The sequence below is a fragment of the Limanda limanda genome, chromosome 9 (genome assembly GCF_963576545.1).
Source record: "Limanda limanda chromosome 9, fLimLim1.1, whole genome shotgun sequence".
NCBI classification, from domain to species: Eukaryota; Metazoa; Chordata; class Actinopteri; order Pleuronectiformes; family Pleuronectidae; genus Limanda; species Limanda limanda.
The window spans coordinates 4,528,852-4,600,940 of NC_083644.1; the positions used below are offsets into that span (position 1 = coordinate 4,528,852).

A 72,089-nucleotide genomic window follows, 5' to 3' on the forward strand; every position below is an offset into this window, starting at 1 on the left:
TTGGAAGATGAATGTGATCGTCTGGTTTTCAGCCTGCGTCTCTTCCGGGAGGAACAGATGTTTCCTGGTTTCTCAGGTGTGTCAGGAGAGGGAGGAGCTTGAGATGCTGGATGACAAAAAAACCTGTAAAACCTGAAACAAATGTACAAGCAGCTTTGCTGCCAGTAAAAACTATGCACCCCCCCTTTTGGACTGCACTCTCACACTTTAACTCTTAACTGTGCCAGATTAATCTGCTTGTGCAATATCAACGGTTCATGTGCAATACATTCACTATACACATTCATACACTGCACATGTCTTTACTGTCTTTACACTGTAAACATTAGTTAAATAACATTCATATATTTCTATATTTTTTAATTCCTCAAACTTAAGTATTACATGTTTCCTGCTGAAGTATTTTTTGCTCTTGCTGCTGTAATACTACAAATGTCCCATTGTGGGACTAATAAAGGATCATCTTATCTTATCTTATCTTAAATCCACGACTTTCCAGATCATTTAAAATCAAAACGATGCAACTTCATTGAGTTTGACTTGGAATGGGGAGAATGTTTCCTCTTCCATTCCCACACTCTGTTCTTGCTTAGAGTAACATTAATACCACTAAGGCGTTTTCCAAACTTAAACACTCTCTGTGCTCACAGGTGTTTTGTCTCTGCATCAGTTTTAATCTCCGTCCAACACGCCTGCAGAGATCATACTCACGGTCAGTGTGTGGAGCGTCGGCAGGTTGTAGCTTCACTCTTCTCTCCTGTAGCTGGACTCACTCAGGACGTTTGGTCCAGTTTGGTTTAGTTTGGTTTGGAAGGTGAATGTGATCGTCTGGTTTCAGCCTGCGTCTCTTCAGGGAGGAACAGATGCTTCCTGGTTTCTCTGGTGTTTTCAGGCAGGATTGTAAAAAGTAATTCAAGCCTTGGATTAGATAACTGGTCAAAAGTCATTTGGCTGCAACAAGCTCACACCGACAAGAGACCTGATTGTAAAATAGCTGCTTGAATATGATGGTTATCTGCTGAGTGTTCAAAGTTCAGAAGAAGTTCTGCAAAAGTTGAATATTAACAGGAAGTGCAGGGGAGGGAGTCTCTGACCGAGAAAATGAAAAGAGGGTTTTATAAATTCAAATCAGCTCAAGATTGCTCGTTAATTTGTGTGTGAGTGCAGTAAAAAGTATGACATCGTCAAATGATTCTACATTTTGTTGTGATTGTTATACCTTACGTGTGACACCATTGTATGGTGTGACTTTGGGCATTCAATAATTGTGTCTATCAGAAACATATTTAATATTAATATTAAATAATAACTTTAGTTTACATTCAAGCTACCTCAGGGCACAAGCCTTCAAAGTTAGGAAAAGAGACAAATTATGGATTTAGTGTCATGAAAATATTAACTACAAATTTTGAACTTTGATGAAAAATTTAATTGTTAACTTTAACCAAAATTACCACGTCAGTAGTTAGCAAAGATAAAGGATATGGAGTTCAGAGGTTGGAAAACTTCACAATTATGCAACATTTATGAAGATAATATTTGTGTTTAAGAAAAACATTTATTATGAAAATAATAACAGTATAAACACACAAACTAACTAAGTGAACTTTGACTGCTGTATATTAATTCAATAATATCAGTTACCATCAATGTCAGGGTCAAATTGTTCATATTTCTCATTAAACTCAGGCATTTAAGCCACAAATCCAATTTCTTAAAATAATTTTAATACAATCACTGTAGAAGCAATTTATTTTATGATTCAGTGATGTTACTGTTCTCACTGCAATCAGTTTAGTATTAGATTGATTTAAAAATGATCACGACCGAACATCATCTGAAGTTTTGTGGAATGAAACTATTTTAATTGTTCTGGTGGTTGGAAAGAACTTAAAGATTTTCATTTGGGATTAATAAAGTCAATCTTATCTTTTCTTAACTTATGTTGTCTTATCGTAATTTGTCTTTAAAACATCTTTATAAAGAGGTTTTGTGGGGTTATAACAACGTGACAGAACTTCAGATTTTATTGCTCAGAGAACAGAGTCAGTATTTGTAAAATTGCCCAAATTTGCATATAGGAACATATAACAATGTCAATAAACAACTAAATTAAAAAAGGAATAAAGTTTGAATGCAGTGACCTCTCCACAGAGAGAGATTTTTTGGTTCATATTGGAACACATCAAAGTCAAAAGTCTGTTAGTTGTGTGTTTCATGGTTGCCCTTTCAAGACAAATACTTACAGCACATTTTATACACACAAAAAGAGAAAGCATCCACACACACTAAGATTTAAAAGCCAGTGTAGTTGCATTTGTGTCCCCATTGCAAGTGTCAGATACCTCTGATAATGTGAGGGCTGGCTGTTCTGCTGATGGATCAAATGGTGATGTTGAAACTGAGTCAGTGACAGAAAGTGCTGATGGTGTTGTTGAAAACGTGCCGAACTAATTGAGTGGAAAATAGCCGTAAAATTATTAAAATTGGAAAATATATTTCCTATTCCAGCAAAAGGCGTAGATGAGTTATTGGAAGAGTTGCATTTTTTTGTTGTTAAGTTCAGCTAGTGTGCCTGTAACAAAGCATACAGTTACAGAAATGTTCCAAAGCCATAACCTCCATATTGGTCAGGCTGTTATTGATGAAATTGCCAAAACTGTGTGTGTTTCTAACCCTGTGGCTAAACTTTTGGGAAAGTTTGTCCCTCTTGCCTCTTCTTATAAAAGAAAGCAACAAGCTAAATGTTAGGGTTGTAGAGCCTATTGAATATTTATTTGTAGAACAAAAGAGGTCATTTCATTACATCCCTTTATTACAGTCAGTGCAGGAAATACTTAGTCACAATAAATGACTGGATAGTGCAGTTCTAGTGGAACTCTTTTGAGCCCCTCACCGAAACTGAAATCCCACATTCGAGAAGGACTGAGAGAGCACATATTTACTGGCTTGATGTGTTAAATTCACAGCAGAAATTAAGAGTGATGAATATGATAAACAAAAACATAAAATCCTGCAAAACTGAAATGCATTTTGCTTTGTCCTTTTTCTTTCCAGGGGCACGTTCACAGCGAGGTGTGAAGTTGAAGCACCCTGGGACACTGAGTTCTGGAAGCTCATCTTTGTCTCCAGAACAAAGAAGACATTTGGTTTCAGGCTCTGTCTTCACATGTAGGCCCAACTATTGTTCACATCTATTAGGTCCCAGCATTTAAAAAAGTAATAATCATGAATAAACATGTATATATATCTCAATTTAAAAACCTGAAACTATCTGAGTGTTAAATCCTACTTAATGACAGATAATGTTATATTTAAATTACATCTTAAAAAAGGTCAAGACTCTGTTTCTATTACATGGTTTTTATCACAGTATTAAATCACATCATTAGGCTGCTGTTAAATAAATACTTTTACAAACAGAATCATTTTGGCTTCTTCACATCAAACAGACAAATGTTCATATATGTTGGATTATTTCACATGTGAACAGACTTTATGTGATTAAACATGAATCATGTCTCATGTGTTATTTTTTAATAAAGTTTGTTGAATGTGAACAATGATCAGCTGTTATTCATAAATGTGTTTTTATGTGGATCTTCATCAGTTAGCTCGACTTCATGGATCCACACAAAATCTAAATGATAGAAAACATGTTCCATGGTTATAAAATACAAACCAAATATAAAGATCAGAAAATAATCAAATATTTTTACACACGTGGAAAAGTTGACAGTAGAAATAAAAATGAGTGAGAAGTAAAAGGAGAAATAAACAAAGCTTTAGAATAATGAGTTTAATTTTTAAATTCAGCAGATTTCTCTTGAAGAAATAAACGATGAATAAAACATTTATCTCTAACTGCTCTGATCCAGCGTCACAGAGACATTCACAGCTAACAGCTTCAAGTGACTTGCAGTGTTAAAGATTGGAAACATCTTCTGAGTGAAAGTGTGTTTGAAGGTGTGAATGTGTTTGTTAGAATCAAGATCAGAGAATAACAGTTCTCCTCTGTTCAAGTCCAGTTTCACTCTGACCCTCTGGATCTTCTCTACAGAGAAATAAGTTGATACCGATGGTGACTGTGCTAAGTATTTACCTTCATAGAACCTTATTCCCCATAATCCAGACACCTTGTTTCCCTTCCTTTGGACAGACTCTGCTGACACTCCCAGGAACCAGTTTGTACTGTCTACAACCAGGACGTCCCAGCTGTGAGTCCCTGAGTTAAAACCCTCAGATCCCAGGACTGACATGTAATGATCAAACCTCTCTGGATTGTCAGGAAGCTTCTGGCTCGCTCCTTCTCTCAAACTGGTCAGATCTTCAGACAGGACGAGGTCTGGATGAGCAGAGTTTGGGTCCAGAACCACAGGACTGTAGGAGACCACGTCCTTCATCTTGTTCCAGATGTTGAAGCTCAGGTTGCCCAGATGTTTGGCCTTGTCTATCAGAGCTCTTGAGGTCAGCTGTGGATCATCCACCAGGGGGCGCTGCTGGACTCGTTCCACTGCAGCCTTGTAGTTGAGCAGGAACGAGACGTCTTCAGCTCTCAGCTCGTCCTCTGTGGTTCTGATTGTGTCTGAAAGAGTTGTTATGTCTCTGCTCAGGGACTCAATCTTTTCCTTCATCATCCGACTCTTCTGCTCCTCTTCCTCCCTCAGTGCAGCCATCCTAGCCTCCTCTTCCTCCTCCAGAAACTGATGAAGCTTTTTAATCTGATCCTTGATCTGCGTCTCTGTGAGTCCGGCCTGGACCTTAATGTGTTTTGCTGTTTGTTCAAACTCTACTTTAACACGTTCAAAACACTGTAACTTCTTCTTCAAGGGCTCCAGAGTTTCCTGAAGCTGCTTCTTGTGTTGTTGTGCAGCTTCATCGATGGGTCTGAATCTGTGGTCAGGGTGTTTTTCTGAATCTCTGCAGATGAGACACACTGGCTGCTGATGGTCCAGACAGAAGAGTCTGAGTTTCTTTGAGTGCAGACTGCAGAGAGCAGGTGAAGAGCTCTGATCTCTCTCCTGTAAGAAGGTCTCACACAGGTTCTTCAACACCAGGCTAACAGGTGGTTCAATCATTGAATGTCTTCTCTTACAAAGTGGACACTCTCTTATTTCTTTGTCTTTCCAGCAGCTCTTCACACAGTCTTTACAGAAGCTGTGGCTACATGACAGAACAACAGGATCTGTGAAGACATCTTGGCAGACGGCACAGCAGAGATCCTCTTCTAATCTGGAAGCCATTGAGTCTCCAGGTGAAGCTGAAAACAGACAGTCAGTCAGTCACAGCTCCACGAACTTCACTGAGGTTTACTTCCTGCCTGAGTCGAGGTGTTTGTTGAGTCTGTGACGTGCTGAAGTCTTTTTAAAGAAACAGAAGCAAAGTGCAAACAAATGGACACATTGTCAGAAAATTAAAAGATGGTTTCATAAATTCAAATCAGCTCAAGTTTGCTCATTAATTTGTGTGTGAGTGCAGTAAAAAGTATGACATCATCAAATGATTGTACATTTTGTCGTGATTATTATAACTTACGTGTGACCCTTAATACAGTGTGACTTTGGGAATTCAGTAATTGTGGCTGTCAGAAACATATTTAATACAAGACATATAGATTCCTTTGATCTATGAACACTGTCACTGCAGGAGTGGAGTTGTTGTCTACGGTTCAGCATCAAAGGATGCATGGTCCGTGTATGTCCGCGATACAGAACCTTGTGCTTTAATGGCGTGTAATCAAACTTTGATGCCACGCCACGGTCACACCGTGTGACGAAAAATCGATCTTTGAATAACTTTGTATCCCCATCTTCATCTTGTTGTGATGACACTTATCTCAATTTGAAGTTGATCTGACATAAGCCCTGATACAAGTACCTCAAAGTAAAAATGTGGAACATGGCCAAAATGGAGAGAGATGTTTTTGTTCATATTGGAACACATCTTCAAAGTCAAGAGTCTCTTAGTTGTGTGTTTCTTGGGTGCCCTTTCATGACAAATACTTACAGCACATTTTATACACACAAAAAGAGAAAGCATCCACACACACTAAGATTTAAAAGCCAGTGTAGTTGCATTTGCGTCCCCATTGCAAGTGTCAGATACCTCTGATAATGTGAGGGCTGGCTGTTCTGCTGATGGATCATATGGAGATGATGAAACTGAGTCAGTGACAGAAAGTGATGATGGTGTTGTTGAAAAACGTGCCCGAACTAATTGAGCGAAAAATAGCCGTAATATTATTAAAATTGGAAAATATATTTCCTATTCCAGCAAAAGTCGTAGATGAGTTATTGGAATAGTTGCATTTTGTTTTTAAGTTCAGCTAGTGTGCCTGTCACAAAGCATACAGTTACAGAAATGTTCCAAAGCCATAACCTCCACATTGGTCAGGCTGTTATTGAAGAACTTGCCAAAACTGTGTGTGTTTCTAACCCTGTGGCTAAACTTTTAGGAAAGTTTGGCCTTCTTGCCTCTTCTTATAAAAGAAAGCAACAAGCTAAATGTTAGGGTTGTAGAGCCTATTGAATATTTATTTGTAGACCAAAAGAGGCCATTTCATTACATCCCTTTATTACAGTGAGTGCAGGAAATACTTAGTCACAATAAATGACTGGATAGTGCAGTTCTAGTGGAACTCTTTTGAGCCCCTCACCGAAATTGAAATCCCACATTCGAGAAGGACTGAGAGAGCACATATTTACTTGCTGTGTTAGATTCACAGCAAAAATTATGGTTGATAAATATAATAAACAAAAACATAAAATCCTGCACAACTGAAATGCATTTTGCTTTGTCCTTTTTCTTTCCACGGGCAGGTTCACACCGAGGGAGACTGAGCTCCGGAAGCTCATCTTTGTCTCCAGAACAAAGAAGACATGTGGTCTCAGGATTTGTCTTCACATGTAGGCACAACTATTACTACACAAACTATTTTTCTGACATGCTCGTTACGCCTCAAAGTGCCTCGGCTAGGCAGATATAGAAAATGCTGCGCTGGACGATAAAAAGCAATCTGGGGACGGGTGCTTTAAAAGCCGAGTGTTTTTTGGTGACTGTGGCAGAGATTTATGAGGCAAATTCAGATGGAACCATTTTCTCATTAGAGAGGAGAATATTGAACCGACCTCCTCTCTTACACCTTGGTGAACTTAATGCCCAATGATTGATGCTAATGCTGATGTGCTCACTGCACATTCAGACTTCCAATCTAAATTGCAGATGCTGTCGGGCGTGCGGCGGCCGTTGCTACATTCAAACAACACGCTCGAAGAATGAGTCACTTTTCGGGGGGGGATCAATATTTCCATATCACTTATATTGTTGATTTATTTGCTGTTTAATAGCGACACACATACAGGGTGAATGCACTGAAAAGCGGAGGAGCCCTGTGGCTTCTCATTTCCCTGCTGTTGTCTTTGATTCTGTGCTCCACCATCCTTCTCCTGTCGTCCCTCATGCCATCACTTTCTCTCTCGTTCTTATCCTGGTGTCTGCAGCACAAGGGGGGGGGGGGGGGGACCAAAGAAACGCAGTTAACACCATTAAGTATGGTCATCGTTTATGCGGTAAATCAGATTTTGCATGCGTCCTCGACTGAGTGGATTTTTGTTTTCATCCTCTGATCTCTTCCAGGCAAGCGGTGGAGTGGACAGTAATGTGATTACACACACCCAGAGCATCTTTTAATTGAAAGATAAAAGCATGTACTCATTTACTCTATTAAATTATTTTATACCACTGATTAATTCACATTTGCAAACGCAAAGCCGGTGATTTCCTCGCACACGAGCGACCACAGCTCTGTTAATGTGAAGGTAAATGTTAATGAATGCAGGAGATCAGAGGTAACGCCGGTTGGATTTAAAGAACTCCGAGCTGCACTTCAACTTCCAGACCCCGAGGATCTGTTTGGCTGCTTAAAGGGGAGACGGGTTTTTCACATTTGCTCATTGGCACGAGGTAGAGAGTCATCAAATATGGCTGGAATCTGAATCTGAATCTGAATCTGAATCTGAATCAGAATCAGAATCAGAATCAGAAAGGATTTATTGCCAAGTAGGTTTACACCTACCTGGATTTTTCTTTGGTAAATAGGTGCATACATTTAACATAAAGCATAAAAACTAAGTACTTCACATTACAAAGAAATAACTGTATATAAAACAAAACAAAAATATATACAAAATATAAAAAGTTTAATAAAGAGTAAAATGCAAAACAGATATATACAAGATATAAAAAGTAAAATAAAAAGTAAAATGCAAAACAGGAGAGAAATGTGGAATATGCATTATACAATATACTGTTATGTGTGTTAATGAAACACAGAATTGAGGCGTGGGGGCGGGATAAGAGTCCAAGTCAGGTGGGGGTCCCGGCCTTGTTGATATGGCCAACTGCAGCCGGGAAGAAGCTGGTCTTGTGGCGAATTCGTAGGGATACTTGTTTGGAAAGAACAGGTTGTTTGGTTTATCAACAGAAAACACAGCTTATTTCCTAAAGGTTGGTTATGTACATACTGTTTGGTTTCTATTTTGAAAACCTTAAGTTTCAGCTGTGGCTCTTTTACTCTGCGTAATCCTGGGCTATCCGAGTCGTAGATCTCAATGGAAGAAGATGAGGAGCTCTGAAGGAAGTTGAGTTTACTACTTACATTTGATGATTTGATTTATTTAGATATGCTATCAAGCAATAGCTCCGTTCAGGGTGAAAACGATATTAATGTACTATCGTAAAAAAGCCAAATCATTCATCTGAGCTAACACGATCCCAACTACACGATCCAACTACAGATATCAAAAGAAACGAGTCTCTCTCTTGTCCACTCACCCTGATCCAGGTCCGCTGCTCGTTCCTGTCCATCACAGACGTGTTCAACAAGTGAACAGGACAACCTGACATGGAAGAATGATTTAAACCCTGGAGAGAAGCTCGTGGTGAGGAGCGCTCACCCTGCAGCTCAGGAACAAAGGCTTCACAGAAATGTAGCTGTCAGTGCATCTCTGATGGAGAGAGAAATGCTCCATTTGAAGTATCTTTGTCTCGAGGTGATCAATTGAGTTTTTGACAGTCTGGGAGGGAAACTCTGATAAACCGATCCCAAAGTGAAACACTTGAATCTGCATTTATTTGGTCTGAAGATTAAACTGTTATGCTTAAAGCTCGAGGCTGCAAACGCTGGATGGAGACAAACTTTTCTCATTCGACATCATCAGTTTGGATAATTGTGACCTTGAAACTCTAAAGGTTAACGGGAAGATCCGAGAACCTTATTGGTTGGTTTCTGAAAGTCTTATTGGTTCGAGGGCATCGACGAGCAAGCTGCTTGCTTATCTATATTTTCCACGTCTAGAACTTTTTTCTAATATCTGATTTGTTTGCTCAAAGCGTTTTTTCCTCTAGATCTTTACTGTGATACAATTCAAACACTCCACTCAACTGTTCAGGGAGGTGCATCTCACTGCAGTGGAAAATGTTCTGACTCATATTTTATTTTATTTTATTGTCTCCTCCTTCCTCTCTCTAATGCTGCTTCCAGTAAGCCTGGCTGTGTGTGTGTGTGTGTGTGTGTGTGTGTGTGTGTGTGTGTGTCTGTCTGTGTGTGTGTGTGTGTGTGTGTGTGTGTGTGTGTGTGTGTGTGTGTGTGTGTGTGTGTGTGTGTGTGTGTGTGTTGGACAGGTCAGATCTATTGATCATTAGTGGCGCTGTTGCCAGATGTAAGATAATTATCATATTTGTATAATCAGTTGTAATCTGGACAGTAAAATACGGATCACTTCTGTGTTTACGCATCTTTTTCTCACGTAACATTTTTCAGCCAATCATGCTTTTGATGATGAACGTCTCGCCAGCTTAAAACAAGTCCTTCCTGTCTCGTGTTTCAAAATAAAAGCCTTGCCCCTTAAATCCCTTCGGTACCTGGACACAGCTTCTCTGGTGGCGTACGATGCTTTTCCTCAGAATACGATAATTTCAAGCTTCTGGGACGACACCTCATTTCCCACCTGGCGACGCTGATTAGTGTTTGGGAAAAAGGCAACACTTGGGAAAGAGCCTCGGCGAAGCTCTATTTATATCCGAACCTGGTCCGCAGGCGTGAAGCCCCCGGGGAGACAGAACCAAGTCATAGATCAGCCCGAGGGGAAGTAATTAGGACACGTATTTAAACAGAATAATGCAGGCGCGCTGAAATATTGAAACCACCTAAAGTTTATTAATTAAACGCTAATCTGGTGAATGGGCTTGTTTCACGTCTCCCTCACTCGGCGGCGGCGGCTGAATTATTCAGAGTCACAATGGCGTGCGGGACAGATAACACTCGGCTGTACACGCCATCAGTGCTCTCGTTTAGAGATGATTAAAGGCGCGCTCCGCCTCCGCGCTGGTGCGTCAGCCGGCCGGTTATTACAGTCGCTACGGTTCCTCAACACCCGGCGCAGTGAGTCAGTCACACTACAGTCGTGGAAGAAGAAGGTCACTTTGAAGCCGCAGCAGCGCACAGTCAGTGAAGATTAGTTGCGAGAGAGGAGAGGAAAAACGGTGGATTCAATTACATACAAACGGCCGCTCGGTCGTGTGCACTTGAGCATACAAAGAGACTCGGAGACACGTGGTCACACATAACTCAGTGACAGCACCGTGCTGGATCCTCAGGGGTCAAATAAACAGTTTCCACTCCAACAGCACTTGGTAAACAAATCACATTTCTTAATTTACTGTCCGGCTGCCGAACACAGTGGAGTCCAAGGTTACAGCTGGAGCTCGAATCCCCTTTCTCTATTTTTCTATTTTCTATTTTTCATTTCTCTTATCTATCTCCTCTCTCTCTCTCTCTCTCTCTCTCTCTCTCTCTCTCTCTTTGTCTGCCTCCCACTTTCTCATTTCGATCTCTCCCTCTCTCCCTCGCCCATCTATCTTTTCTTCTTTTGTTCATGCTCTCTGAGTTTCACAGATGGAGTGACTAGAGGCGATGACGGTTTATGCAAAACACAGTTGGAATGAATGCGGCGCTCCCGCAGTGGATGTGGCATGAAGAGGGGTGCACACAAAAAAAAACACATTTAGCTCCTCTGCAGCATGAGAATCTCGTGGCGGAGGCAGCGGAGTTAGACGCAGGATTTCGTTTTTCATTATTAAAGCAGCAAGATAATTTTTCTGTGCACGGCGAGAAAGATCGCATTGTTTGACAAAACAGAATAGAAGTGTGAACACACAGACACACGTTTAGAAATGAAATGTGGAGGGAGGTGCCCGGCTCTGCACAGATTCAAGTCTCATAGCTTTTCTTTTATTCAAGATATTGTGATATATTATGCAGCACTGTATATCATTATATTACATGTACTGTAGACTTAAATATACTTAAAACATGAACATGAGGATGTTTTTTATTATTTTCATTATCTTTACAGGATAAATTGAGAGTCAGTTTTAGTGATAACTGATGGAATATCCTCCCGCTGTTCAAAAGCTATTCATAGCAACTAAAGTGTGATTTACTGTTCATTTGTTATATTTGGCCACTTAAAGTCGAAGACAACACATTTTCTTTGCAGCTTTGGTTAAATATGGAAAAGTTCGGCAGTGACTTGAGGCAAATGACAAAATGCATCGATGTTTATATTCAACTTTTGCTGTGTCTCATAGGTGAATCTTAGCAGCCATCTTGGCAACACTCCTGTGACGTTGATGTTTCTTTGTTTGTCGGTCTGCAGGATTATGCAAAACCACTGAATTTACTTCCAAGAGATTTTGTTGAGGGGTGGTACACGGAAGATCCTATTAAAAGTTAGGGATGGATAAGGATTTTAAACATGGCTAGACAGGGCAGGGCCAGTTAGCCATCACGGACATATGTTCTCTTTGAGTTCCCTTTTAGTTTCAGGCTAACAAGACCAGCTCCCATCTAAATGAATGGAGAAACTATGTCCTCTAAGACACTGAACATAATGTTGTTAAAGAACCTTTTACCTAATGATGAACACAAAGTAGATAATGATTCACACTTTCAGAGAACTTTATCTAAAAGGTGTTGGAGGAGACAATGTTATTTAATATTTCATCTGTGGCCCTGATGGCAAATAGAAGTACAGAGCAAAGATTGCACAGACACCGATTCCGATAAGTTAACAACTTAGCGAACACCACATAAATCACATTCATTAAGAGTAATCATATCTTGTCTGTCGGCACTTTGCTGACGTGAGAATCTTTCCGGCTGCAACTCGGGCTCAAATGAGTGTGATGTGAATATTGCTGAGTCAGTAATCGCTGTCTCTTTATCCTGGTGAGATAGATCTCCGACCACTGGGTCTTAATGACTTTACATCGCTAAACATTCCCTCTGAGGCGCAGAGGTCAATTCCTACAGGTGGACCTGTCCTTTAGGAAAATGCAGATATGTGGAGGATCGATGCTCCTGTGTCATCATCTCTCATTTCCATCAAGGCGGCGGAGATATGACACCGTGCAGCCCCCCCCCGGGAACGACCCTGTACTGAATGCACTGAATCTCAATGGGCTCCGATGATGTCTTTACTTTTTTTTTTTACTCTCCTCGCTTCGATTTGTCTCCTGTGGTTCTGTCCCCTGATCTACTCCAGCACTCTGGAGTTTTGGAAATTTAATAAGTTCACCCAAAGACCATTTTTCCACCCGTGTTATGGTTTGTCGAATTTTTTAGCAAATCAGCAAAAGTGGTAAAGTTTAGACGTCGCATCAGAACTTTCCAGACATTGGAGACCACACACCTGTCATGACGAGAGTTTTCTTTCTCCTAAACTTTAGACTTCTTCTTTTTCTTCCCCAAACAGAAAATAATCTCCCAAACTCTGTCTTGCTTCATCTGCCCTTTAGCTGCTCTCTGTGCTCGTGTCCCCTCTCTGGAGATTACCTGTCAGAGTCAAGCCCACCGAGCTCCTCCTGTTCCCTGTCTCGGTGTTTTCTCCACTTCGAGCCTATAAACTCGCCTGAACTGAGTCTGTGACGTCTGAACCCGGACTCGTAAACCTGCCTCACCGTCGGAGCCTTAACATGAATCTCTGTCTCGATCTGTTCCCGTCGCAGAGCTGAGCCTGAATCTGTGTGTCAGGCTGAGTTTAAAGGGATAGTTCACCAAAAACTCATTATCTACTCACCGATGGAGGTGGTGGGAGAAGTGTTTGAGTCCACAAACCACCTTCGGAGTTTCAGGGCTAAACAGCGTTGCAGCAAAATCCAATACAGTTTAAGTAAATGGAGTACACTTCTTCAAACCTCGAAAAACAACAGAAAAGACATGTCTCCATACTGCTACACCAAGATCTTAGTCTGAATGTCCACTAATGGAATTAGAGATGCTGCTGCAAACCCTGGGTGTAATCTGGGAGTATCAGAGAACATTTCTGGTCCACATGTCGTATTTGAATGTCGGAGATTATGTGAGAAGAAGTAATCGCCATTTACTTCAATTGTATTGGATTTAGCAGCAGCTGTTTACCCCTGAAACTCCAACTAGTGGAGTTGATTCAAATTTTTCAGTGAACTTTCCCTTAAAACCTATGTGTCTGCCCAATGTGTGTTCATCTGATTGAGATAAACATGTTAGTTGTATCTTTAGCACACGTATGACCCCCTCAGACCGATCCTCTGTCTGTGTCATGGTTTCAACCTGAGCATGAACCTTTATACTCTTTCCCTGCCTGACATATCCCTGTAGCAGAGCTGAGCCTGATTCTGTTTCCCTGTGTGAAGCAGTCTGAGCCTCTCAGACATTAACCGAGTCGTCTCTGTGCAGATGAGACTAAACCTGTCTGAAGCTGAACATGTGTATTTGTGGTTGAGCCTCCGTAGAAAGGCTCCCCACAACATTCTAGATTCTAAACCACACACAATAAGCTCATATTCGGGTAAATTGGCCACATGTGACCTTTAAATATAATCTAAATAATAACTGTCAGTGAGGTTTCCACCGGCTGATTCCTCCTGCTGCTCGCTCAGCGACATGCTCAGCTGAATAACCATGAGACCACCGTTGTTGAACTTCCTCAGCCCTTTGACCCACCAGAGATATAGAGTGAGAATAAAGCCGGTGCTTTGAGTGGCCCTTATTTCAGACACGGCCTCCGCTCTGTGCACCGCCGGAGCTTTCACCGCTGATCTGAGGAGAGCATGTGGTGAGACTGTAATCCTTCAGCCACCTCGGTCACGCCTCCTCCTTCTTCCTTGTACTGTAATTTCAGATCACTGGAGTTAGAGGAGAGTTGGCAGGTAAGACCCCCCCGGCCGCCAGACATCTCTCTTCTGAACGGACACAGAAGGAGATGCATTGTTTGACTGTGTGTGTGTGTGTGTGTGTGTTTGTGTGTGTGTGTGTGTGTGTGGTCCGGACTCTCCTCCTACAGTCTCACTCAGCATTTAGACGTGTTTCTCTCCGAGCCGACCTGCCGTTAACCGTCTCTGTCACGTTTTCCAGCTCGACTCACTCGACACCTCAGCGGACACATCAGCAGCGGCAGCAGCAGATCGGTGCAAAGCATCTGTTGTGTAGCTGGCGAGACTTTTAAATTGTTTCGTTAAAGTGTTTTGTTTGTTTCATATTTTTTTAATTTGAGGCGAGATTTAGTCGAGAGACGAAACAGAAGGCAGATGTCGGTGTTACTCCTCACGTTCAAGGTCAATGAACGGAGGAGAGCGTAACACAAACACACAGGCACACACACACAAAGCTGCACAAACAGCACTGCGAACAACTAATTGCAACAATTAAACTAGGGCAAAGTGGGACCTGGCACAGATTTGAAGCAAAATGCAAATTGAAGGCAGAGGTTAAGGTGCTTCTGCAAAACAAGCCCGAGGAAAACTGCAGCGATAATCTGCTCGAAAACACTCGTCCCTGAAAAAACACGGATCCTTAATTAGCTTGATTGCATTTTCTTGTTGATAACATCTCATTGTGTTGTTGTTGTTGTTTCCCCTCAGATTCACATCGCATCCCGTCCTGTTTCCCGAAGCAGATCCTCGTCCTGCACCTCCTCGGCCTCGTCAAGTGTTTAGCAACAAGTTCATCGACGTGAACAAGGAGCTTCTCTGTCAGAGGGGTTTCCATCCGAGTGAATCCCACAGCGGAAAGGTCACGACTGGGGCTGGTGCTGGAGGAGGACGTGTAATGAACGGGTGGGAGGCGAGAGAAGGTCGCTAATGCAGCTGTAACTAAGTTTAAGTGAGCGGGTCAGTGTGAGCTGCCAATCAGCGTCTCATCACGTCCCCTGTTGAGGAATAACGACTGGATCCTGACTGACAGACGACGGGTCGAGATCATATAGTATATTTTAGCCAATAGATCTTTTGAACATGGTTATGAAACATTGATTGATTGATTGAATATTTATTTAAGCCTCGGAAGACACATTGAGGGATAAGACCCTCATTTTCAATGGTGCCGAGGGTACAATAAAAAAGTTGATACATTAAAAGTTAATACATTGAATAAATAGGAATGAAATAAATATGCATATATATACACAGTAATACAAGGTATAAAACAATTCGTCAATAAAATACTATGGCAAAGTCAACTAGCAGTTACAGTCATTGCAGGAGAAGTCAGCTGTACATGAGATCAGACTCGAAAACTCTGTCAATGAAACAAATGAGCGCAACTTTAAAGATTTTTGGACCTCATTCCAGATGTAGGGGGCTTTATAATAGAAAGCTGTCTTCCCCAAGTTGGTCTTAACACGAGGTACATACATTGAAAGCCAGCTCTGGGAGCGAGTATTGTGGGTATTAGAATTCCAGCTGATGAGAGAGGAGAGATATACTGGCATTAGCCCAATGATTGTTTTGTAAATATAAATCTTCCAATGACCATTCCTTTTTTCAGACAGGGCTGGCCAGCCAACCTTGTTATAGAGAGTACAGTGGTGTGTGCCATAGCGGTCTCCTGTGATAAAACGCAGAGCAGAATGGTATCCAGCATCCAGAGATTTCAGTGTGCCGCAAACATGATGACATCTTAAAAGCCTAAGGCGTATCGACTCTTATGCTCAGACTCTTTGAACACTATTCCAGATGTTATTCATTAGCTCTTTCCCCCAGAGAAAACTTTTTGACCTGTACAATGAAGGACCCCCGTTGTGTGATGTCATGATATCTCTAGGTTTGGGGTCCCACCTCCCCCCTATAAAGCTTCTTGGGACAAGTCAGATTTTCACTTATTCGCTGGTGTGATATCTCCGAGTTTCTAGAGCTCGTTCTGACCTGTGAACTTCTTGTAATAAACATTGTAGACATGTTAGTACTGGGTCTGCGGTCTCCTTTCTTCAAACACCGACTTCGACAAGACACTGCGGCTTGAAAGAAACGACAATCAAAAATCAAACATCCGCGTGGAATCGGACGGACGGACGTGGACGGACATCGAACGCACGGGCAATATATATATGCATTTTCCTCTTTCACACTAAAAACATGTTCTTGATATTGACATGAGGATGATATCTCCCGGATGCGATGATTGAACCGAACTTGACTGCGACGCCGAGCACAAGCTGCCGACGGAGCGAGAGGACAAACATCAGATGATGCCATTTCATTTTCTCCAGTATTGAACTGCAAACACCATTAGTTCTGCAAACTGACCAGAAAACCAGCAGACAGCGCCCACGGCCCCCGGGTCTGTAATATGTTGTTTCTGCTCAAATAATACTATCATGAGCCTGCGGGAGCCGTGTAAAGGTGATTGTTATTTGGTATTTCACAAACACGACACCGGCTCCTCTTGGGGTCAGAGTATTGATTTAGTTTTGTGTGTTTTTTTTGTTCCTTCCCTCCGCGGTTCTGACATCAGCTGCCAGAGTTTGTGATATTTCTTTCTTCTCTCAGCTTTGTTGACACTTCCTCTAAATTTTTTGAAGATCCAGACGCAGGCGGTGATATTTGCCAAATCGATTTTGTTTGATCAGAAGACGCCTGATGGAAGTGGACAATTTGTCAGCGGCTCCGCGGCCCCGGCTGCGTTCTGTCATCGGGCCGATACGCCGAGTCGTTTAGAGGCTTTACCTAATTAACCCAGGCCGATTCCCATTGTTGATGACAGGCCCGACTCCAGCTCGGGACGTGATTTATCCCACTTTAGATTGAATTAGTTAACCTTTCTGTTACTTAATATAATTGTACTGTTCCCCCATAATTCATATTTGTGTTCTCCGTGTTTGACTGTGCAGGAAAGTAGTCCAAAAGTCATTTAATCTTTGGCCACTTAGTGTTCTGCTAAATGGGGAAATCATTCATTCTGATGGCGCAATATTTCAACTGGGTTCATTATTTCATTTAATCACATCAGGAACGTGAACAAATATTTGGCCGTAGAGGCGTCGGATGACATTTCTGAGGCGACACTTTCCAGACGAATAATTAGATTCAAGCATCTGTCAGGTAACGACGTTAGGAACGGAAATAAAAAAAACAAAACCTTAACTTCTTAGATGCCAATGTCAAGTAATTTTTTTCTTTTTAAACACAATTATTTATTTCAATGGCTGCACACACACACACACACACACACACACACATGATATATTTATAATAATGACCTAAATACCAAATAGCCGTGACAGAACCTGACAGTCTGTCTCTTCGCCGTGCAGCTTAGCTCCGCTTTCTTCTTCTATTCTTTCAGGCTTCCTGAAAACAAACATGATCCAATAGAGCAGCTTAATGGGATGGAGGCCGATGATGAAGCTTTTACTGTCATCACACTCATTATCCGATAGAGACACTAAAAAGTAAGCGAGAGCGGAGAGACGGCGAGAGACGGCGAGAGGAGAAGAAAAGACACAGACAACAGGGGGGACGGAGACACACAAGGGGGGGGGGGGCCTGATGAATTTGCAAGAGGAATAAAAAAGAGTGCTTATTCAGTTGAGAAAGATTTACGACCTGATGTGGATGTGGTTGTGAACTCTTTAGTGCTCTTGCCTCTCTCCAAATTTCCCCCAGCGAGGCGCTCGGTAACTCTGGCGTCCTGCAATCAACATCCTGTCTCCATGTAAATGTGCATAAATGGCTCCTACACAAGGAAAATTTACGGTCCAGACAACACAACCCCCCCCCCAGATTGAGCTTGGAATTCGCACTCAAAGTATTGATTTACACATCGGCTTAGTTTCCGGGCTCTAAATCCAGGACATCTGTGCCTCGGACTTACAAGATATAAAAATAATTACGCCGTGTGAATCCGCGATGCTTCATTTCTCAAATGAAGCTGCGCGCTGTTACACCGATGCATTAATGAGCCGTATTATGTCGGGTATTAATCATGTGAGGTAGGAATGATGCACAGTGTATATCACTCAGTTCTTATCAGGGACATATGTCATATATTTCAGTTTAAATAGGCTTATTCAACACTGTGGATGTAGTGAATCCATTTCCTCCATTATAACCACTGCTGTCACTGGTGCTGCTGCTGCAACAAATGTCAGGTTCTTTCCATTTTTAGTCCAGTTCAACTTTTACTTCTTCGTCCTGTTCAGCACTGACCTTAATGAGGAGGCGGAAACCAAACGGCTTCAGGATCAGCTGTAAGTTATAAAGATGCAGGAGCAGCAGCAGGTGACCGAAGTCATGCAGTCTGCAGACCAGTGTGTGTTCAAGATCCTCAGGTGCTAATAATGCTAATGCTACGAAAACTACCGCATCATCATCTATCCTGTTAATTAGTATGAGGGTTGGTTATTTCAATCAATACACACAACATCATTTTAAACGTATGGTAGAGACTTTCCTTTTAGATTGTTGTTATTTTCTAGCGCCATCTTGGTTTTTTGAAACTAGAAGTAACCATATCTGCCTAAATGTGCATCCTGCAACCATGTGAGGGTAATAGCTGCCAATCACACAGTTTCCATGCCCCATGCATAATGTACTTTTGTATATTTGGCTCTAAATGGAGCATAATTTACTAAATGAAGGGTTAGGATTGAAAAAGACTTAAAAATGTGACCATAAAGTAATATGTTTAATGGTGTTATTAATCAGTGAGAAGTAGAGTCATGCAATTGTTTTTATAGAAGAGAAAAATAGACTTTTATAAAGCTAATGCTGTCGCCCTCGAACAGTCTTCAGTCTTCAGTAAACAAGATTGAGTTCAAAGTTTAAAGCGTTTATTGTCATAAGCCCATTCTTGTACAATGACATTCTTTCTTTGCCTTGAACAATGAATACCTTGCTTTGAGAGTTATAAAAATATCAAGGTAAGAAAAAATATATGTGTACAAAAGACAGTAAACATGTAGTTGCTGACTTGGAGTTTATATCCATGTTTACATACAGTCAGGTGTATTTAAATTTTTTAAGATCTGCTTGTCAATATATTAAACACAGAATCCAAAGTAAAAATACAAATGATCGAAGATGCTCACTTAGCCAATGCAATTGTAGTATAAATATCTGTACTTTCAGTTGAAACCTAAAACAATATAGGTAGTTATATACTTCTGAAAATAAGTATAAACAATAAACACACAACTACAATCCATCCAACTGTTGCTACTGCTTCTTCTTATGTTATCAGTCCTGATGGTGATAATTACCATAATTAGCTGCAGAGTTAGAAGACGTTATGCCTCCTATCACCTGTGACCAGGCAAACAAATTACGTTAAATAATGTATTCATTCCGTTTATTAATTATCTCATTATGCAACTGTTTGTGTATAATACATTACAAGGAGCACGGCCGGATGTTTGTTGCCTTTTGTTTTGCTTTATCAGGAAACCTGCTGCGGCAGCTCGTTTGTAATTCACGGGGAGGCTGCGCTCGTAGCATGTTTGTTTTTTTGTGTGTTTCTCAATTTAAATTTCCACGGTTTGTTTTTCCCAGTGGGAAACTCCGGGGACTCGCTCCGGGCTCCCTGCTGCTGGGAGAACTGGGAGCACAGCGTGGGGTTGTGGAGACGTGGAAGAGCCCGGATCACACGTACAAGAGGAGACATGTCTGCATAAGTAGGAGATTATATCAATGTTTGCAGAGTCATCACAAAAAAATGGATGCAGTGCCTGTTCTAGACCTAAGTGTGTGTGACCTGGGGTGATGCTGGTTGCAGTTTCCTTTCTGAAACTGTGATAGTGACAATGCTGCACAAAGAGCTGTACACCTGCTTGACCCACAACTGGACAATCATTACTGTTCTCATAAACATGCCAGAAGTCAAAGTTCGGTAGTATTGAAAGGGTCACATGTTTAAATTTAACACTTTACATCCTTAGGACCTTACAAATACACGTGTTAAATGTGAAGGTTATACAGTTCTGGATATTGTTATGGCAATTTTACATCGTCATCAGGAATAAAGAGTGAATCAAACAAACAGCTAGTCTGTCTTTTATTAACGAAGCTCCGGACACAATCAAACTGACAGAAAGGCTATCTGCTTGAGAGTGCAATGAGTCTCTCAGGAAATGGCAGTTATGAAGGCCCCCCAAGTTCAGCAAAACACTCAGAGGGACTTTACACAAAAACATGAACAGCACACGTGGACAGGCAGATCATCTAATAACAGTATCAATAACATCATAAAGAAAGTTCAGATACAGCATTTGAAACAGGAACTTTGACTAGACAGTGTCTAGACACAATCTCCAACAATAGATTTTTAGAGAAAGTTTCGGAAACACACACATTTAATGACTCATATGAACCCGGGTCACTTGAACAGTATAATTTTCCACTACAATATATAACACATTTCAAGAATCAGCAAATACAAGACACATTTCATTGATTTGCATCTCAGTTAAACTTCAATACTTCAAAACTCAATACTTTTTTTCCACAGATTCTATTTTCCATCATTGTGGTTTGTTGGCACATTTCAAATCAGAGCAGTTTCTCCATCATTTCTAGCTGGTTTCACTGAATCTCTGCAGACACGTTTGGTTTTTGTAAAGATTTAAACGGGACTCGTGTTGTGTCTCATCGATCTCCGACGAACAATCAGAGCTTTGTATCAGACAAACAATCTGGACGTCGTCTTCCTTTTCCAGGGAGAGAAGTAAAACTACATCCATGACAAAAAGGAGCAACAATAAATCCCACAAAAACTTTGATGTGGCCAATAATTCAAAATGAATCAGCACATTTCTTCATTATTACTTCATTATGTGAATGTAAATGATGAACAGCTTGTCTCAACAGGAGGTCTTTTAAATATCCAGCATATCTTCATCTTTGAGTAGATTGTTTTTTTATTTTTTGTGAATCAAAATCAGTATTTTTATGGATGTGATCTTTATTCCGTTACTGTTTAGTAACAAATATTTCTTACAACTACATCTTTAGTGGTTTATGTACGTATCTAATCTCAATACATGCAAGAAAGTGATAAAGTGGCCAATCAGCCTTTCTGGGGTTTTAAAGCTGTATATTGTCATGTGACACAAATATTTCCCTGCAAACTTTAGAAGCTGCAGGAGACTTTTCTTTCTTCTTATACTTCCACTCTTCTTCCTCCAGGTCTATATATATAAACAATATTTGAGAAGGAGACGATGATAGGGGCTCCTGAGTGGGAGCGGGGGGGAGATGTACGACGGGGTCGCAGCCACAACGGCCATGACAGCGGCTTTTATGGGGTTTTAAAATGAAACGGGTCGATCAGACAGAGAACTAGTTTGAGGCGGAGTGGAAATGGAAAACAAAGGCAACAGTGGCGCGGAGATAAAAAACTGGCCCGGAATAAATATACCATAAAAATAATGAAAACTCCAGGGAGCACTGGGTGAATGCAAAGTCGCCTGAGCATGCATGAGGGTTTTATTTATTTTTTTGTGTCCGTCCCCTTGATATTTCCCCGGATTTGCTCCGGAACCACCCACTGCAACTCGGCACCTGTTCATCTTCGGGTTTTAAGCGGCAGCAGAGAGCAGTCAGTGGAGACAGGTATATTGTCTCTCTTCCCCTCCGGTGCCCTTCGCCAGGCATTCACCTCCCATCATGCAACGCTGCCATTCAGAGGAAGAGCAGGCGGCGAGGCGTAAAAACCGTGTTTAACCTTCCAGACTCCGCGATCACAACGGAAATATATGTGCGAATCACAGGAATTAAAGAAGTGAATTAATGCTTGTAATGAGTCTTTTAACCCGATTTAACTTCTTCTCCGTTGATCATTTGGTGAATTCTGTAAAAAACGCTCAGTCCGCAGCTCGCCGAGCACAACGCTGCGTTTGTTACGTTTTGCTCGACACCTCAGAAAACCTGTTGACCTCCGCTGAACGCATCCAGGTTTTTATCCTGTTAACTCCGTGCCCCGGCTTCGCTAATTCATGACCCAACTAATTTACCGGCACTCACAACTCGTAACATAATGGCACTAAATCTGATGCACCATTCAGACGAGCTTCTCTCGGCGGCGGTGGAAGCTGACGGGGATTATGCAGCTCATCACCGAGGGCGAATGCAGGAACAGGTGATTTGGACGGAGAGAAAGTTATTTGCGCTCTTGTTTATTTATGCTTTTATTTAGAGCGCGGCAGAAATAGCTGCCGTGGGCAAACTAGAAAATTAATATGTATTGAATCCATGTGAATAAATAGATAGAAATGGAAAATATAAATATGAATGAAAATACTCAATGGACAAAAAAAAAGAGCAGACAAAAGCCGAAGTGAAGCTCAAGCGTGCGGTTCCTGTTTTCTTTCTCTGTGTCTTGGGTTTCCGACAGGATGGTGATGAGGTCTTACCATGAGCAGGTTTCCTCACATATTAATTACCTCGACCAGCTGCTGCAGGAAGGGACGGCTGCAGATATGTTGCCCAGGACGACTCATTAGTTTTTAGCCACAGATCTTTGCTGCTGCAGAACGAGCTGGAAATACTCATAAAAATGCAATATGGAAATCCAGCTAAGTGCCTGCGCTCATATTTGTGCCGCTACAACAATGTGACAGATTCTACTGCTACAACACTACAACACTTTTTGTTTTACTTTATGAACTAGTTCCATGAACTCTTCTGGCAGAAGCTTTGATTGGGTTCTGATCCGTGGTTTTGCTTTTGAAGTCACTTTAGCCGGGAGAGAAAAATTGAAACCTGCTGTGGATGAGATGAACCTCAGACTGGAAGTGAAAAGACAGAAATCATCGTTGTACATAATACTCGTGAACATCCAGCAGCTGTTGAACTTGTATGTGTCAATTGATGTTTCTATTAAATAACACTACAGACGCTGTTGTTTGAATAACTGTTTCTAATTATCTTCGATGAATGCGACTGTCGAGCTCTCGGGGGGAAATCGGTTGTTGTTGTTATTCACCTGCTGCCGTTGAAGAGTGTTTCCAGAGTGTGAGACCAAAATACACACGAGGCAGGATTCAATTCTACTGGATCATTTCAGGTCTCTGTTCTGCCTGAAATCTCACTGGAAGTATCTTTTCTATATGATTTTGAAGACATTTGACTATTTGTCTCATGAGAGTTGTTGTCTATACCAACATCTACCTGACAAGACTCATGTTTGAGGATAAAGTAACGTTTGAAAGTTTAATTCACATGACATAGAAAATGGCAATGGATGATCCAGATCCTTTACCAGTGGTGAAATGTGTTTTTTCCTTCTCAGAGTTAAAACATTGTTGGAAACATTTTGGATAAAGTAGGTACACAAATCAAACAAAATATCCATTTAAATGACGAATTGTTACATAATATATCTGCCAGACTCTAGCATTAATCAAATTTTAGTGGTGTGTCAGTATTTTTGGCTCCTGTTGGTCCAGACTGAAATAAATCATCGATCAGTTGATGCGTTGCCATGAAATACAGACATCGTCCCCGAAGGAAATGACTTTTTATCCCTCTGGTCACCTCACATCAGCATTTCCAGGATTATAATTTGTCCAACACTTTGGTTTATGACCGAACCTATAATGAGATTCCCATCAGCCTCGGCCGAGCTCTGTGTTTAGTGCAAATTGACAAGTGTCATCGGAGCTAACGAGCTAAACGAAGAGGATGCTCATGGTGAACACCGGCTCTGACATTATGAGCCTGTCAGTTCCCTCACAGACACAGAGGCTATGATGACGGACTCCTTCAATGTTTCAAAGTTTTCTTTCTTTTCTGTTTTCATGCATTTTTAGGTGAATTATTATTTTTTGTTTCCTTTTCTTTTAAATATCGTTTTAACGGTTCTTATCTTTCTTGAAATCTGTTCTCTACTTATTTTGACTTACATTTTAACATGTTTTTACTTGACACCTATAGAAAAGAACATTGTGTGAAAGGTGCTATACAAATAAAGTATATTATTATTATTATTATTATAACATATGCTAATTTAATTGTGATAAGCCTACTTGATATAATCCAACTAAAAGGTGAAGACCGATTCCTTTTGGCCTGAGATATTCCTTGTGTTGTTGTTTTTCCTCTGCTGTGAACTCGTGCACGGAGATAAAACGCTTCTCGCTCCTGGTGTCGCTGTGAAGCTACTCATGTTACATTTGGATCCTTTGAGAAACAAGCTGGTGACAAATCAAAGGAAACATCCGAACAAACGAGGGTTAGAAGCCCAGCAGACGCAGACGCCTCCACGCAGGTACACTGCACGGTACAGTTAAGCAATTAGCATCCCATCATGCTCTCTGGCATGTGAGGTAACAGGCCAACAGGAAAAGATGGAGGTGACTTTGAAGAAGGGGCTGAGGCACGGACCTGAGGTCAACAGGAGGTCAATCATGTGCTGCATCCTTCAGTCAGCAGATCTCAGCCCCTTCTAACACCCTTCAGGTCAACTCTCTCATCATCAAAATATCAAATGAGGGAAAATCTCCTGCATGAATGTTCTCCATCCCTCCAGTACAGATCCAGGACCGGTGCCAAAGCTGTTCCTGTAAAACATGGTGGACCAACAACGCCACTTTCTGTCTGAGCCTCAGGAAAAACTAACCAAGACTGTTTTTATGAGTCCAAACCAAACACAAGCCTGATGTTTTCCCTGATAACTGGTAAGAGCATCTATCATTTAAAAACATTCGTGTCAATCTGACCGGTCAATGGGTCACAATGAGGTCGGAAGTGCTTTAAAAGAAAAGGCCTTCTAGTTGCTCTTCAGAGACTTGTGATATTAGACTCTCACCACACGGATAACAGGCTTTTAAAAAGGTTTCAATTGTGATGCACAGAACATTGTGATATGATTTGTTTTCAAAGCTTTCTCTAAGAAATGTTTCCTCCATCCACAGCTTCTAATGCTCGATTGTAAAGTTGGGGAAATTCAATTTTCTGTTTCTGACCTTCTCCAACAAAAAGGGAGCAGCCAATATCCTCTGTTTCGGTGTGGGGGGGGGGATAAGAGCAGCTCGAGGAACCAGCAGCACATGGGACGTCACCGGGGCTGAGATCTCTCACCTCGCTGCCGTGGTTTAACACAGCTAACTACCGATACACTGAAAACACACAAAAACAATCAGGACCAATCCCTACGAGGGATATAAAGATGACTGACAGGTGAGCAAATGGGAACTCCCGCTCCAGTACAGGTGTTTTACGTCCCTGTAGAAACTGTTGTTTTTCAGATGCATGCTGGGAATGCGGCGTGGGGCAGATGTCGGGTACAGCTGCTGTTTCTCTGGAGGCTTCATCAACCTGTTCTCCCCTCAATACAAATGAGGCAGCTGCAGATTCACCACCAGGAACAGGAGCATAGCAGTCGGTCCGAGGGAGAGAAGGAACATTTATGCATACATATCGGAGAGGGATTATATTATATGATGTATTAAGAAGCCCAGTTAATGTGGACACGTCCTCACGCCGAACACGTCAGCAGAGATTTAAAGATTAGCGAAACACTCCCTCGTCCGTTTAACGATTCCTTCATGTTTGAGGAGCGTCTCCGTTCTCTCATCTGCTGCCACATCCTGACATTCTCCTTCGGCCTGAGCTGTACTCCACTGCCACGGCACAGATTTCCCAACATAAGCTAATATAAACATCAGGAAGACACTTTTGGCAGCGTTAGTCTTTGATTGAATGCCATGAATGCGCTGAATTAGAAGGGGCGGGACTTGGCAGTGGGGTAAAAAGAGAAATTCCCTTTGAGGACGAGTGTTTCATTTCTCCTGCTCTAGCGGCGCTCGGCACAAACACGCTCGTTTAAAGCATTCCCCTTTACAACACATGTGCAAACACAAACTTTGTTAATTGCTTCGTACGCGGCCAAGAAACCTTCGCTTCCAGTCGCAGGCTGGCTGGAAGCGGCTCATCATTCTGGCGTGTTGGTGAAGATCCAGACTTTGGAGGCTGCGGCTTCCCGGCAAACACTGTTTGTCACAACGTTGGTGGTTTTATTCCCGTGTGGGAGGGATTCGGATGACAAGTGTGAGCTTACCCTTTGCCTCCAATTTATTTCGTTTTTTTTTAACACAGTTCCAAACACACTGTGATGTTCCCTGACTGCTCCGCTCGGCTCAGGTTCCAGATTCTCCTGTGAAATTGGGCTACTTTTGAAGTCCTGGCGTGGGTTGTGCCTTTATTTTGTCCGCTGGATGATAGACCTATTTTGCATGCAAATAACATGAAAAACATATATGAATAAAAATCTATATTATGAAGGAAAACATTTATTTAAAGCCAAATCGCACCAAACTGAATGTATCAGCACAAACACACACACACACAGCTCCACGAAACCCTCACCTCTGGGTATGTGGTTATTAATTGCAGATTATGATTTGTAATTTTTCTCGTTATGTCACAAAGACATGGCAACCGTGGTGACAAACATTTATTAAACTCAAAAAAGAGCATTAATATGTTTAAATATACAAACCAGAGCAGTTTAAATAGATAAAAGAGCAAATGAGGCATTTCGGTGTTAATTAATGACGATGTGCAGTTTAGATCTCGGTTTATCGGCGTATTTCACATTTTTCACCCTTCACTCCTCCCACCTGGTGTCACTACCCACACGACGGTGTCAGGCTGAAAGGTAATTACCACATGTGTCTCCCGGTTGAGGGTTCCCAGCTCCGTGTGGTGACTTGGACCTGCTTCTAATCTCCTGCAAAGCTGCTTTGGATCTCCTGTACCGCAGCCGATCGTGTTCTGCTGTTGTTTGTTTGTTTGAAGCCTCCACAGCTTTGTTTAAAGTCAGATATCCTTTAGTCTGCGCTTCATGTTGTGATACTCCTCAGTAACAGAAGCCTGGACACAGGCTCAGCGCTGTTACACTCATCTGTAAACATGGGACGAATAAATATGATTGTGTTGGACGTGGCAGCGTTTCCCCGACTGCACAGAGGCAGAAAGTCCCCCCCCGCCTCGTGTGAATTAGCATGCCCTGAGTAATATGAGTCAGAGCAGGTTGACATTTTTCAGCTGGACCTGGAATAAATCCACAGAAAACTGATGTAACCACTCGGAGCACATTTCTTCTGTCCACAGACGCACACACACACACCATGCACAGAGGCCTGATTGCCTGTGGCATGTGTGCAGCAACATCCAGCTCCACGGCCACCTCGGTAATGTGTTGTGTAAAATAATTTTCTGGAAGGGTGAGCCGCGGTACGAAACTTTGGGATTAGATGTACACTACCGTCTGCAAGTAAACTAATTTAATCCTCTCTCTCAATTTCACTGTTGCGTGGGCTAAGCTGTCACAAAATTAGCTCTGCACTGCGTGTTTGTGTTGCCCCTTGTTTCCCGCCCGACACACCATTTGCTGTATTTAACGGTAAGGTGTTTTAGGGTGGGGGTGGGGGGGGACCCAGTCCATCACAGAGCGGAAACTGGCTGATAAATGAGATAATTGGTAAAGACCTGAACTTTGAGGAAACGGGCCTTGTTCCCTCTTCGGATCAATAATGCAACCCCCATAAATTGAAAGTCACTCGGGCTGAACTGGAGAATGAGTTTGCAATCTAATGCCAGTTGGGAACAAGGTTTCATTCTCGCGGCATGAAAGTGAAATTGTACACGACTCCTCTCCCGCTGCTCGGCTAATCCAGCTCTTTGCATGCGTGGAGGTGATGATGCACAGAGGAGGAAGCGACTCGCCACTTCACGCAGCCGGCGGTAGAATCGGAGCCCAGTGGCTTCTCACTCAGATTTACTCCAACCGCCAACTCCACAGATTCAAGTGACGCTTTTCAAAGTCACTTTTTGATGTTTTCATGGTTTGTTTTCTTCCGCTATTACAAAAAAATGCCGAATTTGTGATAATGGACAAGTGAAAGTGCTCTTCTCATTCCTACTGAAGAGAGGAATAAGTGGATGTGATAATGGGGGATTGCATTTCTAGCTGGAAAAATGCGTTTCAGGACTGATGCTTGTAAATGTCATTCTCGGGTTAGAACAACCCCGAGTGCGCTCTGATTACAAAAGAGAGGCAGGTTATTGTGACACCGAAATGTCGGACTTCTCTCATCTGTGCATAAATTCAAAGCGTTATGAAGACAAGAAAATGTCACAGAATAACATCAGGCAAGTCGCTTTTGTTTCTGTCAAATATTCAATTTGTCAAAAGAAAAGGAGCTTTAAAATGCAAAGGAGATTTGTCACAGCCAGAATTGTGAGAGGAGGTAAAACAAAAACAAAGTGCAGTTACATAAGCATGTTTTATTGCTTTAAAACTAAGTTTTATTTTTTCAAATGGTTGAATGTCACAGTCCTTAAAACGTTGGTTGTTCTGTCAACACCTACGGTTGCTTGATTATAATAACAGGTCGTGAAGTTTAATATGAAATAACAGAGCAGCGCACCATGTGGAAAATAAGAAAATCCTTTACTCGTCCCACAATGGGGAAATTTACAGCAGCAAAAGAAAAGTTAAATAAAATACATCACACATGCAACACTTATAATTTCAGGGAAAATATATAAATGTATATATATAAATATAAACAGTGTAAAAGCAGAGTATACACTGGATTGGACCGAAACCATTAGTTTCCAATTGATCGGCTTACCGGAAGTTTCGTATGTTTCATAGTTGACAAAGTACGACTTTTGGCAGGATGTTGTTCATTCCTCACGTGAGACAGATCACGTTTCTGTGATCCGTGACCTTACAAAGGTCGTCCAGCCTTAGAGAAGAACCCAAGCTGACATTATACAAACCTAACCATGCAGAAGTTGTGCCTAAACACCAAATAATGAGAATTCCACAACCTTCCCGGCACGTTTACTGTTCCCATGAAGGTGAAGGTCAGCTGCTCCTCTCACCTGTTCCCTCCGGTGGTTTGTATTCAAGGGGTTTGCTCACAGGAACGGAGCTAAGCTGAGAAGCTAATTTAACCGTGGGTGCTCACCGGTGTTTTTTTTGCATCTCCGGCCACCAACACTGAGCAAAATAAAACAAACAAACACCTATGAAACACATTTCACTGAACTCCAAGTTGAAATGATCCCTGTGTTGCTGCCGATGTGAAGCTCTGTGGACAAACTACGATGAAGCAACGATGCACGACCTTGGACTAAAGGTCATCTGTTCTCTTCACATCCTGCTGTGTGAATCCATGATGTCCTGTCGGTCGCTCTTCACCAAATGTCCCGGGCATGAATTCAAATGCCTGGTTAAGTTTAATTTGTCATGTGAATCCTTTGTTCCTGGCGACTAGATTTGTTTTTTTGAAAACTCGACTGGATACTGCTGAAAAGCGTTGGTGATGCTTGGTATCATAAATGGATTTTTGAAGTTTGGAGACTGTTAGTCGTCTGAATTAACAAACCGAATAACGATCAGCGACGCTGGTTTCTCGCCTGAAGAAGTTAAGGAGATAACAAGCAACACACAGGGATCGGGGGAAATAAGAAGTGAAAAGTGTGAATGTTATATATCGAGTTCTTACAAGTTTCGCAGTGCGAGACTCACTTCTGGCCGCTGGGTTATTTTAAACTCCAGTGCAGCTGCCACCGACCCAGCAGATGCCTCACAGTGAAGCCTGTCATGAGTTGCATTGGCCCGTGTGTCTCAATGAGGGGCTTTTGTTGCGTGTGCCACCCGGTAGCCTTGGTGCGGCGCTGTAGCAGAAAGCTCTCGGCTCCAGGCTCACTCCGTTCCCTCCCGGTTCTGAGGGCCTGACAGTCCTATTAGAACTGAACGAGCAGGAATTTGCCTTACCTTGGAAAAAGATCTCTCATAGCGCCTGACAGCTGTGGCAGCTCGTCATGGCAGCTCGCTGATGAGAACCCTGCACCTCCCTCCTCCTCCTCCTCCTCCTCCTCCTCCTCCTCCTCCTCCTCCTCCTCCTCCTCCTCCTACTGTAGCTGCTGCCATCAGCAACCCTCCACTACGGGGATGAGAACCAAAAATATAACATCAAACGAGACCCGGGGCTAAATCCTTAATAAGCTCGGACACGTTGTTGATTCTTCTCTCAGTGCCGCATACGTTAAGAAAATATCATTATGGTTTATATGATTGTTTATTATTGCCGTGTGAAAGAAGAGAGATTTCCTGGGGAACAGCTCCAGGCGGCAGCTTGGTGCAGCTCACAGGGACCAGACTCTGCTTTGTGTGACACTGGGTTGGAAGTAAACTTTCAGAAAGATGGTGAGACTCCACCAGAGTCGATGCTGACGATACACAAGTGCAGCAACTGCAACGAGGCTTTTGCTCATAATTGCAGAAACATTAGAAATCGGTCAAACAGATTTTATTTAAAGTCGATCACATGCAGGTGGAGAGCTGCCTGGCTTCTAGGTCATCTGTAATATGTATGTTCTATATGCTTTGTAAGTTAGTCAATTAACAAATATGAGTTAATATAAATGTGTAATTGATTACAGTTTACCTTTACTTGCTGATTGTTGTGGGGGTGCTCCTTACTAACATCTAAACTAGTCAGTAAAGTCACAGTTAGTTTTTTTGTTTCTTTTAACAATTATCATCAAAGTCTTAATTTCTGACCAAATCTGAGGTGAATGGGGTCAAGCAGCACATCACAGTATATAACATGTTGTTTCCAGTAGGTGGCGCTAAGACTGTAAAACTGAATATTGGAACGTTGACGTCTTATGAAGTAACGTAAATTCAGAGGCCGACCAGATGATGTATCTTTAAGCTAATACCACTTCTTGTTTCATTGCTCGGATGAAAACAAATGTGACAACAAACTTTCAGACTTTAACTTTGCAAAAGGTATTTCTGAGGAGTTAATCCAAGTACAATACATTCACATGGCAAATACTGCTCCAAAACACATTCAGGATGAATATAATATTTTTGTATATTTGTCGGGGGTTCTATCAGGACGATTTGTCACACCAAAGCACAAGATGCAGAAAACACGAAAATTTTCTACCTTGTTAGATGCATTTTGTTTCTGTTAGGAAGAGCAGGAAGAGGAAGGAGCCGAGCTGTTTCCAACTCGTTCATCACACCGGTCCGTGCTCGGGTCCTAACTATCTCCTGCAGAGAGAGGACGGAGAGACTGGGATCCACCGGGGCAAAGCATAACGCAGGCTGAGTGACAGGAAGGAGTTGAAAAGCACACAAGGCAATTTAGAAATTTATATTCAATCTTCCCCCCCTTGTGGAAACCCAAACTACACTCCTGGCATTCCATTTTCCTGGCTGACACGCCATGTAAAATTGATCAATACAAACTTGTCACCTCCAGCCGAGGGGAGATGGAACGACAGGTAACTCCGAGCGCAGCAGTCAGTGAACCCTGCAGAGACAGTGATGCTTTACCAGTTTCATTTTCCACTGCTGCAACCTGGATTCAAGGGTTTTTCTCACAGGTTCTCCTCCGTGTCTCAGCGCCGATCGCTTCCTCACAAACTCCAAAGAGAGTTTAAGGTGCAGTGTCTGGAATTTAGTGACATCTAGTGGTGAAGATGCATATTGCAGCTGAATACCCCTTCAGCTCACACTCCCCTTCAAAACACGACAGAAAACCTGTGGTCGCTTCAGTTGTCATAAAAACTCAAAAGTGGTTTAGTTTGTCCAGTTCGGGCTAATGTAGAAAACATGGCGGCCTCCGTACAGAGGACCTGCTCCTGATGTTAATATAAAGTATTTAAATATAAAGGGCCCATTTTAGGGTAAAGAAAACCACAATTTGTCAAACATCACTAGGATTTTTTTATCTTACATTTCTGCCAATAGACCCTTTCACCTAAATCTTACAAACCCAAACTTTGAAGAAGTTGTAAATGCCAAATTCCCAGTATCACCGGTGATGGTGCCAACTTGAAGCTGAATCTGAAAAGTCACACTTTAGAACCCGAGACGCGAGAGCGCAGACAGTCGATGAATCACCGGGAAGTGAAACACCAAGAAAAGACTTTGCCAAGTACGAATGGGCCTCGGCCATCTGGCGTCGATGAGCGAGTGGCCCATTCCCCTCCGCAGCCTGTCGACTGGGACCAGTGGAGACAGAAATCAGTCAGATGAAACTGATGCGGACATCAGGTGGAGAATCCACTTACAGCTTGTCTCGCCTGAGCTCCCTTTGACTGCTGGTGCACTCCGACACGCCGCCGTGCCTCTGCAAGACACTTCTATTTCTCCAGCCTCCTAAAGGTGTTGAGCAGTGACTAAACACTCCCAGACGACCTTATCAATTGTTTTATCATTTCAGCCATGGAGGCGGCCGAGGAGGCGGCACCTTTACAACCCGGCGATGTTGTGAGGATCCCACCTGCCCTGCGGTAGTTCGGCGCTCGGTGATTATGCAAAAAAAACCTTCAGACAGATCTCCGGCTCTGAAGAAAGTGAACAAGGGAGACTTTGATCCTGCTGCTGAAGTCAGCTTCAAGGTCATTCTTCTCATCCGTATCCGTCCTTTTTTTTTTTTTTTTTTACCTCATAGCTAATTCAAGGCTCGTAAGCACCACGGATACTGAAGGAATAATAATGGCCAGCCCCAGTGTTCCAGTGGCGTCTACCAGTGAAGCTGAGGAGGCATTAAAGCAACACTACATAACTTTCACTGAGCAGCAGCAACCAAGTCTCTGGACTGCGTTGTCCGCACGCTGGAACAAATCCATCTGTTTAGAATTCTTCATGTTTTAAAGGTTTATCCGCTGAAAATGTGATATTTTATATTATTTGTTGAAATCCTCTTCACGTCCTGGCGTAGCTGTCACTGATCGTGGTCGTGATCTCGCTGCGATTGACCCGAGTCGTCACAAACCAGAGACACATACGTTGAAGCAGAGTCGATAGTCAGAAGCTAGCGAGCGTCGGCTTCTAGCAGTTTGTTAGTCAACGCTTGTTAATGTGTTTTGGAGGCGTAGCTTTGAAGGAAGGGTCGATCGTGGGGTTGAGATGTTTCGGTTGCAAAGAGCCTTCTCCTGCTAGTTTCTCTAGACTCACCAACGCCAACTCTAACTGATCTACAGTTCAGCGTCACTCTTGAACCTGCTGGACCTGATTCGGACAGTTGAAGTCAGTTCCTCTCACAGGAGATCAAACCCACTCACCAACGTTACGTGAGAAACAGAGGTTCAGGGTGAGGACTGGGAACGAGAGAGGAAACATTCTCTCTGTTCACAGTCGATGAACCATTAAACTCACTTTGAAGCTCTTGTTTGAAAAAGGTAGAAAAAGAACATTTGACCAATCAAGTCCAGTTAAAGAGTCTCCACTGGATTCCTGACCCAGTGGAAGCCACGAGCAGGAAGTCAACAGAAGCTCCGGGGGGGGGGGGGGTGAATAAATATAAAGAGCTTTAACATTTAACATCTACATCTGAGAAATAACGCCAGATATTAACATTAAGCATTTACATTAGAGTCTCAGCAGGGAACCTGATGTTCTCCATAACTGCAATAAAATGCAAAACAGAGAAAATAAATATTATTCATTTGATGTATTTTTTATTTATTTTGGACAGAAAGACGCTGTTTGAATCAAATGTGACCCAGTGGTTCTGAACAGCAATTTAGGATTCAGCAGAATCCCTAACAACAGTGTGCAGTTTCAACACACACACACACACACACACAAATACACGCGCATTTATGCATTTAGATCACAAACACAAACACCCACATACACACAACAAAGACTGCCAGACCAGCACAACCTGCTCCAAACACAAATATTATATCTGGTAATCTCACACACACACACACACACACACATACACACACACACACACACACACACACACACACACACACACACACACACACACACACACACACACACACACACAGAAACCCACACAGTGCCATTCATGTGCAGAGTGAATAGATCACCATCCGCCTGTGGAGCAGTTCAAAGAGAGGAAGGTTCTGGCAGATTTTTTTTATTCCATCTTTTTACACTTGGATAAAAGTCAACTGTTTTTCTCATGAGAAACTCATGTTATATATATATACACATTTCATGTAGAACACAGAAGTCGGGTTTTGACCTCGGATTCACTGAAAAAGTTAAATTGTTGTTTGAGGAGAAATAAAGGGCCGGTGTTTAGTGTGTAACCCACAAAGGAGCAAATAGAAAATATACAAAAATGCCAGTTTTTTCATGATTAAAATAAATGCACCTGATGATATCAATATAAAATGTCAAGTATAAAAAGGCTGAACACTGTGGCAGTGTAATTATACTGTAAGGGTGAGTAAGTCCGACCTTGTGTCTTCCACTCATGTTAGCTTGACTCTATTCTACACGTAGAGTCACACGAGTCTAATCTGAGTTCAACGATTTCACACCTGAGAATCTAAACCGAGCTTCAAGTCTTTGTCTCATTGTCTCCATTTGATCTGGTTGTATTTTAGTTTAGTTTGTTTTGACATACGTACGTTTCGTTGTCATCACCCATGTGGGAGTAATGTTGGTATCTGATGCAGTTAGTGAATAGTAGTAGTAACTGAATAAATCTTATCGGTTAATCTCGTTAATTTTCTTTCTACCAGCATCACCCACTTCAGGTGCAGAAATCAACATGAATGTCGTCATCATTCAAACATCAGGTCAGTGGAGGTGAAGACGTTAAAGTAACATAGACGACTTTTAAATCCGACCCGTGGTCCAGTTCGAGCTGGAGCGAGAGCGGCTCTTCTGCTCGGACTAAACAGGAACAAACTGAAAGAGATAAAGAATTATTTCGGCAGCTGAGGGGTGTTTTTTTATTTATTTTTTATTTCATGTATCTGAGGTTTTGTTTCCCTTGATCAGACGAGAACTGTCACAACTGGAGATTTAACCTGAAACCATTAAACAGTGACTGACATGCAAACCCCTCTACGCTGCCTGGTAAAATCAACATCTGTGTCCCGTCCCTGCAACAGACAGCACATGAAGAAGAGTTAACCAGCCGTCCGCGTTCATCCCTTTCATCTGCAGTAATTGATGCTTTGCTGCAGAGGAGTGAAAGGTTAGGAAAAGCCTGCTGCTGCTCCAAAGCCTGCTTCACATATTAATGAAGAGGAGGATTATTCAGTCTGTGTATTATTAATGATGACATTGCTTGAGTCAAAGTGAGTGAAGGACAGAGCACGGTTTAGAGGCCTTAAGCTAAATTACTGACATTTTACACATTCACACGTTGTTTAATTTTGACATATAAACAATTTGATTTTGAATATAAATCCTGGAGCTGCTGCACTGAATGAAACAGGTAGCAGACACAAAATCTGGGGGATTTCCTGCTTTATTTTTTGGTACATTTTGTGCTTCTCGAGCTCATGACGCAAATATTACATAAAACCTGTAAATAACAAAAATCCCAGATTGCTTGAGAATACACAAAGCTGAATGTGGCTCTGAGGATTTATCAGAGAAGAAGATCGCTCCTCACTGTCGGACTAATCGCTTGTTTATACTTTGAGAATTCATTCTTTAAACACTCATTGGTGTTTGAATAAATCTTTGGGGACTGTAATCTTCAATGATTGGACAGAATATAAACAAGAGAGGGGGTAGACCAGAGAAGACATGTAGCAAAGAGCCAACCTGCCGTCGCTGCAGAGGAATCTAATCTCAGTCGAGCAGGTAAACTTTATTACTTTATAATTTAAGTTGTTCATTAACATTGTAATATGTTCCTACAAGCAAATTTGTGCGATTTTACAAATACTGACTCTCTTCTCTAAGTAATAAAACCGAAAATTCTATAATGTTGTTAAAACCCCACAAAACCTCTATAAAGATGTTTTAAAGACATATTAAGATATAAAAACATGAGTCAAGACAAGATAGGATTGACTTTATTAATCCCAAAGGAAAATCTTTAAATTCTTTCCAACCACCAGAACAACTAAAATGGTTTCATCCCACAAAACTTCCGATTACAGTCCGATCATGGTCATTTTGAAATCGTTCTATTACTAAACTGATTGCAGTTAGAACAGTAAAAGCACTGAATCGTTTTGAATGGATCATAAAATAAATTGCTTCTACAGTGATTATATTAAAATTATTTTAAGAAATTGGATTTGTGGCTCAAATGTCTGAGTTTAATGAGAAATATGAACAATTTGACCCTGGCATTGATGGTAACTGATATTATTGAATTAATATACAGCAGTCAAAGTTCACTTAGTTAGTTTGTGTGTTTATACTGTTATTATTTTCATAATAAATGTTTTTCTTAAACACAAATGTTGTCTTCATTAATGTTGCATAAGTGTGAAGTTTTCCAACCTCTTAACTCCATATCCTTCATCTTTGCTTACTACTGACGTGGTCAATTTGGTTAAAGTTAATAATTTAATCATTCATCAAAGTTTAAAATTTGTAGTTCATATTTACATGTCTCTTTTCCTTCCTTTGAAGGCTGCCCCGGGGTAGCTTTAATGTTAACTAAAATTGTTATTTGATATTAATTAGGGCCCGAGCACTGAAAGGTGAAATTATACGGACTATTATTATTATTCCGGCAAATGAATTGGCTTTTTGAGGGCTTTAACATGCTCAAATTGTTACTAAAATTTGCAGAAAATTAGAAAGTGGTGAAATGTATGTATTCTGGAGGAATTTTAAATGGGCGTGGCAAAATGGCTCAACGGTGCCCCCTGAGACCCTCGGAACGTGTTCACATTGACCGATCTTCACAAAAATCGATACACAGGTGTATCATGACCAGACAAACAAAAAAGTTTCGAGCTGCAATTAGATAAAACGCAACAGGAAGCCTGCTGTTTTGCATTTCATGTTCCTATTTTTACTTTGAGGTACTTGTATCAGGGCTTACGTCAGATCAACTTAAAATTGAGATGAGTGTCATCACAACAAGATGAAGATAGGGATACAAAGTTATTCAAAGATCGATTTTTCGTCACACTGTGTGACTGTGGCGTGGCGTCAAAGTTTGATTACACGCCATTAAAGCACAAGGTTCTGTATCGCGGACATACACGGACCATGAATCCTTTGATGCTGAACCGTAAACAACAACTCCACTCCTGCAGTGACAGTGTCAGTGGTCATAGATCAAAGGAATCTTTATGTCTTGTATTAAATATGTTTCTGACAGTGTTGAAGAACCTGTGTGAGACCTTCTTACAGGAGAGAGATCAGAGCTCTTCACATGCTCTCTGCAGTCTGCACTCATAGAAACTCAGACTCTTCTGTCTGGACCATCAGCAGCCAGTGTGTCTCATCTGCAGAGATTCAGAAAAACACACCGAACAGATTCAGTCCCATCGATGAAGCTGAACAACAACACAAGAAGCAGCTTCAGGAAACTCTGGAGCCCTTGAAGAAGAAGTTACAGCTTTTTTTTCCTCATCTACGGTTGGAAGACAAGCAAACGGTAAGGAAGATGCTGCACCTGATTGGTGTCCTGGCCCTGGTCAGTCTGGTCTCAAGTGAAGAGGGGGCCCGTTTGCTGGCCTCTAAATCCCTGCTGAACCGATATGCTGTGGAGGGCCGTGATCTCTGCCTACAGTACAACATCTACAATGTTGGCTCTAGTGTTGCTCTGGAGGTGGAGCTTTCAGATGATTCTTTTCCCCCTGAAGACTTTGGAATTGTTTCAGGAATGTTGAATGTCAAATGGGACAGGATTGCACCAGCCAGCAATGTCTCTCACACAGTGGTGTTGCGCCCGCTGAAGGCTGGTTACTTTAATTTCACATCTGCGTCTGTCAGATACCTCGCCCAGGAGGGAGGACAAGTAGTGGTTGGCTTCACTAGTGCACCAGGCCAGGGAGGCATCCTGGCTGAGAGGGAGTTTGACCGCCGCTTCTCCCCTCATTATCTTGACTGGGCGGCATTTGGTGTAATGACTCTGCCCTCCATCGGCATTCCTCTGCTCCTATGGTACTCCAGCAAAAGGAAGTACGACTCACCAAAGGCCAAGAAGAACTGAAAAGGCAGTGCTGGGGACAGGATGGAAATGGAAGTCAAAGGGTTTATTGGGCACAGAATCTCAGAATAACTTAACCCATATTGGGAGTGAAAGTTGAAAGACAAGTACAGTGACTATGAAACATGACTGTGATTTAATTAAAGAAACAGTGTGAGAATGAACTTTGGATCTGGTGAAATGTTTCAGTTACCATACGATGTACATAAACATTCTGATCTCATCTACAGCTAATGGCATGAGCTCAACCAACTGCTTGTCATTCATTTAATATTGCATGTTTTTTAGTTTTTTTTAAAAGTTTTGTAATTGTGTATGTAAGGAACGCAATTCAGGTTTCAGATTCATATCAATTGTTCAACCGTAAAATAATGAATAAAAACAAACTGTTTTTTTGTTTGTTTTTTTGAAAAAAAAAAGAAGAACTTACAGTGTTTTGAACTTGTTAAAGTAGAGTTTGAACAAACAGCAAAACACATTAAGGTCCAGGCCGGACTCACAGAGACGCAGATCAAGGAGCAGTTTAAAAAGCTTCATCAGTTTCTGGAGGAGGAAGAGGAGGCCAGGATGGCTGCTCTGAGGGAGGAAGAGGAGCAGAAGTAGTTCGTTGAGCTGTGACTGACTGACTGTCTGTTTTCAGCTTCACCTGGAGACTCAATGGCTTCCAGATTAGAAGAGGATCTCTGCTGTGTCGTCTCCCATGATGTCTTCACAGATCCTGTTGTTCTGTCATGTAGCCACAGCTTCTGTAAAGACTGTGTGAAGAGCTGGTGGAAAGACAAAGGAGTAAAAGAGTGTCCAGTTTGTAAGAAAAGACATTCAAAGTCAGAACCACCTGTTAGCCTGGTGTTAAAGAACCTGTGTGAGACCTTCTTACAGGAGAGAGATCAGAGCTCTTCACCTGCTCTCTGCAGTCTGCACTCAGAGAAACTCAGACTCTTCTGTCTGGACCATCAGCAGCCAGTGTGTGTCATCTGCAGAGATTCAGAAAAACACCCTGACCACAGATTCAGACCCATCGATGAAGCTGCACAACAACACAAGAAGCAGCTTAAGGAAACTCTGGAGCCCTTGAAGAAGAAGTTACAGTGTTTTGAAAGTGTTAAAGTAGAGTTTGAACAAACAGCAAAACACATTAAGGACCAGGCCGGAATCACAGAGACGCAGATCAAGGAACAGTATAAAAAGCTTCATCAGTTTCTGGAGGAGGAAGAGGAGGCCAGGATGGCTGCACTGAGGGAGGAAGAGGAGCAGAAGAGTCGGATGATGAAGGAGAAGATTGAGTCTCTGAGCAGAGACATAACAACTCTTTCAGACACAATCAGAACCACAGAGGACGAGCTGAGAGCTGAAGACGTCTCGTTCCTGCTCAACTTCAAGACTGCAGTGGAACGAATCCAGCAGCGCCCCCTGCTGGATGATCCACAGCTGGCCTCAGGAGCTCTGATCGACGAGGCCAAACATCTGGGCAACCTGAGCTTCAACATCTGGAACAAGATGAAGGCTGTGGTGTCCTACAGTCCTGTGGTTCTGGACCCAAACTCTGCTCCTCCAGTACTCGTCCTGTCTGAAGATCTGACCAGTTTGAGACAAGGAGCAAGCTAGAAGCTTCCTGACAATCCAGAGAGGTTTGATATAAAAGCCTCAGTCCTGGGATCTGAGGGTTTTAACTCAGGGACTCACAGCTGGGATGTCCTGGTTGGAGACAGTACACACTGGTTCCTGGGAGTGTCAGCAGAGCCTGTCCAGAGGAAGGGAGACAAACAGTCTGGAACATGGAGAATATGGTTCTATGAAGGTAAATACTAAGCAAAGTCACCATCAGGATCATCTGTTCTCTCTGTGCAGAAGATCCAGAGGGTCAGAGTGAAACTGGACTGGAACAGAGGAGAACTGTTGTTCTCTGATCCTGATACTAACAAACACATTCACACCTTCAAACACACTTTCACTCAGAAGATGTTTCCATACTTTAACAATGTGGATCATCCTCACCCAGTGAAGCTGTTACCTGTGAATGTCTCTGTGACGCTGGATAAGAGCCGTTAGAGATAAATGTTTTATTCATCATGTTTGTTTCTTCAAGAGAAATCTGCTGAATTTAAATATTAAACTTGTTATTTCTAAAGCTTTGTTTATTTCTCCTTTTACTTCTCACTCATTTTTATTTCTACTGTCGACTTTTCCACGCGTGTAAAAACATTTCATTATTTTCTAATCTTTATCTTTGGTTTGTTTTTTATTTCCATGGAAAATGTTTTCTATCATTTAGATTTTGGTTGGATCCATGAAGTCGAGAAAACTAATGAAGATCCACATAATAACACATTTATCAACAGCTGATCATTGTTCACATTCAAAAAACTTTATTCAAGCTCACACATGAGACATGATTCATGTTTAATCACATAAAGTCTGTTCACATGTGAAATAATCCAACATATATGAACATTTGTCTGTTTGATGTGATGAAGCCAAAATGATTCTGTCTGTAAAATAATTTTTTCAACAGCAGCCTAGTGATGTGATTTAATATTGTAATAAAAATAATAAAAACTAAGAAATAGAAACAGAGTTCTGCCCTTTTTTAAGATGTAATGTAAATATAATATCTGTCATTAAGTAGGATTTAAAACTCAGATAGTTTCAGGTTTTTAAATTGAGATATATATACATGTTTATTCATGATTATTACTTTTTTAAATGCTGGGATCTAATAGTTCTGAACAATAGTTGTGCCTACATGTGAAGCCAAAGCCTGAGACCAAATGTCTTCTTTGTTCTGGAGACAAAGATGAGCTTCCAGAACTCAGTCTCCCAGGGTGCTTCAACTTCACACCTCGCTGTGAACTTGCTCCTGGAAAGAAAAAGAAGGACAAAGCCCAATGCATTTCAGTTTTGCAGGATTTTATGTTTTTGTTTATCATATTTATCCTCCTTAATTTCTGCTGTGAATTTAACACATCAAGCAAGTAAATATGTGCTCTCCTAGTCCTTCTCGAATGTGGGATTTCAGTTTCGGTGAGGGGCTCAAAAGAGTTCCACTAGAACTGCACTATCCAGTCATTTATTGTGACTAAGTATTTCCTGCACTGACTGTAATAAAGGGATGTAATGAAATGACCTCTTTTGGTCTACAAATACATATTCAATAGGCTCTACAACCCTAACATTTAGCTTGTTGCTTTCTTATGTAAGACGAGGCGAGAGGGACAAACTTTCCCAAAAGTTTAGTCACAGGGTAGAAACACACACAGTTTTGGCAAGTTCTTCAATAACAGCCTGACCAATATGGAGGTTATGGCTTTGGAACATTTCTGTAACTGTATGCTTTGTGACAGGCACTCTAGCTGAACTGAACAACAAAATGCAACTATTCCAAAAACTCATCTACGACTTTTGCTGGAATAGGAAATATCTTTTCCAATTTTAATAATATTACGGCTATTTTTCGCTCAATTAGTTCGGGCACGTTTTCAACAACACCATCATCACTTTCTGTCATTGACTCAGTTTCAACATCTCCATATAATCCATCAGCAGAACAGCCAGCCCTCACATTATCAGAGGTATCTGACACTTGCAATGGGGACACAAATGCATCTACACTGGCTTTTAAATCTTAGTGTGTGTGGATGATGCTTTCTCTTTTTGTGTGTATAAAATGTGCTGTAAGTATTTGTCATGAAAGGGCAACCAAGAAACACACAACTAACAGACTCTTGACTTTGAAGAAGTGTTCCAATATGAACAAAAACATCTCTCTCCATTTTGGCCATGTTCCACATTTTTACTTTGAGGTACTTGTATCAGGGCTTATGTCAGATCAACTTCAAATTGAGATGAGTGTCATCACAACAAGATGAAGATGGGGATATAAAGTTATTCAAAGATCGATTTTTCGTCACACGGTTTTACGGTGGCGTGGCATCAAAGTTTGATTGCACGCCATTAAAGCACAAGGTTCTGTATCGCGGACATACACGGACCATGAATCCTTTGATGCTGAACCGTAGACAACAACTCCACTCCTGCAGTGACAGTGTCAGTGGTCATAGATCAAAGGAATCTATATGTCTTGTATTAAATATGTTTCTGACAGCCACAATTACTGAATGCCCAAAGTCACACTGTATTAACGGTCACACGTAAGTTATAACAATCACGACAAAATGTACAATCATTTGATGATGTCATACTTTTTACTGCACTCACACACAAATTAACGAGCAAACTTGAGCTAATTTGAATTTATGAAACCCTCTTTTAATTTTCTGACAATGTGTCCATTTGTTTGCACTTTGCTTGTTTCTTTAAAAAGACTTCAGCACGTCACAGACTCAACAAACACCTCGACTCAGGCAGGAAGTGAACCTCAGAGAAGTTCGTTGAGCTGTGACTGACTGACTGTCTGTTTTCAGCTTCACCTGGAGACTCGATGGCTTCCAGATTAGAAGAGGATCTCTGCTGTGCCGTCTGCCAAGATGTCTTCACAGATCCTGTTGTTCTGTCATGTAGCCACAGCTTCTGTAAAGACTGTGTGAAGAGCTGCTGGAAAGACAGAGAAGTAAAAGAGTGTCCACTTTGTAAGAGAAGACATTCAATGATTGAACCACCTGTTAGCCTGGTGTTGAAGAACCTGTGTGAGACCTTCTTACAGGAGAGAGATCAGAGCTCTTCACATGCTCTCTGCAGTCTGCACTCAGAGAAACTCAAACTCTTCTGTCTGGACCATCAGCAGCCAGTGTGTCTCATCTGCAGAGATTCAGAAAAACACCCTGACCACAGATTCAGACCCATCGATGAAGCTGCACAACAACACAAGAAGCAACTTCAGGAAACTCTGGAGCCCTTGAAGAAGAAGTTACAGTGTTTTGAACGTGTTAAAGTAGAGTTTGAACAAACAGCAAAACACATTAAGGACCAGGCTGGAATCACAGAGACGCAGATCAAGGAACAGTTTAAAAAGCTTCATCAGTTTCTGGAGGAGGATAAGGAGGCCAGGATGGCTGCACTGAGGGAGGAAGAGGAGCAGAAGAGTCGGATGATGAAGGAGAAGATTGAGTCTCTGAGCAGAGACATAACAACTCTTTCAGACACAATCAGAACCACAGAGGACGAGCTGAGAGCTGAAAACGTCTCGTTCCTGCTCAACTACAAGACTGCAGTGGAACGAGTCCAGCAGCGCCCCCTGCTGGATGATCCACAGCTGGCCTCAGGAGCTCTGATAGACAAGGCCAAACATCTGGGCAACCTGAGCCACAACATCTGGAACAAGATGAAGGACATGGTCTCCTACAGTCCTGTGGTTCTGGACCCAAACTCTGCTAATCCAGGACTCATCCTGTCTGAAGATCTGACCAGTGTGAGACAAGGAGCGAGCCAGAAGCTTCCTGACAATCCAGAGAGGTTTGATATAAAAGCTTCAGTCCTGGGATCTGAGGGTTTTAACTCAGGGACTCACAGCTGGGACGTCCTGGTTGGAGACAGTACACACTGGCTCCTGGGAGTGTCAGCAGAGTCTGTCGAGAGGAAGGGAAACAAACAGTCTGGAATATGGAAAATAGGGTTCTATAAAGGTAAATACTACGCAGAGTCACCATCAGGATCATCTGTTCTCTCGGTGCAGAAGATCCAGAGGATCAGAGTGAAACTGGACTGGAACAGAGGAAAACTGTTGTTCTCTGATCTAGATACTAACAAGCACATTCACAACTTCAAACACACTTTCACTCAGAAGATGTTTCCATACTTTAACATTAAAGATCACATGAAGCTGTGTGATGGCACTGCCCCGTTTACGTGTGTGTCGGTGCGCACGGCGACCGTCACCGCACCAATATACTGTCCTGTTGACACGTGTTTTATGTATAAATGTTTTCTGTGTGTGTTACGTGTCTGTGAACTGGGTCTGTATACAATCTGTTGTATTACTAGTAGGCTATGCCTTCATGGAACAGTTATGTGTAAATATGTTGCCGGTTATGTTGACAGCCATATGGAGTTTTAGTGTTTAAGCTGATTAAAGCTATGAAGCTGGCCTTACCTGGGACACCCCTGTGTTTAATGGTATATTGGAATGTTCCAATTGTAAGGGGCGTGGTTAGTCCCATTTAAGCCGGGCTGTTCATTGAGTTGAGGAGGCCGGACGTGGGAAGACGTGAGTCTAGGAGAGCTGCTGTTATAGGGACGTAAGTCTGAGAGCTCTCCATTTTAAGTGTTTGCTTAAACAGTATATTGTTATTGTAATTATTTATTTTGGCCACTGTGCCTATTTATTTTCTTATTTCGAAGTGTTTGTTTTTCGCTCTTTTGTTTTATTTTATATTTACTTTCATAATTCTGCCTTGTCGGCCTTACTTTGTGGGAATAATAAAATCCCCTCTTCTACCTGAATCGCCAAGTACTCCTTAGAGTTATTTACACCGAGCTCGGCCGCTCATATACATACCTACCTTTAACATTACCTGTGAAAGTCTCTGTGACGCTGGATCAGAACCGTTAGAGATAAAGATTTTATTCATCGTGTTTATTTATCCAAGAGAAATCTGATGAATTTAAATGTTAAACTCATTATTTCTAAAGCTTTGTTTATTTCTCCTTTTACTTCTCACTCATTTTTATTTCTACTGTCGACTTTACTACGTGTGGAAAAAGATTTCAATATCTTCTGATCTTTTGTATTTCCTTTGTTTTTTATTTCCATGGAAAATGTTTTCTATCATTTAGATTTTGTGTGGATCCATGAAGTCGAACAAACTGATGAAGATCCACATAAAAACACATTTATCAACAGCTGATCATTGTTCACATTCAACAAACTTTATTCAAACTCACACATGAAACATGATTCATGTTTAATCACATAAAGTCGGTTCACATGTGAAATAATCCAACATATATGAACATTTGTCTGTTTGATGTGATAAAGCCAAAAATGATTCTGTCTGTAAAAGTGTTTTTTCAACAGCAGCCTAGTGATGTGATTTAATATTGTGATAAAAATAATAAAAACTATGAAACAGAAACAGAGTTCTGAGATTTGTTAAGTTGAGATGTAAATATCAAGCCAAAATGATTGTGTCTGTCAAAGTGTTTTCATTCAATCCTCAACAACAAAACAACAGAGGTTTAGTTCAGCTTCAATATTTAAATTCCTCCTAAATGCTGAAGGTGCATCGTCTCCTGATATTTCATCTACAAATCACAACTATCACTGATATTATTTTCTATATATTTAGTGTGAAAAGTTAAACATATGTCTGACCTGAAGTTAACAAGTGAGGGTAAGTATTGTTTTGACAAACCATTATATCTCTATATAAATTAACTCTTGATGACTACAGTGAGATGTGGAGATGGGAGATTTCATTCTTGTAGTTTCCTTATCCACACAAACGATGATAATACAAAAACAAAAATAGAAATTTGAACTATACCATGTTCCATGCTGTGTGTTACTGATACTCTCACCTTTGTCTCTACGGTGTCTTTTGAACATAGAATTACAGTTTATATTTTCTGTGTTATCTGTAATAGATGAAATACAAAGTTCATCTTTGTGTCTGTTCGCTGCAGCGGTTTGATTAACTTCACTACAGCTTCACTCACGCAATCTGCTGCATTTTCGTATTCATGGAATTAAAAAGGAAAATGCACATTAATTAACAAGTGTGATGGAGTCCATCATATAATGGATCAGATTTAATGATGCAGGCTAGTGTTCATCTGCAGGTTGATGGAAGAAAAACACAAATACATGTATAACAACACAAGTACACACACAGTACATTAGAATCAACATAATACTCATATTCTTATTCATCATCCTCACTGTAGCCCAGAGACTGTGGAGCTTTTCTTTACTGAAGCTAAATGTGACGTTGAATATTAAAATACTAATATAAAAGTTGACGAGGTAAATTAATAGAACGAGAGTGAAAATAAGTGATTATTCACAAATAATGATCTACAGATGTAACACGGGTGTTTGTGGGAAACAGAGATTTAAGTGAAGTGAACGTGACAGAGAGCATCGATTCAAAACACAAGGAACAAGCTTCACTTGGTTTTATCGGATTCAAACAACGTGTTAGTGAGAAAACGTCCATGAACTTACTTTAAGTTCGGCTCTGTTCAGCTCATGTTCCTCTGGCTCTCGTTGGTTTTATTCATTTCTGTTCTACACCGTTGAGTTTTAAATTTCCCTCTTACATAACACAACTGCCTCATTTCCGCTGCTTCTTCTTCGCCAAGACTCCAGTTGACTACTGCAGCGCCCCCTCTCTGCAGTGATGGGATAACACATCTTCTGCATTGTAACTCAAACAGAACTGAACAAAACACCAGGGTTCTTGCATCATGAAGAACAAAATGGACACTTGAATTTTAATAAAACTTCCAATCTGCAGAACCAACTGTTTACAGATGTTATTCCAACAACCTGTGTCGAGGGGGACGTGCATGTGAGTGGTCACATGATCTCTGCAGGCGTGTTAGACGTGTTGGACGGAGATTAAAACTGATGCAGAGACAAAACACCTGTGAGCACATCGAGCGTTTTAGTTTGGAAACGCCTTAGTGGTATTACAGTTTTTCTCCATTGCTTTGGCTCATTTCACGAAACAGAAATGACATTCTCAGAGCTCTAAGTGCAATTGGCAAAATAGCCTATATGGTTCAGTACAACTACATAGATCACCTTCAAAAGGTCATATCTCACCCAAAACAGTTAACTCAAGCTTCAAAACCAAATCATTTTCTTATATAAATAGTCAGTGCCCCCAAAAGGAACAGTTCCTTCTCGATTGCTGTGGCTCATCTCTCGGAAAAATAAGGACATTCTCAAAGCTTTAAATACATTTGCCATAATAACCTGGATGGTTCAGCAAAACTGCATGGCACACCTGCAAAAGGTCATATCTCTCCCAAAACAGACAACTCATCTGTCAAAACTAAATCCTTTTCTCATACAACTAGTCAGTGCCCCCAAAATGAAAAGTCCCTTTGGCATTGTTTAAACACTACAGGTCAAGATGTTTAGATGTTTTGTCAGTATGGCAGTGGACCATAGAAATATCCCTCATGTGCACATTTCAATCTTGGCTCAGTCCTTTGACACTGAATGGTTACAGTAGATGTTTTCTTTCCAGAATACTATGTGTAAACAGAAAAAAGATTAATTCAAGGTTTCACATATAATACTTAATTGCACTCATACTGCCATGGAAATTGTGACAGTAATTGCCATACATCGTGGTTACAGCAACAGAAAATGTGTACAGCACAATATACTGTCAAACAGTAAGCACATCAGAACTAAAATTAGGTATAGCCTACACTAACAACACATACAGTAAGAAAGTAAAGCAAAGCTGGAGTTTCACTAGTTTTCATCCTCACTCTCCTGCTCATCCTCGCGCTCATGTCTGTCTGGCCACAGTTTTTCATCAACATCACATCTGATGTTCTCCCTTGCTATGCAACGGGGGGTGGGGGGGGGGGTGGGGAAGAATCGGCGTGCATGCTGCAACCATCCCTGACACTGCTCTGCTGTGACATCACCACAAGCAGAATCCATTGCCTGGAGAAGGGACCTCTGGTTTTGAGCCCGATACTCATAGACCCTCCACCTCCATGCAGATAAAAACTCCTCGACAGGATTGAGGAATGGAGAGTAAGGTGATAATAGCACCATCAGCATTCTTGGATGGGCAGTGAACCACGCCCTGATGAGCGGGCCATGGTGGAAGCCACAGCTTGTTGTCTTCGTCCTCCTCGGCCTCTTCCTCGAGCAGGCAGTTGCCCTTGGTCGTTTCCCTGGCCAGGTGCTTCCATGTTCATGAATTGTACTGAACTTGGTCAAGCTCTAGATATTTGATGGAAGCATTTATGCTCCTGGATAGCACCTGTCAGCTAACTAAACTTACTGTGTGATTAGTGGTTGGATGTTTGAAACTCCGATGTTCTAGTTGCACCTGAAAATTAAGCCGATGATCCAAGAGATCCATACTACAGTATATACCATAATGTTTTTCATGGTATTATGTGCCTGAAAGATTTTGACAGTGGAGTGAACAATTGTGCAGGTGATGATGTACACAAGGAAATTATGCCAACATGTTCTGCAGAGAACAACCACTTGACTGAGAAGCAACAGTCAGTTTAGACCAGCAAGATATATTCAATTGGTAATTGGGTTAACTGAAGGCAATTGTACCTAACCGTTTGCAAAGGTGTCCTCAATCATTTGAAACTTGTGCAAGTTGTAGGCAAAAGTACTTGTCATGTGCAAGGATGTGCAAATACAATTGCAATTTGATTAAAGGAATGAGATATTCCGATCTTTTGTGAACAAGTGCCCAGTGGTTTGGAGGTTTGCACGTGTAGTTTTGAGAATGTCATTTCTGTTTCGTGAAATGAGCCAAACCAATTGAGAAAAACTGTAATGTTACTCTAAGCAAGAACAGAGGAATTTAAAAATATAGAAATATATGAATGAAAAATAAACTAATGTATACAGTGTAGAGACAGCAACGAGATGTGCAGTGTATGAATGTGTACAGTGAATGTATTGCACATGAACCGTTTATATTGCACAGGCAGATTAATCTGGCACAGTTAAGAGTAAAACTGTGAGAGTGCAGTCCAAAAGGGGGGGTGCATAGTTTTTACTGGCAGCAAAGCTGCTTGTACATTTGTTTCAGGTTTTACAGGTTTAATCATCCAGCATCTCAAGCTCCTCCCTCTCCTGACACACCTGAGAAACCAGGAAACATCTGTTCCTCCCGGAAGAGACGCAGGCTGAAAACCAGACGATCCCATTCACCTTCCAAACCAAACTAAACCAAACTGGACCAAACGTCCTGAGTGAGTCCAGCTACAGGAGAGAAGAGTGAAACTACAACCTGCCAACGCTCCACACACTGACCGTGAGTTTAACAAACACCTCGACTCAGACAGGAAGTAAACCTCAGTGAAGTTCATGGAGCTGTGACTGACTCACTGTCTGTTTTCAGCTTCACCTGGAGACTCAATGGCTTCCAGATTAGAAGAGGATCTCTGCTGTGCCGTCTGCCGTGATGTCTTCAGAGATCCTGTCATTCTGTCTTGTAGCCACAGCTTCTGTAAAGACTGTGTGAAGAGCTGGTGGAAAGACAAAGAAGTAAAAGAGTGTCCACTTTGTAAGAGAAGATCTTCAAAGATGGAACCACCTAACCTGGTGTTAAAGAACCTGTGTGAGACCTTCTTACAGGAGAGAGATCAGAGCTCTTCACCTGCTCTCTGCAGTCTGCACTCAGAGAAACTCAAACTCTTCTGTCTGGACCATCAGCAGCCAGTGTGTCTCATCTGCAGAGATTCAGAAAAACACACCGGCCACAGAATCAGACCCATCGATGAAGCTGCACAACAACACAAGAAGCAACTTCAGGAAACTCTGGAGCCCTTGAAGGAGAAGTTACAGAGTTTTGAACGTGTTAAAGTAACGTTTGAACAAATAGCAAAACACATTAACGTCCAGGCCGGACTCACAGAGACACAGATCAAGGAAGAGTTTAAAAAGCTTCATCGGTTTCTGGAGGAGGAAGAGGAGGCCAGAATGGCTGCACTGAGGGAGGAAGAGGAGAAGAAGAGTCGGATGATGAAGGAAAAGATTGAGTCTCTGAGCAGAGACATAACAGCTCTTTCTGACACAATCAGAACCACAGAGGACGAGCTGAGAGCTGAAGACTTCTCGTTCCTGCTCAACTACAAGACTGCAGTAGAACGAGTCCAGCAGCGCCCCCTGCTGGGTGATCCACAGCTGGCCTCAGGAGCTCTGATAGACGAGGCCAAACATCTGGGCAACCTGAGATTCAACATCTGGAACAAGATGAAGGACGTGGTCTCCTACAGTCCTGTGGTTCTGGACCCAAACTCTGCTAATCCAGGACTCGTCCTGTCTGAAGATCTGACCAGTTTGAGACGAGGAAAGAAACAGAAGCTTCCTGACAATCCAGAGAGGTTTGATGAATACGCCTTAGTCTTGGGATCTGAGGGTTTTAACTCAGGGACTCACAGCTGGGACGTACTGGTTGGAGACGGTACACACTGGTTCCTGGGAGTGTCAGCAGAGTCTGTCGAGAGGAAGGGAGACAAACAGTCTGGAACATGGAGAATATGGTTATATGAAGGTATATACTTAGCAGAGTCACCAACAGAATCATATGATCTCTCTGTGGAGAAGATCCAGAGGGTCAGAGTGAAACTGGACTGGAACAGAGGAGAACTGTCGTTCTCTGATCCTGATACTAACAAACACATTCACACCTTCAAACACACTTTCACTCAGAAGATGTTTCCAATCTTTAACACTGAAGATCATCATCACCCAGTGAAGCTGTTACCTGTGAATGTCTCTGTGATGCTGGATCAGAGCAGTTAGAGATAAATGTTTTATTCATCTTTTATTTCTTCAAGAGAAATCTGCTGAATTTAAATGTTAAACTCATTATTTCTAAAGCTTTGTTTATTTCTCCTTTTACTTCTCACTCATTTTTATTTGTACTGTTGACTTTACTCCGTGTGGAAAAAGATTTCAATATCTTCTGATCTTTTGTATTTCCTTTGTTTTTTATTTCCATGGAAAATGTTTTCTATCATTTAGATTTTGTGTGAATCCATGAAGTCGAACAAACTGATGAAGATCCACATAAAAACACATTTATCAACAGCTGATCATTGTTCACAATCAACAAACTTTATTAAAACTCACACATGAGACATGATTCATGTTTAATCACATAAAGTCTGTTCACATGTGAAATAATCCAACATATATGAACATTTGTCTGTTTGATGTGATGAAGCCAAAATGATTTGTTTGTAAAAGTATTTTTTCAACAGCAGCCTAGTGATGTGATTTAATATTGTGATAAAAATAATAAAAACTAAGAAATAGAAACAGTTCTGCCCTTTTTTAAGATGTAATGTAAATATAATATTATCTGTCATTAAGTAGGATTTAACACTCAGATAGTTTCAGGTTTTTAAATTGAGATATATATACATGTTTATTCATGATTATTACTTATTTAAATGCTGGGACCTAATAGATGTGAACAATAGTTGGGCCGACATGTGAAGACAGAGCCTGAGACCAAATGTCTTCTTTGTTCTGGAGACAAAGATGAGCTTCCAGAACTCAGTCTCCCAGGGTGCTTCAACTTCACACCTCGCTGTGAACGTGCTCCTGGAAAGAAAAAGAAGGACAAAGCCCAATGCATTTCAGTTTTGCAGGATTTTATGTTTTTGTTTATCATATTTATCCTCCTTAATTTCTGCTGTGAATTTAACACATCAAGCAAGTAAATATGTGCTCTCCTAGTCCTTCTCGAATGTGGGATTTCAGTTTCGGTGAGGGGCTCAAAAGAGTTCCACTAGAACTGCACTATCCAGTCATTTATTGTGACTAAGTATTTCCTGCACTGACTGTAATAAAGGGATGTAATGAAATGACCTCTTTTGGTCTACAAATAAATATTCAATAGGCTCTATAACCCTAACATTTAGCTTGTTGCTTTCTTATGTAAGACGAGGCGAGAGGGACAAACTTTCCCAAAAGTTTAGTCACAGGGTTAGAAACACACACAGTTTTGGCAAGTTCTTCAATAACAGCCTGACCAATATGGAGGTTATGGCTTTGGACTATTTCTGTAACTGTATGCTTTGTGACAGGCACACTAGCTGAACTTAACAACAAAAATGCAACTCTTCCAATAACTCATCTACGCCTTTTGCTGGAAAAGGAAATATCTTTTCCAATTGTAATAATATCACGGCTTTTTTTCGCTAAATTAGTTTGAGCACGTTTTCAACAACACCATCATCACTTTCTGTCACTAACTCAGTTTCAACATCTCCATATGATCCATCAGCAGAACAGCCAGCCCTCACATTATCAGAGGTATCTGACACTTGCATTGGGGACACAAATGCAACTACACTGGCTTTTAAATCTTTAAGTGTGTGTGGATGCTTTCTCTTTTTGTGTGTATAAAATGTGCTGTAAGTATTTGTCATGAAAGGGCAACCAAGAAACACACAACTAACAGACTCTTGACTTTGAAGATGTGTTCCAATATGAACAAAAACATCTCTCTCCATTTTGGCCATGTTCCACATTTTTACTTTGAGGTACTTGTATCAGGGCTTATGTCAGATCAACTTCAAATTGAGATGAGTGTCATGACTACAAGATGAAGATGGGGATATAAAGTTATTCAAAGATCAATTTTTCGTCACACGGTTTTACTGTGGCGTGGCATCAAAGTTGGATTACACGCCATTAAAGCACAACGTTCTGTATCGCGGTCATACACGGACCATGAATCCTTTGATGCTGAACCGTAAACAACAACTACACTCCTGCAGTGACAGTGTCAGTGGTCATAGATCAAAGGAATCTTTATGTCTTGTACTAAATATGTTTCTGACAGCCACAATTACTGAATGCCCAAAGTCACACTGTATTAAGGGTCACACGTAAGTTATAACAATCACGACAAAATGTACAATCATTTGATGGTGTCATACTTTTTACTGCACTCACACACAAATTAATGAGCAAACTTGAGCTGATTTGAATTTATGAAACCATCTTAATTTTCTGACAATGTGTCCATTTGTTTGCACTTTGCTTCTGTTTCTTTAAAAAGACTTCAGCACGTCACAGACTCAACAAACACCTCAACTCAGGCAGGAAGTGAACCTCAGTGAAGTTCGTGGAGCTGTGACTGACTGACTGTCTGTTTTCAGCTTCACCTGGAGACTCAATGGCTTCCAGATTAGAAGAGGATCTCTGCTGTGCCGTCTGCCAAGATGTCTTCACAGATCCTGTTGTTCTGTCATGTAGCCACAGCTTCTGTAAAGACTGTGTGAAGAGCTGGTGGAAAGACAAAGAAGTAAAAGAGTGTCCACTTTGTAAGAGAAGACATTCAATGATTGAACCACCTGTTAGCCTGGTGTTGAAGAACCTGTGTGAGACCTTCTTACAGGAGAGAGATCAGAGCTCTTCACCTGCTCTCTGCAGTCAGCACTCAGAGAAACTCAGACTCTTCTGTCTGGACCATCAGCAGCCAGTGTGTCTCATCTGCAGAGATTCAGAAAAACACCCTGACCACAGATTCAGACCCATCGATGAAGCTGCACAACAACACAAGAAGCAACTTCAGGAAACTCTGGAGCCCTTGAAGAAGAAGTTACAGTGTTTTGAACGTGTTAAAGTAGAGTTTGAACAAACAGCAAAACACATTAAGGACCAGGCTGGACTCACAGAGACGCAGATCAAGGAGCAGTTTAAAAAGCTTCATCAGTTTCTGGAGGAGGAAGAGGAGGCCAGGATGGCTGCACTGAAGGAGGAAGAGGAGCAGAAGAGTCGGATGATGAAGGAGAAGATTGAGTCTCTGAGCAGAGACATAACGGCTCTTTCAGACACAATCAGAACCACAGAGGACGAGCTGAGAGCTGAAGACGTCTCGTTCCTGCTCAACTACAAGACTGCAGTGGAACGAGTCCAGCAGCGCCCCCTGCTGGATGATCCACAGCTGGCCTCAGGAGCTCTGATAGACGAGGCCAAACATCTGGGCAACCTGAGCTACAACATCTGGAACAAGATGAAGGACGTGGTCTCCTACAGTCCTGTGGTTCTGGACCCAAACTCTGCTAATCCATGGCTCGTCCTGTCTGAAGATCTGACCAGTGTGAGACAAGGAGCGAGACAGAAGCTTCCTGAAAATCCAGAGAGGTTTGATACTTACGCCTCAGTCCTGGGATCTGAGGGTTTTAACTCAGGGACTCACAGCTGGGACGTCCTGGTTGGAGACAGTCCATGCTGGTTCCTGGGAGTGTCAGCAGAGCCTGTCGAGAGGAAGGGAGGCATACAGTCTGGAACATGGAGAATAGGGTTCAAAGAAGGTAAATACTACACACTGTCACCATCAGGATCATCTGTTCTCTCTGTGCAGAAGATCCAGAGGATCAGAGTGAAACTGGACTGGAACAGAGGAGAACTGTTGTTCTCTGATCTAGATAGTAACAAACACATTCAAACCTTCAAACACACTTTTAGTCAGAAGATGTTTCCATACTTTAGCATTTCAGATCCCGTAAAGCTGTTACCTGTGAATGTCTCCGTGACACTGGATCAGAGCAGTTAGAGATAAAGATTTTATTCATCGTTTATTTCTTCAAGAGAAATCTGCTGAATTTAAAAATTAAACTCATTATTCTAATGCTTTGTTTATTTCTCCTTTTAGTTCTCACTCATTTTTATTTCTACTGTCGACTTTTCCACGTGTGTAAAAATATTTGATTAATTTCTGATCTTTATATTTGGTTTGTATTTTATTACCATGGAAATGTTTTCTATCATTTAGATTTTGTGTGGATCCATGAAGTCGAGCAAACTGATGAAGATCCACATAAAAGCACATTTATGAATAACAGCTGATCATTGTTCACATTCAACAAACTTTATTAAAAAATAACACATGAGACATGATTCATGTTTAATCACATAAAGTCTGTTCACATGTGAAATAATCCAACATATATGAACATTTGTCTGTTTGATGTGAAGAAGCCAAAATGATTCTGTTTGTAAAAGTATTTATTTAACAGCAGCCTAATGATGTGATTTAATATTGTGATAAAAACCATGAAATAGAAACAGAGTCTTGACCTTTTTTAAGTTGTAATGTAAATATAACATTATCTCTCATTAAGTAGTATTTCACACTCAGTTTCAGGTTTTTAAATTGAGATATATATACATGTTTATTCATGATTATTACTTTTTTAAATGCTGGGACCTAATAGATGTGAACAATAGTTGGGCCGACATGTGAAGCCAAAGCCTGAGACCACATGTCTTCTTTGTTCTGGAGACAAAGATGAGCTTCCAGAACTCAGTCTCCCAGGGTGCTTCAACTTCACACCTCGCTGTGAACGTGCTCCTGGAAAGAAAAAGGACAAAGCCCAATGCATTTCAGTTTTGCAGGATTTTATGTTTTTGTTTATCATATTTATCCTCCTCAATTTCTGCTGTGAATTTAACACATCAAGCCAGTAAATATGTGCTCTCTCTGTCCTTCTCGAATGTGAGATTTCAGTTTCGGTGAGGGGCTCAAAAGAGTTCCACTAGAACTGCTCTATCCAGTCATTTACTTTGACTAAGTATTTCCTTCACTGACTGTAATAAAGGGATGTAATGAAATGACCTCTTTTGTTCTACAAATAAATATTCAATAGGCTCTACAACCCTAACATTTAGCTTGTTGCTTTCTTTTGTAAGAAGAGGCGAGAGGGACAAACTTTCCCAAAAGTTTAGCCACAGGGTTAGAAACACACAGTTTTGGCAAGTTCTTCAATAACAGCCTGACCAATATAGAGGTTATGGCTTTGGAACATTTCTGTAACTGTACGCTTTGTGACTGTCACTAGCTGAACTTAACAAAAATGCAACTCTTCCAGTGACTCATCTACGACTTTTGCTGGAATAGGAAATATCTTTTCCAATTTTAATGATATTATGGCTATTTTTCGCTCAATTAGTTCGGGCACGTTTTCAACAACACCATCATCACTTTCTGTCACTGACTCAGTTTCAACATCTCCATATGATCCATCAGCAGAACAGCCAGCCCTCACATTATCAGAGGTATCTGACACTTGCAATGGGGACACAAATGCAACTACACTGGCTTTTAAATCTTTTATTGTGTGTGGATGCTTTCTCTTTTTGTGTGTATAAAATGTGCTGTAAATATTTGTCTTGAAAGGGCAACCAAGAAACACACAACTAACAGTCTCATTACTTTGAAGATGTGTTCCAATATGAACAAAAAAAAAAATCTCTCTGTGGAGAGGTCACTGTCAGGCCTGGACTGGAATGAGGACTCAGAAGCAGAGAATATCACGTACCAGCACACTTTATTGATTTCAGAACCTCAATGCAGAGTGACAAACAAGAAGGCTATGAAAATCTCACTAACTATATCTATATAATACTATAATACTTGGCAAGCAATAACTGGGGAAAAAAAACTTCCTAATAAATACAAAACATACACTAAAAAAGAAAAAGCTTTTAAACATAAACCACTCCCGAAGGAGGACAAACAAATGGCAAGAGCAAGAAATCAAAAGCGCTCCCGAAGGAGAAAAAACAAACTACTAATAAATGGGGCAAAAGAAAAGGCTCACCTAAACCGGAGGCTCAACAAACTAACTAAATCTCTCTTAACATAAATCGCTCCAAAAGGGAAGAAAAACAGTTTACAAACAACACAAAGCTAAACTGGAAAACTTTAACAAACAAAAAATCACTCTCAAGGAGGAAACAGAAAACAACTTACGTGGCGTAGCAAGAAACTCTTTGGCAAAGGCGACAATGACTGTGGGTAAGGCTTAGGTGCACGAACAAGAACGAAACACTTCGGCACAAGACAAAGGGGAGACGCAGACTATAAGCACATGAGGGTGAAGGGAACAGGTGGAAACACTCAGAGACAATCAGACCGGTGACACATGAGGAAGGGCAAGTGACCTGAAACGAGAGGAGAGTTAGGATTTCAAAATAAAACAGGAAGTTACGAGACAAAAACCCCAAGACAAGACAAACCTCACCGCGGTGTGACAGTCACTGCATTCACATAACTCACATTTAGAAGTTACAGAATTATGTTTGCCTCTTCCATGATGATGATTTAGTTTATAATGTTTTAGTCATTTGAACCTACCACTCTCCCAAGCAACACAATGTTTGCACTGCCACATACAGGTCACTGAAAGAAAATAAAAATAAAATGAATTAGCAATTGATAAAAATAAATATACCATATTGAACAAAAACAAAATATCCAAATAGAGGCTTGGGGGACAAACAAGGGTGGATAAACTCCTGGACCATGCTGCATGCCAACTAGTAAACAGATAAACAATAATGTGACAACAATATTAACTTACCATGTATCGTTGAATTGGTGCATAAACATCTCAAGGCATGGGGACACTTAGATGCTTAGACCTTTTCTTAAATCGTATTACATTTGGATAACTACACATCCAAAGCAATACTGGCTGCAGTTTGAAACTCTTATGTAATTCAGATTAGATCCAGACAGAGATATTGAGGGAACGTCTGTTTTAAAACCAGTTCAATTATCTATCTAATCTAACAAGATGGAGGAGAAATCAATTGCACGACATTACTGCAAAGCAAGCAGAGGAGATATTTGGGATTCCTTGCAGATCTAAGAAGAGGAAACCAATTTAGGTTTATCTCTGTCAGTTTTTTTAATTTATTTTCCCCCGAATAGCTTAAATCAGCAAATTTCTCAGACTTGAGGGGGATTCGTGAACAGTTCCAGCGTCTTATTCAGCTTGAAGATTCATTAGTACACCACGGCACGATCTGTGTGGGTCTGTGTGTGTGTGTGTGTGTGTGTGTGTGTGTGTGTGTGTGTGTGTGTGTGTTTGTGTGTGTGCATCTTTGACCAGAAGCAGATCCAGCGACAGATGTTTTTCTGCACGATGGCATGAATCCAAGAAAATACATGAATTATGAGGGAAGACAGACTCATCTGTAATGTGTGAAACTCAACTTTTGTCAAGCAATGAACTGTCTCACAGAATCTACCAGACAACACAGATGTGGTTGAAAAGAATGATTCTACTACCAACTTGTAAAGACCGTTGACAACGATATTGTAACGATAATAAATATATTATGATGCTTGTATCATTTATTATTGACCTTTTTCTCTTTTCTTTAACTGAGGGGAACGAGATGTCTCCACCAGTTTAGTCTGAGTTCACTGATTTCAATTGTTCATGGTCACCAGAGGATGAATCCTGCAAACACTCTCTTTACTTCCTCATAATTACATATCGACAGGTTTTTCATGTTGCCTTAAATTGACTTAAATCTTACTCTTTACCTTCCTTCCTTATTTCCTGACCCACCCCCACAGCACCACCTGCAGGCGAGGAGTCCCACTCACAGGTTGATAGGATGGTTAGTTTGTTTTGTGACATCACAAATCTTACCTGTCTGAATCAGTTTTGTTTAAACTGGTTTGTTTACTGACTTCTATCGTATAAAAAAGGCACAATTGCATCATGTGAACATTTTTAAATCTTGATTTCCACTGGAGAAGGACTGAGGACAATGATGTTGATGTTTTTCCCTCATTATCCAAATGTCTCAGAGTCTGTTGATCGAATGAAATTCGGTGCCGACAAAACTGCAACATTTTTGTTGTTATCACGAGCACCCGACTGAAATATCTTCAAACAGCGGCCCCCAGAAATCATATAACGATTTCGGTTGCACCAGCATGAAGCTGACATTTCTGTTTTTCACTGAAGCATTGATACGACTGGAATGAATGTGCTGCAGACTGCAAACCTTTAATTCAACACCTTGATCATGGCGATTATTTAAATTCCTCTACGACCAAATACCAAGAAAACTCAGCACATTAACAGCAGCTGTAATTTGTAGTTAGTACTTATAACTAATGTTATCAGAAATGTAACTATCCTGCTCTCTTTCTGTCTTTCTAGTATAAGTGTTGTGTAAAATCTACCCCAAACACTACACCTCTATGTTTTGTGTATTTATTGAGGCCGGCGTGCTCTGCTTCTACTGACTCTAATGGTGTTTGCTCTCCTATTCATTCCGGCGGTCTGCCACGATTCAGTTGACTTTCATTTATCAAAGGGCCGTCTGCACAGGCTGCACAAAGTCCTCATTGTGACCCACATATCGCCGCAGCGCCCGTTCGCATGCACAACATTTTATTACCGGGACCGATTGGTAATGTTTCCTTGAGATTGATTGAATTGATTGAATATTTATTTAAGCCTCGGAAGACACATTGAGGGATAAGACCCTCATTTTCAATGGTGCCGAGGGTACAATAAAAAAGTTGATACATTAAAAGTTAATACATTGAATAAATAGGAATGAAATAAATATGCATATATATATACACAGTAATACAAGGTATAAAACAATTCGTCAATATTATGATGATGATTTTATTATGAGGGAAAAATTGCCGATAGAAGAACATGTGGATTCCTGAACACAAACACACGCGTCATTGTAAAATGATTTGATAAAATTGTCGTATTTTCCAGCTGTGTGTGTGTGTGTGTGTGTTTGTGCTTTGCATCAGCAAAAGGCTGCGGATGTAAATTCCATCGATTTCCATCTTCATTTTGCTAATGATGAGGATAAAAAACCTTATTAGTGTGAAGTGATGAGGTTTATTAGTGCGGAGCGATGAGGTGTTTTCGGGAAAAAAGCAATTTGTCGTCGACCTTTGACCTCCACCACTAATCAATGCTTTCAATTTGTGCGTCGATAAAAGCGAACGGGCTTTAATGTGAGGCGCCGACAAACTGCTACAGGGGGTCAAATTAAAAATGCAAGGCGCGGCAGATTATCTGGAGCAAACTGACTGGATGTTGTCCAAATACAACATTGCGCCCCTGCAGCAATTATAGGAGATTTTCGCTGGAAGGCGGCGGCGACGGCGAGGAAATGAACTCTGGATCAATCCGAGCACTTATCGGGACGTAAGTGAGCCGGACGAGGTTCAAGGAGACTCCGGGCTCCTGCTCCCGACGCAGTGCAGCTCTGCCAATCAGAGCCTGTTCAGTTATGCCGCTCGCTTCTTTACATGTCAAACATCAATAGGCTCCCACAGATCTGTCAGTTCTCTCTGATATTTTCCGATCCTGAGATTAATTGAATCGTTTTTTTCCTCTCGTGCTCGCTGCGGCCGAGAGACAAGTATTGAGTTGCTTTGATAACATCTGTATTCAGAGACGAGTGGATGATGAACATCTTCCATTCAATTCTGCCGCCGCTCTATGCAGCTCACATTCCCGGCGCCGGCGTCACATTATAAATGGAAGAGGTTCTGCTTTGATCCGCCGCGTCCGTCAATAAACATTTACGATTTCTTTCTCAGAGACGCACGGATTGATCGGCGTGAGACGATTGCCGGTATGTGCCGGCCTCCCGAGATCAGATCTCCTTGGCATTTTTTAATCATAACAATGCCTATAACAGACCTGAGGGCGTCTGCGGTCGTTAAGAATCTCTTAACGCACCTCTCCATCTAAATCAATGTGCTGCATTGTGATGTAAATTACCGTTTTTTGGGCTTTAGGATTTTCAGCTGAGTGATTGAGAGTTCAGACGCTCTGAGTTATGTGGCAGCGCCTTTCTAATGGGAGCTCATAATTTCACAGATCAATGAGCATTATCTATAGTGGTAAAAAGAAAGAAGAGAGGTGGTGGTGGGGGGGGGGGTTGAATTTGTAATGGGGCCAAACTCAATATTCCACTCCCATTGTTCAGCAAGGACACGGCTTTCTGAATCCCAACGTGCTGCCAAGTCCCACCGACGAAAAACAGAAAATGTCAGTGAGTGGAATCTTAACCCACTCGTGTGATAGTTCCTCTGAACTCACATATTCGCTCCGCCTCGGTTCTGAGACGCTTGCGTGTGCAGCGTGCCAACAACGCTGACCTCACAATCAACTGGTTTGTGTTGATCGCGATGGTTTTAACATCATATGGTAAAGCAAAGAGGAGTGAGCGGAGAGGAGGAGGGACATGGAGGTAAAGGAGTGACACGTCCTTGAGTTAAATGAGAAGATGAACGGTTCTTGAGATGTATATTTCTGGAACGATCACGATCCACCATCAGCTGCCATCACAAATATATTGAATGTTTTGGAATATCTATATTTGTAAACTGTTTTACTTTGTTTTTAGATATTATATCAAATATCTTGGAGCCAATCACATTTGGTTACCTCTACATAAACTACTTTTAAGTAAGTGGGCACACACTGTTTGACCTTTGAAAAGTGTTCCCAGACTCCAGCCATTCATTTGTCAAATACAACATTATAATTATATATGACATTTTCACTGATTTAGTGGCCGAAACTCTAACTGATGATGATCGGAAGGTGTAATAAATCCAAACGTTCCTTTAACAGCTCCTTTTACCCCAGGTCTCCACCAACAGGTCGAACCGGCTCATGCAGCTGACAGTTAAGATAGTTTCTAAGATAGAAATGAGGCTTTGTGGTGATGTGAGTCCTTGTGTAATGTTTTCAGCTCATCATATAAGTGCAGAGAAAACGAGCTGGTCAACAAGCACAGCGGTCGATTACATCAATTTTAAAAGGTTCAACTCCAGAGCGATGGAAGCGACTGACGTCTCCTCCGATCCGTAGAGGTAGCATGACATTTCCACGAGCTGCAGAGCTGCCGCGTCCATCCCAGAATAACAAACGGTATCTCTGACCCCCCCCCCCCCCCCCCCCCCCCCCCGCAGCAGCAGCAGCTCTCTCCTCCTCATAAAGAGAATAAAAGAGCGTGAAATGTAAACACAGGTAATGGAGGCTCCGCTGTTTAATTACACTCTTGTCTCCTGAAGAGCCGCCGTCTTTCCTCCCTTTGCTTCGGGTCGTTTCTGATCTAACGAGCGAGCGCCAATTTGCATAGGTGAGTTCACTCCTTGTGATTGAAATGTGCCCAGAAGACGTGAAGGGGTTAAGCTGCTGTGATCTGCACGGGGCCGATAAACACACACAGCCGCCGGGCGGAGAGCGAGAGAAAGAGAAAACACGACTTCTCCGTCAAGATACGTTCACAGGACCTGGGGGGGGGGGCCATCGTGCATAATCGGGCTGTAATTCAATTAATATGTTGCCTGAAAATATCCTGAGCAAACACTTGTTTATTACTTGTGAGATGTCGCATCGTTAAATGATGTGAATAACACAACTGAGACGAGCTGAGAACATCTATCGACGGGAGTGTGAGCTGAAAGAAAAAAAAAGAAAATCAGATTTATGGACGACACGGACTAATACTGAAAGAATATCCATCACCACTGGCCGGAGAACGTGAGGCACTTTTATGGACGTGTTGTCGGAGCGGTTCTAAAGCCGCATCACTCAAACAAAACTGATCTACATGTATGAGCTGGAATTGTGAGCACGCTCGTGGTAATCACAGACTCGCACATTATCCACTCCCCCTGTGAATACTGTGTTAAATACTATAAGCCTCTCAGCTATCTTTACTTAACACTCTCCCCCCCCCCCCCCCCCCCCATTCCAATCCCAACCCCGGAATGGTCCTTGTTAGCAAGAAGAAGAAAAACGTCAGTGCAGAAAGAGGAGACGCATCAAAGCGCCAAGAACAGAACAAAGAATAGTGGAGAGGCGGTGGACTAGTGGCAGAAACTTGGACTTTGGGCAGAAAAGGTCTCTGGTTCGTCTCTGGTTCGACTCCACGGAGAAACAACAAAAAGACGAACCTGAATTGATCTGTCCAAAAATCCAAGAGGGTTCTCCCTACCCTGTCTAGTGCCCCGGAGCAAGGCACCTTACTCCCCCAACATCTGCTCCCCGGGCGCCGTACGTGGCTGCCCACTGCTCTGTGTGTCCTGCACCAGATGGGTTAAAAGCAGAGGTTACATTTCCCTCCTTGCATGAGTGTGCTTGTGCATGTCTGTGCATGTGTTTGGGACAAATAAATGTATCTCAATCTTAAGAACTGTGGTGGATGTCTGCAGACCCGTTGGCTTCAGATTCCAACCGCCTACCATCGCCTCACAGAACAGCCACAGCGGCTGCGGAGTGGGGGGGTGGGCTATTGTCCTTTCCTCGCAGAAGTAATAATCGTGTTTACAATTGGTCAGGTGGAAATTTGATACGAGAGACCGACGCTGGATCAGATTGGAAATTGTAGAGAGAGAGAGAGTTTTACAAAACTAAAAAGTGTTTTCTACCTTCGGCGCTAAAGGTGTAATTCAGCAAAGCGTGACTTAATCACAGACTCATGTTCGCCACTTAAACCGCTCGCACATGAACACAGCCTTCTCTTCCGGTTACAAGTTTCCCAAACATCTGTTGGTTGGTTCATTGCTCATAAACACGTTAGTCAGACGAGGCGGCAGGAGGCAGAAGTAACTGATAAATTTACGAAATCCCACAGTTTCTCCGACATATGGTAAAAAAACTTCAGCTCAAAGAAATAATATCAGAGGAAATACATCACCACAGCCTCGGAGGAGAGGTCGAATGGGAATTAACGCTTCAAGCAGAGCAGTGTAAATCTAATTTGTTATTGTAATCTGGTGCACGGGTGAGATAAGTTTTGCCTGGGAAAATGAAAAGTGGGTTTTAAAACAACAAAACTTTTAAAGACAAAGTTTGGATTCACATATATAAAAACCCCAAAAAGCCCGAAAGCCCAACAAGCCGAACACACTGAGCTGTTGAACAAATGGTCTCCAGCACAAAGAGCCTCCTCTTCCTCCCAAAGACTCTATAGGAGGAAGGTCTCTAAGTTCGCTTTTCCTTTCACGGCACACAATATAAACATCCACACAATAGAGTTTGACTTTACATGGTCAGCTCCACCGGCCTCGGGTGAACACAGCAGCCCTTTGTGATGGTCCTGGCACGAGGAGATTCACTCATCCTTTATAATATCTGAAGTTGGGCCCTGTCAGGTATCTGGAAGCCTCATTCCCCACTGAGTTGCGCCGCAATTTAATCCGAGGGCCCAGTCGAGCGAGACAGATGAATCCTGTCATCCCCTGAAAAGTGAGAGAGTTGACTGATCTGAGATCGTCCGCTGATGCTGTAGATAGCTCCGGTGGAGAAGAGGAACTCAATTTAGTTCCTTTTAGAGAGGATTAAATCTGGGAGACGCGTCTTTGAAGAGTCGCCTGAACCGGTGACTTCCGTTAAAGCTCCTCGATTCATAACGTTACGAGCACACGTCAGGTCCTGTTCATGTCGGGGAAATATTAATTTCTCACAGCCAAAGTTCTTTGTCACAAATTAAAACGAGATTTATTTTTTGTTTGGGAACTAAATATTTAATAAAAACCTAATAAAAGGACAAAATAGTGCTGTCAATAATGGAAATAGTCATAAAATGAAATAGATAATATAAATATAGATATCAAATAATGTTAGAAAGATGAAATAGAATGGAATACAACATACAAGAAAACCCTATGTGTAATTGCATAGGTCTCATAAATATCAGTCCTTGAAATATGCCAGATCAGATTAAGATCCATGAATTACTCTCTGTGATCAATGAGATTCCCACAAGTCCTGGATGTGATCCCTGATCCGGATCTGCACCCAGATTCTCTGGATCCTTCCCTGACACCTAACCCATCCTTCCCACAAGTTTCATGGAAATCTATTCAGTTGTTTTTGTGTAATTTTAATCATAAACACACAAACAGGCAGCGGTGAGAACACAAACCTCCTCGATGGAGACAAGGATGTAAAGACTATGATTCAACTCAAGTGGCTTCAATTTGCAAGGCTGAATAAATGACTTTATACCACAGGTTAGTTTCTGATTCAGTGGAAGAACCAATGAAATAATACGTTGCATTACTTGTGATTTAAGCCCATTTGAACATGAGCATTAGTATAAACAGAGACACTGATATGAATTGGGCCAATTCTGCAGAAAACAACACTCTTATATTTGTATAAAGCTGCAAAGCTCAGTTCAGAAGCTATAACACAACGAACAGATGCAAGGACATTAAATATCTGATGTGATGAGGTTGATCCAAATTTGTAAAAGTCTGAGAATGTGGTTCACGGTGATATCTCTTTAAAATCTGCGTGTTTATGATGTTTAACTTTGTTATTAATGTGACGTGACTCAGCAACAGTCTGCTGCTGCCTCTGTGTAACAACCGTGTTGAGATGTGTTCCTACAGAAACGCACAATTGGCCGGCAGAGCTGCACAATCGACCACAACAAATGTAGTTGGCTGTGGAGGGAGAATGAGAACCACCCAGAACTCCCCAGGGTCGTGAAGCCGGCCCGACTTGTCCCAACCAGCACCGGGCCCTGTGTCCACTAACTCAGCCTCACTGGGGGTTTTATTCTTCTGCTTTTTATTGAGGCATCGGCCCAATTTGTGTAGAGGCCTCGGTTCTCCCAATGGCGGCAGTGACGCCACGAGGAAACTGAGGCTGGTGAAATTGGGCTGTTTGTGTTTTCTGAAGCCAGCGAAGGTTGTTAGTGGAGACAACTTTTTAAAAAAGCCTCAGTTATCTCCTCCTTCTTGGTAATGCATCTGCTCAGCGTGATCACGGTGAATTATTCAGAAGCTGAACAATCTCCTTCTCTGTGAGGTTTATAATTTATGATCATATACAGAAAAACTGTTTTAACCACTGCTCAAACCAAGCTTGTTGTTATGTTAGCGGCCATCGTATTGTCTTCATCTTAAACGTAGACTGTTCTCAAAGATGGCTCCCAAACGTGAAGCCGAATCATCTAGATCGCCCCCTGGTGGTCACTATACACGTTAAGTGCATTTTTCTCGTTTCTGATAAGTTTGGTTTTAAATTAGATATCTGAAAACGGGGTCAATTGACTTGATTGACAGCCGAGGCCGCCTCGTGCCAGAACTGGCTGGATCTCAAAACCACGGCTCCACAACACGATCTCTACTGCGAAGACTCCAAATGTCGTCTCAAGTGCAACATGGTGGTAAGTTATCTGTTTTAGCTCCATGTTCAGACCCTTAATTCTTCTTTATATACAGTGCATAGAGTTATTCTGGCTTGGAAAAGCACATTTAAAACTTTTCTACTCAAAGCCTTTTCTCGGCACTGAAGGTCACTGCAGTGGTTCCAGCCAAATCTTTGAGTCGGCGGTGCGATGATCAGAGGAGCCCTGTTGACGTAACTGACCCCATCTTCATGTGGTGGGCTGCGTGGCTCGGGGGTATGTAAATGTGCTTTTATCAGCACTTTTTAAACATTTAAACTGTTCTCTGAAGAAATGTCCTCAGAGGAAGTGTGAGTGTTTGCTAGAGAGAGAGAGAGAGAGAGAGAGAGAGAGAGAGAGAGAGAGAGAGAGAGAGAGAGAGAGAGAGAGAGAGAGAGAGAGAGAGAGAGAGAGAGAGAGAGAGAGAGAGAGAGAGAGAGAGAAAGAGAGAGAGATTATTTCAAGAATGATTTTAGATTCATTAATTTGTAATTCAAATCGGAAATACAAAATAAACCTAGTTTTAATTGGGGAAAGAAGCCATGTTCCTGAAAATGGAAATATCAATAATTTCTTCTGGGTTTGTTTCATGTCATTAGCTCATTAACGACATAAGGATGAAATATTGAAATGTATGTAAAATCAATGGTTCAAATATGCACATCACTGAAAAAGGCACGATACTGAGGTCTCGACTCACCTCGTCCACGTATGAATGATACATACGATCTGCAAGGGCTCGTCAAAAAGGTGGAAAAGTTCTAATGAAATTCAGAGCAGGGTCACGTTACTGTGGATTTACAAAAGAAGGATCAAAAATCACATTATTTCAGCTAATGCAGGATGAAAAAGTCAGAGTGACTTGTTCAGGCCACGGTCCCAGGGCAGCACAGCAGGGGGCGGTAAAGCCAGAGAGAGAGGGAGGAAGGGCAATCGAGGAGCGAACTCACAGTGCTGGATTTGAGCTTCTTCTAATATCGTAATAGTAACATGGTATATGCAACACAACCTGTTCAATAATAGCATACTTTTCAGTAATGTATAACCTTATTGATTCATAATGTTGCCACGTTACATATTTTTAATGCCAGAGAGAAATTCTACACCGACCGACACAAAGTAAATCACTAGAACTAGAAGGATGCTCTGAAAACAAATATATCTGCCAAGGCTAAAAGAATCTGTTCACGTCAAAGCAGTTTCTCATTATTTATATTCACCACATTATAATTTGTCCTGCCTCGTGTCGTGTCTTTCAAGCCGCAGTGTCTTGTCATAGTCGTTGTTTGAAGAGAGGAGACCGCAGACCCAGAACTTACAAGTATAATGTTTATTACAAGTAGTTTCACAGGTCAGGACGAGCTCTAGAGACTCGGAGACATCACAGCCAATAGTGAAAGTCTGACTTGCCTCTTGCAAGACAACGAGTTTTATTTGTGGAGGTGGGACCCCATGGGGAGGTGGGATCCCAACTCTAGAGATAACATGACATCACAAAACCGGGCCTTTTACCCAAATAAGGACATGTTTAGTATCTTGTACTGCAAGTCTTCATTATACAGTTCAAAAGAGTATTCTCTGGGGGAGAGAGCGTATAACACCTGGGATAGTGTTCAAAAGAGTCTGAGAATTTGAGAATCAACACGCCTAAGATGTTAACATGTCATTATGCTTTATAACTATGCTAGATAGATCTATTAGCTAAGCTAAATATACTACACTCGTTTTCATAAACAGCCAAATAAAGTATATCAAACTCCTCAAGTAACATCTTTAACTTGGTGTTTTGCTCTGTCGCTGCCTTGCTGTTTTCAGCACAATTTGCAGAACATCCATAAAGTTGTTACTGTCCACGCAGACCTCATAGATTCAGCTGCAGTTGTGCAAACACCTGCAAGTGGCATGTAACACATTTCTCTTGTTGCTCATTCTTTATTTATACATGTCACTAGGAATCTGTTCTTCTTAAACCATTTTCAAACACAGTCATAACCCTGATCTCCTTTCACTGCTTTCAATTCTATAACCAAGAAGAACCAAAGTGACAGAGAGGCAGAAAAATGATTTATATATAAGTTGGCAAAGAATTTTAAATAAAAATGTTCTGCTCTACATAGAAAATCTGTGTAAATATAAAACAGAGCGCTTCTAAAAGGAGGACGCTTCCTCGTCAGTGCTGCACGTTCACCAGCGGAGGTTGATTGATTATTTAATTTAATCTGGCTGCCACACCTCCGCTCCACCAGTTCTCCTCCTTTCTCCTTCAGCCCCCCCCAGTCTTTTACACTTTCGCACGGCGTTCATCATTACTGTAAAACACACTGACACGTCCAATCGCTCTTCATGCACGTGCCAAACAATTTCCATCTCCGCTGCTTTGTTCTGCTCTAATAGGAAATAGAAACGCTCCGAACTGCTCTCGCTCCATTCCGCTGTGAAGACTCCATCCATTAGCCCATCACCTCGTCGCCCCCGGCAACCTGACCCAGAAACCAGGGGGAACTCAGCGAGGGGTTCGCTGCGTCCATTTCCATTCATTCATTCATCCGGTGCACAGTGCTGTGGCGCGCTGGCATCAGTTATCGGCTTTCAGGCCGGCACTGCTTTGTGCTTATTGATGAGATTTAAATTATACCTGGGACAGTGTTTTATGCTTAAATGCTTCAGAAGTCAGTTGGCTGGGCGGGTGTGAGCGACGCTGAAACCACTTTACAGAAACCACTCATCACATTACTCAACAGAAGTTTGGGAATCGAGCTTGTGTAACTCCGCTTTGATTTCCTATCCATTCTGTTTTTTTTTTTGTTTCCAGGCAGCGGGACTGCAGCACTCAGCGGACACCCCCACTTACAGAGGTCAGCAGATTCAGGGATCTCACGTCGACCCGGCGTCAAAGAGGACGGAGGTTACCCGGCGCTGACAAGGACGCGGCTTTGTTTCTCTCGCAGTGATGAGCGGTCGATGTGGACTCGAACACTCGTAGTGCAGCTGAAACAGTGATAACACCCAAACTGACAGAAAGTGAGTGTTGACAGTGATGGATGGTTCTCTCTGCAGAAGAGGTTTTTAATATTTTCCAAGAAATAGAATAGCAAAGATAATGGTGCCTAACAAGAAAAAAAAAAAAAAGGAAACGTGTTTTTGAAAGATGAAGTGACTATTCATGTTATTATCCAGCAGACTGAGGAGAAGCGAGGGAAATACAAGTCGCTTCGACCACGAAAATCAAAACAGAATTTGTTTCTTTTACAATCTGAAAGTGTTTGAGTCCACAAATCACTTCTGGAGTCTCTTGCAGCCAAATCCAATCCAAGATGTGGTGTCATCAAAGTGTCCGTAAGCCTGGACATTTAATTTGACTTGTGTTTGTAGCCTAAACGTCCTCTGGTCTCCTGTGGACTCTAAAGGTCTCACTCTCATGGAGGCTGTCCTATATGTGGGATTCAATTTGGAGGAAGCCCCTTGAGAATAGAAGGAAGAGATAATAGCAGGAGGCCGAGGCCTTGAGGTACAGAGGTGCTCTCAGGAAGGATATCTGAGGCTCAGCTTGATTCGACTAGTTTGTTAGTTTACGGATCAGACGGAGTTGTGTCCTTGGCTTTTCACAAACTCTCCCAGACGGCCTCTAAGTTCCCAGGATGTACACGGCTTTGAAGAAGACTTCCCTCTGTGATCTTTCTCGTTGTTTCATCTGCAGAACACGAGTTTGGACGATCTCAGCCCAGTTTGCAAGAAGACATCACCAGATATCTGATATGCTGATTAGTAATATCATTTAGCTTGACCTTTTTTTGTTTTCTTAAACGGCAGCCAGCTGTATTTTTAGGCTAAAAGTTGAATTCTGTAGTAGCTCATTCTTTTACAATTGATATATTCCAAAGCTCACTTAAGGAAAGGGGTGAACCCTGCACCTATATGATCATTCAACTAGTCTCCACGTATAAAAACCAACGAGTACAACTGCGTTTAATGCCACAAACAGCTCAACACAGCAAACCAAACGTGTGTATTAAAGTTAAGCTCTGGTAAATATGTTTGTGCTCCAGATGCAAACTTCACATTGTCCATTGCCTGGTGTGTTTGACACTTTATTCCCTGGAGGTTAACAACACTGAGGAAGAGCCGTGCTGGACGTCGGAGCACAATCAGGATTGGTATTTAAAAGATAATAGTCTGGTGAAAACCCAATTAGCTTTGTGCTCTGTGGCCGTCGTCTGTGCAATTACTGGGTCTCTCCCGCTGCCAGGTAGAAGCTGATATCTTGTCATCAGTCAGGCTAATTCAGCGGCAGAGCTAATTATGAAGCTAGGATTATTACCGGGGAGTGGGTGGTGTTTACTGTACAGTTTGTATTGTGTTATTCTGTTTTTACTTTTTATCTCTTATACCTGGAAGAAGTTTTTTAACCCCCCTCAACCATTAGCTTAACGGAGCAGAACCTCAATTAAAAGCTGGATTTAATACTTCACATGAAGCCGGATATCCAGAAGACTTCTTAAACAAAGTTATTTTAATTTTAATTTAGCTTGTTAAGATTGTGGTTGCACTTATTAAAAGGGACGACGTTATTCACAGGCCTGGAATGAGATGGGAATCTTTATGAAACCACTTTACTTCAGCTCACTTCTTTGAATTTGTATCTGAATCTCAGCTTAAATACAACTACAATTAATTTTCCGGTTGCCAACAAGTCAACCATGACACACGCTCGCTGATGTAGGAGATTTTAGAATTTGCTTTTATCTTTCAGTGAGAAATAGAAATATCTATTTCCAAAATCTGGAGGAGAACTCTAAAATATCTCCAGAGCACTTTTCATTTAAACATCACAGAGAGGAAGACGATGCTTTAAAAACAACTAAAGCATCCGTCCAGCGTCGCCCTGGACTCGGAGGCGTTTCCATGACGACTGAGCGACAGACAGTGAATGAGACTTTCAACCAGAAGCCTGTGAAACCAACTCCTGAAACCTGACAGACCACAGAGAGAAACTTCTGCTGGACAGTCCATCACTAACCTGACACAGCTTGATTAAAGGAATCAGACTCCGATCTCTGCAAAGTAACTTCACACATTTCGACTTGCTCTTAAAGCCGATTCTCTATCAGAATGATGGAAAGAGGAACTAAGATTATTACCAGGTCCCTGAGAGACGTCTTGTCTTGGGCAAGATGATAAAAATAATCTCACATATTGTTATTCTCCTTTACAGTCTCTGCAAATCAGTTTTGAAACAAGGCACTGAGTTTTTCTGAAAATAGGTTTCAAGTGACTCGTTTCGCTGCTATTTTTACAGGTTGTTTCATCACCTCAGTGCAGCTTCTTCTGTTTGTTTAGCTCATCCACCTCCACACACAAATGCAAACAAATGCATAGGATGCAGACACACACACACACACACACAGACACACACACACACACACACACACACACACACACACACACACACAGACACACACACACACACACTCAGGGAGAACCCGACAGCTGAGACCAGTTGTGTTCACATAACTTTATCTTCGGTAATTGTTGTTGCCATTTTTGTGTTTTTAAATAGAATGGCAAGCGTTTATTGTCAAATTAATTGTTTTCCTTGGCTTCCACTATGAATACCATTAAGAATTTAAAACATGAATTAAATAATGAGATAAATCAAAAGATAGAAAGAGTAAAATCTACAAACATGATATGTACAATCAAACATCAGTGCAGTTTGGTTGCGGTATGGGATGTCTGTGTGTGTGTGTGTGTGTGTGTGTGTGTGAAGGTAATTCACTCTTACACCTGTTTGTTGAATGCTTTCATCTTGTGTAACCTTCACACACTCACCTTCCCTCTTTCTGCTGTTTAACGAGCCAAACCTGAAAAAAACGAACTCACCCTCTGTAAATTCCGCGCATATCTTTCCACATTTTTACATGAATCTCCCATCATCCCTCGCAGATGTAAACAAACACCCCCACCCCGACACCCACACCCACACACACACACCAGAGCCGGCCATTAACAGCGGCTGGACTGTCCATAACGATTTCACCTGTCAAGTGTGATCGGGCTGCGTGAAGCGGCTCCAGCGCACTGCAACGGCCACCGGGAGTTTCAAGTCAGCTCTGACAAATGGCCAAGGCTGGCAGTGGCTCAGCCGACTGGAGGGCTGTCTGAGTTATCACTCCACCAGCAGACACTCTTACAGCCACTAGGTTTGTCTG

The 72,089-nt window shown here is 41.7% G+C and overlaps 3 protein-coding genes and 1 pseudogene across 3 annotated transcripts; all 4 read left to right on the forward strand.

The window, feature by feature from the left end:
- The first annotated feature begins 14,628 nt into the window (after positions 1 to 14,628).
- LOC133010551 (translocon-associated protein subunit beta-like) lies at positions 14,629 to 38,419 on the forward strand. Its single transcript, XM_061078141.1, has 3 exons — positions 14,629 to 14,675; positions 14,962 to 15,112; positions 37,662 to 38,419. Exons 1-3 carry the CDS (start codon positions 14,629 to 14,631, stop codon positions 38,256 to 38,258), a joined length of 795 nt encoding a protein of 264 aa, XP_060934124.1. The 3' UTR covers positions 38,259 to 38,419.
- Positions 38,420 to 38,912: 493 nt separating this feature from the next.
- Positions 38,913 to 41,280, forward strand: LOC133010552 (E3 ubiquitin-protein ligase TRIM35-like; annotated as a pseudogene).
- A 1,413-nt stretch (positions 41,281 to 42,693) lies between these two features.
- Positions 42,694 to 47,921, forward strand: LOC133010554 (nuclear factor 7, ovary-like). The gene is made up of 2 exons (XM_061078143.1): positions 42,694 to 44,082; positions 47,898 to 47,921. The coding sequence occupies exons 1-2, from the start codon at positions 42,694 to 42,696 to the stop codon at positions 47,919 to 47,921; spliced, it is 1,413 nt and encodes a 470-aa protein (XP_060934126.1).
- Positions 47,922 to 49,161: 1,240 nt separating this feature from the next.
- LOC133010556 (E3 ubiquitin-protein ligase TRIM35-like) lies at positions 49,162 to 54,451 on the forward strand. The gene is made up of 3 exons (XM_061078145.1): positions 49,162 to 49,186; positions 49,274 to 50,670; positions 53,069 to 54,451. The coding sequence occupies exons 2-3, from the start codon at positions 49,291 to 49,293 to the stop codon at positions 54,449 to 54,451; spliced, it is 2,763 nt and encodes a 920-aa protein (XP_060934128.1). The 5' UTR covers positions 49,162 to 49,186; positions 49,274 to 49,290.
- Positions 54,452 to 72,089: the final 17,638 nt, after the last annotated feature.

Excerpts from the sequence above, each read along its gene's own strand:
- LOC133010556 (XM_061078145.1), top strand. The coding sequence starts at position 49,291 with ATGGCTTCCAGATTAGAAGAGGATCTCTGCTGTGCCGTCTGCCGTGAT. Across the intron at positions 50,671-53,068 it reads TCTCTGTGATGCTGGATCAG|ATGGCTTCCAGATTAGAAGA; the intron begins AGCAGTTAGAGA and ends CCTGGAGACTCA.
- LOC133010554 (XM_061078143.1), top strand. The coding sequence starts at position 42,694 with ATGGCTTCCAGATTAGAAGAGGATCTCTGCTGTGCCGTCTGCCAAGAT. Across the intron at positions 44,083-47,897 it reads TGTCGGTGCGCACGGCGACC|ATAAAAACTCCTCGACAGGA; the intron begins GTCACCGCACCA and ends ACCTCCATGCAG.
- LOC133010551 (XM_061078141.1), top strand. The coding sequence starts at position 14,629 with ATGTCGGTGTTACTCCTCACGTTCAAGGTCAATGAACGGAGGAGAGC. Across the intron at positions 14,676-14,961 it reads GTCAATGAACGGAGGAGAGC|ATTCACATCGCATCCCGTCC; the intron begins GTAACACAAACA and ends GTTTCCCCTCAG. Across the intron at positions 15,113-37,661 it reads GTGAATCCCACAGCGGAAAG|CTTTTTTTTCCTCATCTACG; the intron begins GTCACGACTGGG and ends AAGAAGTTACAG.